The sequence below is a fragment of the Ovis aries genome, chromosome 15 (assembly GCF_016772045.2).
Source record: "Ovis aries strain OAR_USU_Benz2616 breed Rambouillet chromosome 15, ARS-UI_Ramb_v3.0, whole genome shotgun sequence".
Lineage (NCBI taxonomy): Eukaryota > Metazoa > Chordata > Mammalia > Artiodactyla > Bovidae > Ovis > Ovis aries.
The window spans coordinates 77,083,893-77,152,270 of record NC_056068.1 but is presented as its reverse complement, the minus strand read 5'-3'; the positions used below and the strand labels follow the sequence as shown (position 1 = coordinate 77,152,270).

The 68,378-nt window shown below is 37.9% G+C and overlaps 2 protein-coding genes and 3 pseudogenes across 2 annotated transcripts; all 5 read right to left on the bottom strand.

Moving 5' to 3' along the window:
• Positions 1 to 6,496: 6,496 nt before the first annotated feature.
• LOC101123067 (olfactory receptor 4A47-like) lies at positions 6,497 to 7,426 on the bottom strand. The gene has a single exon (XM_012096637.4). It carries the CDS (start codon positions 7,424 to 7,426, stop codon positions 6,497 to 6,499), a length of 930 nt encoding a protein of 309 aa, XP_011952027.4.
• Positions 7,427 to 16,185: 8,759 nt separating this feature from the next.
• LOC105613581 (olfactory receptor 4A47-like) lies at positions 16,186 to 17,152 on the bottom strand (annotated as a pseudogene).
• Positions 17,153 to 28,312: 11,160 nt separating this feature from the next.
• On the bottom strand, positions 28,313 to 29,236 carry LOC101103012 (olfactory receptor 4A47-like; annotated as a pseudogene).
• A 9,400-nt stretch (positions 29,237 to 38,636) lies between these two features.
• On the bottom strand, positions 38,637 to 39,584 carry LOC101102758 (olfactory receptor 4A47). Its single transcript, XM_015100863.3, has one exon. The coding sequence runs from the start codon at positions 39,582 to 39,584 to the stop codon at positions 38,637 to 38,639; it is 948 nt and encodes a 315-aa protein (XP_014956349.3).
• Positions 39,585 to 50,205: 10,621 nt separating this feature from the next.
• On the bottom strand, positions 50,206 to 51,121 carry LOC101102514 (olfactory receptor 4C46-like; annotated as a pseudogene).
• Positions 51,122 to 68,378: the final 17,257 nt, after the last annotated feature.

Here is a 68,378-nt window from a genome sequence, read left to right as displayed (position 1 = left end):
TAATTACCAACTCAAGGAAAAAATAAGAAAGTAACTCCATGTACAAAAGCATGAAAAAAGAATAAAATATTTAAATAAAATTAACCAAAGAGATAAGTCCTATAAACTGAAAACTACAAAAGGTTACTGAGAGATATTATGGAATACACACAAATATGAAAGGACATTTATGATCTGGGATACTTAAAAGTATTAAGTTGTTAATACTACCTCAAGTGATCTACAGATCAAGATAGCAAAACTGATTTTGCAGAAACAGAAAAATCCATGCTGAAATTCATATGAAATCTCAAGGACTTGAAATTGCCAAAACAATCTTGAAAAGAAAGAAAGCTGGGGGTCTCATACTTCTTGACTCTAAAACATTTTAAACAAAGTGATGGTAATCATAGCACCAGTATTTGAATAAATATGGACAATGGACTAATGGAATAAAATAGAAAGCCTAGAAATAAACCTTTGTATATGTCTTGAGATAATTTTCAACAAGGGCACCAAGAGTATTTGTGTACTATTGGTACCAAGAGTGGGGAAAATATAACAAGTTATAAAAAGGCAATCACAAAAAAGCAATTATCATATGATTTCACTTACACGAAGCACTTAAAGCAGTCAAATTCATAAACAGAAAGAATGGTGGTTGCCTGGGGCTCCATGAGCTTATATGGAGAATTCTGTTTAATGACTGAAATTTCAGTTTGGGAAGCTGGAAAAGTTTACAAATGGATAATGGTAATGTTTGCATAACAAGTAGGTGTCACTTTAAAATGATTAAAATTGTAAATTTTGTTATGTATGTTTTACTAAGCCATGTCCAACTCTTTGCTGACCCCATGGACTGCAGCACACCAGGCTTCGTGTCCTTTGTTAATCTCCCAGAGTGTTCTAGTCATGCTCACTGAGTTCATGCTCCTATCTAACTATCTCATCCTCTGTGATCCCATTATCCTCCTGCCTTCAATCTTTCCCAGAATCAGGGTCTTTTCCAATAGGTTGGCTCTTTGTATCAGATGGCCAAAGTATTGGAGCTTCAGCTTCAGCATCAGTCCCTTCAATGAATAGACAGGGTTGATTTCCTTTAGGATTGGCTAGTTTGATCTCTTCACTGCTCAAGGGACTCCAAGAGTCTTCTCCAGCACATTTGAAAAGCATCAGTTCTTTGACACTCAACCTTCTTTATGTATATATGAGCACAATTTTCAAAATAAATGTAAGAACTAAGGGACTTCCCTGGTGGTGCAGTGGATGGAAATCCGCCTGCCAGTGCAGAAACATAGGTTCAATCCCTGGTCAGGGAAGATTCCACCTGCTCAGAGCGATTAAACCCATGCTCCACAACCACCTGGAGAAGGTGATGGCACCCCACTCCAGTACTCTTGCCTGGAGAATCCCATGGACGGAGGAGCCTGGAAGGCTTCAGTCCATGGGGTCGCTGGGGGTCGGACACAACTGAGCAACTTCACTTTCACTTTCATGCATTGGAGAAGGAAATGGCAACCCACTCCAGCGTTCTTGCCTGGAGAATCCCAGGGACGGCAGAGCCTGGTGGGCTGCCGTCTATGGGGTCGCACAGAGTCGGACGCGACTGAAGCGACTTAGCAGCAGCAGCAGCCACAAGCACTGAGCACACGCTCTAGAGCCTGAGAGGTACAACTAGAGAGCCCACAGGCCACAGCTACGGAGGTTTGCATACTCCAGGGTCCTCTAGCCACAACTAATGAGCCCGGTGCTGCAAGTACTGAAGCCCAGGCGCCCTAGAGGCAGCAAGTCATGACTACTGAGCCCTCAGGATGCAACTACTGAAGCCCGTGCACCTAGAGCTTGTGCTCCTCAACAAGAGAAGTCACAGAAATGAGAAGCCCACGCACCGCAACCAGGGAGCAGCTCCCACTCTCCACAACTATAGAAATCCCACGTGCAGCGACGAAGACCCAGTGCAACCGATAAAGAAAGAAAACAGTGTATGTGTTAGTTGCTCAGTCATGTCCAACTGTTTGTAACCCCATGGACTGTAGCTCGCCAGGATCCTGTCCATGGGATTTCCCAGGCAAGAACACTGGAGTGGGTTGCATTCCATGTCAAAAAAAAAAAAAATGAAGTCAGTTTCTTAAAAGGAAAAAAAAAGAAAAAACATCTAAGGTGACTTCATTAATTGAAATATGAGAGGAACATAAACTGTACCTCGATAGCCCAAAGTATATGCAAATATCATTGGCTTCAGATAAACTTGAGTAACTTATTTAAGAGGTAAATATGTCAATCCAATGGCAAAACCACTAAAGTAAATTCTTTGTTTTTTATTTTTATTTTATATTAGAGTACAGTTGATCAGCAATGTGTTGGTGTCAGGTCTAATTCAAAGGGACTGTGTTATACATATATATCTATCTATTTTATCAAATTCTTTTTCCATTTCAGTTCAGTTCAGTTCAGTTGCTCAGTCGTGTCCAGCTCTTTGCGACCCCATGAATTGCAGCACGCCAGGCCTCCCTGTCCATCACCATTTCCCGGAGTTCACTCAGACTCACGTCCATCAAGTCCGTGATGCCATCCAGCCATCTCATCCTCTGTCGTCCCCTTCTCCTCCTGCCCCCAATCCCTCCCAGCATCAGAGTCTTTTCCAATGAGTCAACTCTTTGCATGAGGTGGCCAAAGTACTGGAGCTTCAGCTTTAGCATCATTCCTTCCAAAGAAATCCCAGGGTTGATCTCCTTCAGAATATTGAGTTACCTGTGTTATGTTAATTATCTATTTTAAATATACTAGTGTGTATTGTCAATATCCAAGTAGTATGTAATCTACTTGAGTAGCCTGCCAGGCTCCTCTGTCCATGGAATTTTTCAGGCAAGAATACTGGAGTGGGTTGCCACTTTCTGCTCCAGGGAATCTTCCCAATCCAGGGAGGAAACCCAAGTCTCTTGCACCTTTTGCATTGGCAGGTGGATTCCTTACCACCAGCGCCACCTGGAGTTGTAATAAGTCATAATAAAATAAACATGTTCGCATTTCAGAAAAAAAAAAAATCTCTAAAACTGCATCCTAACACATTTTTTTTGTCTTTTTTTCTTTTTCTTTCTTTCTTTTTTTTTTTGTGGCTATATTCTTCCTGGCAAAGCCCATGGACAGAGAATCCTGGCAGGCCACGGTCCACACAGTTGCAAAGAGTCAGACAAAATTGAAGCGACTGAGCGCAGCACACGGCAAGAAGATCTCAGCAGCACAAGATGCTCAGCAGTAATTCAAGTCCTGAACTTCCTTGAAAGAGATGATTTTTTCCCAAAGCAAGTGTCAGGTAGCATTTAGGTGTCGTAGCTAAAGAACAGCAACTATCTACAAGGGATTAGAAACAAGGGCAGGAACTGCAAGTTCAACCCAATGTTACAATAGGTGGCTTGTTAACTGAAGACACCAATTCTTATCTAGATAACAGTTTTTTTATACTCTAAAGGTATAAACTCTTCTTAACCTTCCTAATGGGAATCTTAATGAAAATAATAGTTTTAAACATATTTTAAATTTATTTTAACAATTTTAAGCCAACTTTAAACAGTTTTATCTTATCTATACTTTATTATATAGTTTTAATAATTTTGAAATAGAAATATACAGGCTTAGGCAAAATTCTGAGAAAGAATACTAATAAGTGACTGCTAGATTCTTCGCATGTCAAAATATCTTAGATATCATAGCAATTATGTGCCAATGTGTACATGAATAAAGAGATCAGTGAAAAAGATTAAAGTTTTAAATTGGACCCCAATACATTGGGAGTTCAAAATACAGTAGTCAGAATTTCAAATCAATGGCAAAAAGATAATATGTGAATATTTTTTTAATTCTAAAATTTACAGGACAAATAAAATCAACCCCTATTTAAACTCCTAAATAAATTCAAGATGAATCAAATGTTATAAGATGTAAGATATGAAAAATGCTTGAAAAATTAAATGCAAAAAAATACTGAAGAAATTTTGGTGCAAATGAGAAAATTCTTCCTAAGCAAGATACAATTTTTTTATTTAATATAAACTACAAAAAATTTTATATGCAAAAATAATTCTACATAAGATAAAAAGTTAAAAACGTATAGCCAGAAAACTTTAACTATATATATAATGTAAGGAGATCATTTCTTTTGCTTAAAATTCTCTCATAAAAATCAAAAATTGAATGAATCAGACTAAAGACATATATATAAAATCCACAAATAAATACAAATCAAATTAAACATGTAGGAAGATACTCAAACTCAATTATATCAAAAGGTTTGCAGTTAAAGTAAAAAGTAACTTTAATCAGATGTGATAAATGTTTATCAGGTACTGGTCATTGAGAATGTGGTCAAAAAAATTACATTGGCTATGGGGTCGCACAGAGTCGGACATGACTGAAGCGACTTAGCAGCAGCAGCAGCAGCATGGAGAGGACAGTAGTTGTTAGTGGGGCTTTCTCGATGGTTCAGTGAATAAAGGAGACACAGGAGATGCAGGTTCGATTCCTGAGTCAAGAAAATCCCCTGGAGGAGGAAATGGCAACCCATTGCAGTATTCTTGCCTGAAAAATCCCAAGAACAGAGAAGCCTGGCAGGCTACAGTCCATGGAGTCACAAAGAGTTGGACACAGCTGAGCAGCTAAGCACAGACACAGTAGCTGTTAGTACAACCCAAGAACAATAGTTTGGAGTGAAGTAGGTCAGAAAGAGAAAAACAAATATAGTATGTTAATGTATCTGTATGGAATCTAGAAAAATGGTGTTGATGAACCTATTTGCAGGGAAGAAATGGAGATGCAGATACAGAGATGGGACTCGTGGACACAGTAGGGGAAGGAAAGAGTGAGATAAACAGAGAAAGTAGCATCGGCATATATACACTACCTTGTGTAAAACGGATAACTGTGAGAAGTTGCTATAACACAGGGAGCCCAGCTTGGCACCCTGTGGTGACCTACAGGGGTGGAGTCGGGGGAGGAGAGGGACGCTCAAGATGGAGGTGGTGCTGGTTCAGTCACGAGGCTGTGTCCAACTCTTGCAACCCCTGGACTATAGCCTGTCAGGCTCCTCTGTCCATGGGACTCTCCAGGCAAGAATTCTGGAGTGGGTTGCCATTTCCTTCTCCAGGGGACCTTCCTGACCCTGGAATCAAACCCGGGTCTCCTGCATTGCAGGCAGATTCTTTGATGACTGAGCTACAAGGGAAGGTGACATATGTATAATTATAACTGATCTGGGCTGTTGTATGGCAGAAACCAATACAACATTGTAAAGCAATTTTCCTCCAATTAAAAATTAATTTTAAAAAAGAGAATGACAGTTTGGCAATAAATATCAATATCAGCATTTTAAATGCATATACTGCTTGACCATTGAATCAAATGTAATATCAACAATTCTACACCTAGGAACTTATATTTGTACATATTCTAAAACATACATTTATTGGCAATATAACTGTCGTAGAAAAGTTTGGGAATCTCATGAAAGGAATGGGCATATTAATTTTGATATAAATTTGTGAATAGTGTTTTGAAAAATGAGAAAATTTAAGAAATATATATGGACTGGCATGGAAATATCTTTAAGACATTGCATAGCAAAAGCAAGTGATACATATATAGAAAGAAACAAATGCATATACATGTAGAGAATACGCTTGCATCTGCAAAGATTATTACCAGATGAAAATTAAGAAACAAGTTGAGGGTCAACCTCTGAGAATGAGGACTGAGAGAAGCTGAGAGTTCATTTTACATTTCACCTCATATTGTTTGGATTTCCTTGTGGCTCAGATGGTAAAGAAACTGCCTGCAATACAGGAGACCTGGGTTTCACCCGTGGGTTGGAAGGATCCCCTGGGAAAGGGAATGGCAATCCACTCCAGTGTTCTTGCCTATAGAATTCCATGGAGAGAAGAGCCTGGTGGCCTAGAGTCCATGGGGTTGCAAAGAATCAGACACTCCTGAGTGACTACACCTTCACAGCATTTAGTTTTCACTTGTGCTATTTATTATTATCTATTTTACTTCACTTTCATTGTAAACACTAAAAGTACAAAAGTAAAAGTGCTGTATAATGAGAATGAAATACAGTAAAGGCAAGCCACATATAATTATGTATTTTAAACTGTATAAGTAAAAATGTTAACTTAAATGACAAGATGCTAAGTAAAAATTACACTGTCTCTGAAAAAGAATAACAAATATAAATGCATAAGTTGGTGAAAAATCAGTATCACTATGAACAATTTACTTGCTAATTCATTACATATTAATTCCTTGTTATATAGGCATTACATCATTCTAGGTACACTGATAAGATAATTAATGCTAGTAGGTAGGTAAACTGTTATTATACCCTGGTTGTTTAACTGTAATCTTTAATTATAATTGACATAAACTCTTTGAAGAAAGAGAAATCAGAACAAATTTTAAAATGACTTCTGCGTTCCAAGAAAATGAACTTGATGTCAAATGACTCCCTTCATGATGGATGATGCATTTATTTAGTATGGGATATGATGTTTCTTTTCCAGAGCTTCTTCATAGCATAAATTAACTCAGAATTTCTTAGACTGTAGATTAATGGGTTCAGCATGGGGGTTATGACTGTATAGAACACGCTCAATGATTTATCAATGTAGAAGGTCTTAGCAGGTCTTACATATATGAAAATACAGGGAACAAAGAAGCAGACAACCACAGTGATGTGGGAACCACAGGTCTGGAGGGCTTTCCGCCTCCCTTCCTGACTCAGGTTCTTCAGAGAGTGCAGGATGACTCCATAGGAGACGAGCAAGAGCAGAAACACTATAGTGCAGATCAGTCCTCCATTGGCCACAACTAAGATGTCAATGACATAGGTGTCAGTACAGACGAGTTTCAATAAAGGGTACATGTCACACATAAAGTGATCAATGACATTGGGGCCACAGAATGGGAGCCCATAAATAGTGCTAAGTTGAATAATTGAGTGCAGAAAACCTCCAACCCAGGACACCACCAGCAACCCAACACACACCCTCTGCCTCATGATCACCAAGTAATGCAAGGGCTTGCAGATGGCCACATAGCGGTCATATGCCATCACCAGCAGAAGGAAGACCCCTGATCCAGAAAAAAAGTGCTCTGTAAATAGCTGGGTCATGCAAGATTTAAAGGTAATGGTTTTTTCTCCGAAGAACAAGTCTGAGATCAATCTGGGGGTAATGGAAGAGGAATAAGCAATATCCATACATGATAAGCAAGCAAGAAAAAAGTACATTGGTGTGTTCAGGGTCTTACTGACAGTTACAGTGACTATAATTAGAAAATTGCCCATCACAGTCAACATGTAGACAAACAGGAACATAAACAAAAGTACTTTCCCCTCCTTTGGATTCTGTGTGAGTCCCAGGAGAACAAAGTAGGTTACATTGTTTCTTGATTCCATCTAATCTGAACAGGAGCTGACTTCATACAGTAGAAGCAACTTACCTACAAAACAAGAAGGGGAAATTAAAGGGGTCAAATGCTAAAATGTATGAAAAAAATTTTTTCCATTTGTTGGAAGAATGAGTATAGAACAACTATTTGTGTCTAATGTGTCATGGACATTTTTATTATCAGGTCGAAGGCAGAGTTTCTTTCCTTCAGTGCTATGACACATAACAAGAAATCAACCAACTCCAGACCCATGCTATTAGTGCCATTAAATGAATATTCAAACAGTGCTAACAGTCATAGTACAGGAGCATACCAAACAGGCATGACAGAAGACTTTCCAGAGGAAGCAAAGCTTCAGCTGAGTGTAAAAAAGAATTGAATGAATGAAAATTTAAGGAGGAGAAATCCAAAAAGTCCAACATTTATAAAGCCACAAAAGTCTAATGCTTGAGGCCCACTTGAGGTAATTTACATAATCAATGTGGGTAGATCAAACTGTGAATGGAAGTTCCCTGTACTGAATTGTCTCAGACCTCACTGACACATCTTAGGTTTTTAGATGGTTATTTCCCTTTTCCTGACAATTAAGTGCTACAGCAGTAATTTTGTGTCCCTAACCCCTACCTCTCCTCTTAATCTGAAAACTTGGATATGCAACATCTCTAATTTTGACATCCAAGCGAATGGCAATTTAGTATTTGAGAACTTTTTAAATGTCCATAATAACCATAAGCATTTTCTATACAAAATTTAAAGACGTGTTCCCTATTTATCTCATTCAATGCTGTCTTTTATCATGTTATTGTTCAGACAAAAAATTGCTGTACTCTTCATTCGTTACTCTAAAAAAACTTGATAAATCCTATTCACTCTACTATGAAAATATATCACAAATTTGATCATTCCTTACTTCTTAATTTCTTCCTGGTCCACTGCAATACGCGCCTATCAAGTCTCCGCATGTTTATTCTAGCCTCCAAGAATCAGTTCTCCTGAAGGAGCCCAAATGACATCACTCTACTGTTCAAAAATCCTAGAGTATATTCTAATCATACACTCACAGTTTACTGTTTAATATTGACAGTAACAAGAACTGTAATCCTCATTTTATAATTGAAGAAACTAATGCCAGGAGATCTCATTCATTTTCCCCAAATCATACGTTTCTAAGGGACATACCTAGAACTGAATCTAAGTTTGATTGATTTCAAAGTAATTAAATTTCTTACATAATAAAGACAGTCCCCAGTAATGAGCCTGGTTCCCACTATTTACTGCTAATCTTACCTTATGGAGGCTTGTTCAGAATCTAAGGGTGACTTAAAGTTACACATAAACACTTGAAATTATTTTTCATCCAATTTGACAACAGAGGACAAAAGGCCACCTTATTACTTGAGGATGCATTTTATTTTATTTGACTATCTGTCCATTTTCTCCCTGGAGTCTTCTGATTATTCAGAGGCACATTTTTATGTCCTGTGTTGATTTTTCCAAAGGAATTCCCTGGTGTACTCCTAGAAAAATGAAAGTTTACCACATTAGGAAATTTATCAAAATGACCAGAAAGTCTTACATATACATAGAATAAATCAACTAGTTATTTGGCAGGGAAGTTTTTCACAAGTAATGTCTTTCCTACTAACTTCAACAAGAAAAATAAGATTTGACTGTTAAGCCCTTTTCATTCTGTCATATTAACATGACCAGACTCATTGACTGAGATTTTGAAAGACATTCTCATATTTTTATTTTCTTGGTCATGCTTTAAGTCTATAAAAAGGCCACCTGAAAAATTGATTCCAGTTACTAAGTGGATAACATCTTCTTCCTGTTAGGGGGGAAGATCATGGAGTATTTCATCCCTTTCAGCCACAATTATCATTGAGTCTTAGAACTGGAATGTGTCCAAGACTGATTCTTGTTTAATTAATCACTTGGATTTCCCTAGAGGTTTTTTTTTTTAATCTATAGGCAAAGTCACAAAAATAATATCAGGAAAGTGCAATACCCAAAACAAGGCAGCTTTAGAATCTTTAAGAGGCAACTTGCCTACAAAACAAGGAGGGGAAATTAAAGGGGTCAAATGCTAAAATGTATGAAAAAAATTTTTACTTTTTTTTTAAAAGTAATAAAGTAATCTTTACTTTTTTTAAAAGTAATAAAAAAATTTTGTCCCAGTGAACTTATTTGTTATTTCTTTCCCCACCTGCCGTTGCAAGATTTTCTTTCCTTTTGTTTAGTACTCAATTTAATCACCTTAATTTGGTTAGCTATATGAAAATTATATCCAAAAAGCACAATTAAAAAATTTTAGATATAATAGCTAATTATCCAATTATTATCATTTTTTTTAAAGTCTGGGCACCTCTGTCATGTCAGCTTCTGTCCTATGAGTGAGGACACAGAGCTTAGTGAAACCTGGGAGAACACGTGAAAGGTTTCTTCCTGCATGGATCTTCGTTCTTAGAGCCAGACAATAAAGAGTGAGACAACTTAACAAAGTAGCTTCAGTCTTATTCCCTGCTTATAAGAAATAGAATACTGTGACAAAAGATAAGAGGCAGAGGTCTACTGTGGAAAGTGTACAGATGACCTTTCTTCAAAGGTGACGTTTCAGCTGAGATTGAAAGGATAGCGAGTGGCTACCATCAGAAGCACTGTTCCAGAAACTAAAACTAAATAAAATTAATGAATAAAACTATCTCACTTCAGAGAAAACCACAGCTATACTTAGAAAACTCTAAAATTTTCACGGGAAATTTTATGGCAGTACTGTGTTAAAAAGGACCAGAGAATATATGCCCTCTTGTCTTATTCCATATTTTAATGGAAAAGCTTTCAATCTTTCATGTTGAGAAAGGTATTAGCTGTGGATCTGAAATATATGGATTTTATTATGTCAAAGTACTTTCTATTTCCAACTTGTTGAGAGATTTCTATGAAATGATAATTGAATTTCTATCTGATCATGGACAACCCAAGGAGATTTCAAGAAAAAAATTTCACTTACAAAAGCATCAAAAAAAGAATACAATAAAGTCTTACACTCTGAAAACTACAAAATATTGCTGAGACATATAGAACACACACACATATACAAGAAGATGTTTATAAGCTGGCCTATTCAACAGTTCAGTTCAGTTCATTTCAGTCACTCAGTCATGTCCAACTCTTTGCAACCCCATGAAGTGCAGCACGCCAGGCTGCCCTATCCATTAGCAACTCCCGGAGTCTACACATGTCCACTGAATTGGTGATGCCATCCAACCATCTTATCCTCTGTTGTCCCCTTCTCCTCCTGCCCCGAGTCCCTCCCAGCATCAGGATCTTCTCAAATGAGTCAGCTCTTCACATCAGGTGGCCAAAGGATTGGAGTTTCAGCTTCAACATCAGTCCTTCCAATGAACACCCAGAACTGATCTCCTTTAGGATGGACTGGTTGGGTCTCCTTGCAGTCCAAGGGACTCTCAAGAGTCTTCTCCAACACTACACTTCAAAAGCATCAATTCTTCTGTGCTCAGCTTTCTTCACAGTCCAACTATCACATCCATACATGACCACAGGAAAACCCACAGCCTTGACTATACAGACCTTTGTTGACAAAGTAATGTCTCTGCTTTTGAATATGCTATCTAGGTTGGTCATAACTTTCCTTCCAAGGAGTAAGTATGTTTTAATTTCATGGCTGCAATCACCATCTGCAGTGATTTTGGAGCCCAAAAAAATAAAGTCAGCCACTGTTTCCCCATCTATTTGCCATGAAGTGATGGGACTGGATGCCATGATCTTCGTTTTCTGAATGTTGAGCTTTAAGCCAACTTTTTCACTCTCCTCTTTCACTTTCATCAAGAGGCTTTTTAGTTCCTCTTCACTCTCTGCCATAAGGGTGGTGTCATCTGCATATCTGAGGTGATTGATATTTCTCCCAGGAATCTTGATTCCAGCTTGTGCTTCCTCCAGCCCAGCATTTCTCATGATGTACTCTACATATAAGTTAAATAAGCAGGGTGACAATATACAGCCTTGATGTACCCCTTTTCCTATTTAGAACCAGTCTGTTGTTCCATGTCCAGTTCTAACTGTTGCTTCCTGACCTGCATATAGGTTTCTCAAGAGGCAGGTCAGGTGGTTTGGTATTCCCATCTCGTTCAGAATTTTCCACAGTTTATTGTGATCCACACAGCCAAAGGCTTTGGCATAGTCAATAAGGCAGAAATAGATGTTTTTCTGAAACTCTCCTGCTTTTTCAATGATACAGTAGATGTTGGCAATTTGATCTCTGGTTCCTCTGCCTTTTCTAAAACCAGCTTGAACATCTGGTTCATAGTTCATGTATTGCTGAAGCCTGACTTGGAATATTTTGAGCATTACTTAATAATACCTCATGATTCAGTGCAATTCCTATCATAACCAAAAAATCGTTTCTGCAGAAACAGAAAAATCCATGCTAAAATTCATAAGGAATCTCAAGGACTCCAACTTGTCAAAACAATCTAGAAGAGAAGATTGGGAGTCTCATACCTCCTGATTATAAAATATATTGTGCAAATCTATGGTAATGACAGCCCCAGTGTTGAAATAAAGATAGACGATAGACGAATGGAGTAAGACAGATAGTTTAGAAATAAATCTTCCTATATGTATTTAGACAAGTGTCCCAACATTTTATGGGGGAAAGAAATTATAATAAGTGTTTAAAAGGCAATCACCAAAAAACAGAAATGGTATGATTCCACTTACATGAGGCACTTAAAGCAGTCAAATTCATAGGCAGAAAAGAAAATGGTGGTTTCCCTACCTAGGGCTCAGTGAGCAAATGTGAAGAATTTTGTTTAATGGCTGTGAAATTTCAGTTTGGAAAGTTGAAAAAGTTTTGGAGATGGATGGTGGTAATGTTTGCATAACAATGTGAATTAACTTAGTGCTACTTTGAAAAGGTCAAAATTGTAAATTTTGTTATGCATATTTCACCACAATTTTTTTTTAATTTTTTTTTCCTATCTTTATTTTACTTTACACTACTGTATTGGTTTTGCCATACATTGACATGAATCCACCATGGGTGTACATGCGATCCCAAACATGAACCACGATTTTTAAAGTAAATATAAGAACTAAGGTGACCTGATTAACTAGTTGATGATGTGAGTATAAACTATAGCACAATAGCCCAAAGTATATGCAAAGATCATTGGCTTCAAATGAACCAAGGCAATCTTTCTAATAGGTAAATATCTCAATCAATAGCAAAACTACGAACTTAAAATCTCTATTTTTAATATTTATTTTGTACTGGAATATAGTTGGTTAACAATGTGTTAGTTCAGGTGTACTGCAAGGTGATTCAGGTATACACGTACATGTATCTATCCTTTTCCAAAGTATTTTCCCATTTAGGTTACTATAGGATGTTGAGCAGAGCTTCCTGTACTATACAGCAGATCCTTATTGGATATCAATTTTAAATATAGTAGTCTGTATAGGCTAATTCCAAAGTTTTATCTAAGCAATTCAACAAATATTGAGTACCTCCTGTGGGCCAGGCATTGTTTAAGTTCTCAGGATGAATCAATAAAGAAAGTAGACAAAAAAGAAGAAGAAAAAGAAAGAAAGAAGGAGAAAGAAGGAACAGAAACACAAACTCTTTATTTTGGAGTTTCAAACTCAGTTTTTAGAAGCAAGTTAGCAAACATTTTGGAAGGATTTTGTGCTCCTCTGCACTTCAGATTGTCTGGTTTTGCAGAGGAAAGATGAGATTTTATAATAGGAAACGTCCTTGCCTACAAAGCAATGAGAATTTGCACTATCGATTAAACCAAAACTCCACCTTGCGAACAGAGTACCAAAGTCACTGATGAAACACTGAGTGGGATGGGTTTACCCTCAAAGTGACAGGGAATAATTTATGCTACATGGATCAGTGATATCTTAAATAGAAATTGCAATGAGTCATAATAAAATAGGTTAGTGCAAACATTATTGTGGCTTCAGACTGTGACTAATAAATCAATATAAGTGGCTCAAACATCTTTATTAATCAAAATAGGAACCACTGCAATCAACACATTTTTGCCAATGAGAAATACATTTGTTTATTCCTGTATGTAAAAATCTGGGCTTGGGAAGTCCACAAGCTCTTGGAAAGCATTTTCTGCCTCCTGCTGGTTGTCGAAGTGTCTTCCCTGCAAAAGTCGTTGAAGGGATATGCTTGAAGAAGTGGTAGTCAGTTGGCAAGAGGTCAGGCTGAGTATGGCAGATGAGGTACAACTTAGACCAGTTCATTCAACTTTTGAAAAATTGTGTGCGTGAGGTGTACTCGGTCATTATCCTGAAGAAGCGCTGGGCCCCTTCTGTTGACCAATATCGGCTGCAGGGATTGCAGTTTTTGGTGCATCTCATTGATTTGCTGGGACTTCTCTAGTGGCTCAGACAGTAAAGAATCTGCCTGCAATGCAGAAGAACCAGGTTCAATCCCTGGGTTGGGAAGATACCCTGGAGAAGGGGATAGCAACCCACTCCAGTATTCTTGCCTAGAGATTCCCATGGACAGGGGAGCCCGGCAGGCTACAGTCCTTGAGATGGCAAAGAGTCAGACAGAGCTGAGCGACTCTCATTTCATTTCACTTTGCTTCATTGATTTGCTGAGCATACTTCTCAGATGTAATGATTTCACTGGGATTCAGAAAGCTGTAGTGGATCAGAGCAGAAGCAGACCAACAAACAGTGACCGTGACTTTTGTGGGGGTTTTTTGGTGCAAGTTTGGCTTTGGGAAGTGCTTTGAAGCTTCTCTTTAGTCCAGCCACTGAGCTGGTTGTTGCCAGTTGTCATATAAAATTCACTTTTTGTCGCAGGTCACAATTTGATGGAGAAATGGTTCATTGTTGTTGTACAGAGTAAAAGAAGATGACATTTTGAAGCAACAATTGTTTTTCATTGGTCCGTTGATAAGGCACCCAAGCATTGAAGGTTTTCACCTTTCCAATTTGCTTTAAACACTGAATGACAATAGAATGGTTGATTTTGACTTCTTCAGCAACTTCTTGTGTAATTATAAGAGGATCAGCTTTGATGATTGCTTTCAATTGATCTTTGTCAACTTCTGATGGCCAGCCAATAGGCTCCTCATCTTCAAGCCTCTCCCCTCCTTTGCAAAATTCCTTCAACCAACACTGCCCTCCACTGCCCCGGAACTGTTCATTAGCAGTTCCTGGACCAGATGCATTGCTGAGTTGTGAATTGTCTCTGCTGCTTTAACACCTATTTAAAACTCTAATAAGAAAATAGCTTGAATTTGCTTTTTGTCTAACATCATTTCCTTAGTCTAAAATACATTTAAAATGCAGAGCAAGTAATAGGTTATTAGCAAAAAACATAAAGTGAAAAGCATGCATTAAAATGATGCATATAATATAAGCACATTTAAGAATGTACTCCAATATCAAATGGCAAATTTTAACAATGCAAATGCCACAATTACTTTTGCCCAACTTAATAAATATGTTTGTATTTCCACCCCACCTTCCCCCACTCCCAAATCTCAAGAACCGCATCTAACAAGGTTTTTGAGTTTTGTTAATGAGTCTGTTTCTCGTTTGCTATTTTTTGTTTGTTTTTAGTTTGGTGGGGGGACGGTTTGCATGAAGAGGAATCAACATACTAACTTTAAATTTATAAGAAGCATTGTGCAGGATGAGAAAAATTAAGAGAGATATATGGATTGACATGAGATATTTTTAAGATGTTGCATACTAAAAGTAAGTGCTACATACATAAAAAAGAACAAATATACATATGGCACAGACATTTGCATTTATAAAAATTATTCTCAGATGAAAATGAAGAAACAAATTTTGGCCAGTCTCTGAGTATGAGGACTAGAAAATGCTGAAGGAAAATAGGAAATTTATTCAACACTGCATCCCATAAAATTTGGTTTCACTTATACTTTTATTATTATCTATTCTATTTCATTTTTTTAAACAGCAAAAGTATTAAAGTAAAAATTTATATGTATAATGCAACTGAAATATAGTAAAACAAAAAGGAAACCTATATAGAATTAAATATTTTAAATAATGTAAATAAAAAGTTCACATAAATGAAAAGAATCAAAATAAAAATTGCACTGTCTGAAAAAGTATAAAATATAAAGATACATGAATTGATTCAAAATCAGTATAAATATATAACATTTTCCTCATTAAATCATTTATTATTAATGCCTTGCTATATAGGCCTTCGGAGAAGGTGATAGCACCCCACTCCAGTACTCTTGCCTGGAAAATCCCATGGACGGAGGAGTCTGGAAGGCTGCAGTCCATGGGGTCGCTGAGAATTGGACACGACTCAGTGACTTCACTTTCATTTTTCACTTTCAGAAGTGAAATGGCAACTTTCAGAAGTGAAAAGAGAAGGAAATGGCAACCCACTCCAGTGTTCTTGCCTGGAGAATCCCAGGGACGGTGGAGCCTGGTGGGCTGCCATCTATGGGGTCGCACAGAGTCAGACACGACTGAAGCGACTTAGCAGCAGCAGCAACATATAGGCCTTACAGTTATCTAGGCGCACTGATAAACAAGAATTTTGGACCTTACATTGTAGCGTGGAGCAAAATGTTACAAATGCATAGTTGTGTGATTGTATCATTTAATTATAATTATCATAATTTTCTAGAAGAAAGAGAAATCAGAGTCCAATTTAAAATAGTTTCTTCATTCAAAGAAATGGAACCTGATGTCAAATGACTCCCTCCATGGAAGCTCCTAGTTAATATGAGGTATGACGTTTCTTCTCCAGAGCATCTTCAAAACATTAGTCAACTCAGAACTTCTTACACTGTAGATTAATGGGTTCGGCATGGGACTTATGACTGTACAAAACACACTCAATAATTTATCAATGGGGAAGGTCTTAGCAGGTCTCACATACATGAAAATAGAGGGAACAAAGAAGCAGACAACCACAGCGATGTGGGAACCACAGGTCTGGAGGGCTTTCCGCCTCCCTTCCTGACTCAGGTTCTTCAGAGAGTGCAGGATGACTCCATAGGAGACGAGCAAGAGCAGAAGCACTATAGCGCAGATCAGTCCTCCACTGGATGCAACTAAGAGGTCAGTGACATAGGCGTCAGTACAGACGAGCTTCAATAAAGGGTACATGTTACATGTATAGTGATCAGTGACATTGGGGCCACGGAATGGGAGCCCATAAACACTGCAAAGCTTAATTACTGAGTGTAGAAAACCCCCAACCCAGGACACCACCGGCAGCACAACACACACCCTCTGCCTCATGATCACCAGATAATGCAGGGCTCTCAGATGGCCACATAGCGGTCACAGGCCATCACCAGCAGAAGGAAGACCCCTGATTCAGCAAAAAGGTGCTCTGTAAACAGCTGGGTCATGCAAGATTCAAAGGATATGTTGTTGTTGTTGTTGTTGTTGTTGTTGTTGTTGTTGTTGTTGTTTTTCCAAAGAACAAGTCTGAAATCAATCTGGGAGAGATCGAAGAGGAATAAGTTACACCCATAAATGATAAACTAGCAAGAAAAAACTACATCAGTGAGTTCAGAGTCTCATTGACAATTATAGTCACAACAATGAGAAGTTTGCCCACTACAGGCAAAATACAGCAGAGCAAGAACAGAACAAAAAGGACTTTCTGCTCCTTTGGATTCTGTGTGAGGCCCAGGAGGACAAAGTAAATTACATTGTTCCTGGCTTCCATCTAGTCTGTACAGAGGCTGAGTTCAGGTAGTAGAGGCAATTTGCCTACAATACAAGGGGGAAAACATTTAAATGCATTATAAGTATACTTGTTTATTTATCCATTCATTAGAAGAATGTGAATGGAGTATCTTTTGGCTCCAATGTGCCATGGAAATTTTAATTACCAGCTTGAATAAGCCAGGGCTTCCCTTGTAGCTCAGTCAGTAAAGAATCTGCCTGCAATGCAGGAGACCCGAGTTCAGTCCCTGGGTTGGGAAGATCCCCTGGAGAAGGAAATGGCAACTCACTCCAGTATCCTTGCCTGGAAAATCTCATGGGCAGAGGAGCCTTGTGAGCTGCAGTCCATGGGATCTCAGAGTCAGGCACGACTGCATGACTAACACTTACTTACTCGAATAAGCCATAGAAGCCCACCCTCAGTGACATGACTCCAAATGAGGAATCAGGTAATTCCAGACCCAGGTAATATGTGCATTAAATGAATATTCACACAGTGCTAAGAGTCAAGTAAAGGAGTATATCACCTAAAATCAGAGAAGGTTTCCCAAAGGAAGCAATAATTCAGCTGAATTTTTTTAAAAAATGAAATACAAATGATGGGAAGAGAGTTCCACGAAAAGGTGCAACATTTATAAAAAGCAATACTTGAGTATTACTCACAAAAGAATAATACTTGAGATTCACTTAAGGCAATTTACACAATCAATGTGGGTAGATCAAACTGTAAATAGATCCCTGTCTTGAATTGTCTCAGACCTCACTTATACTTTCTTAGATCTTTAGGTGGATATTTCCCTTTTCCTAAACAATAAATGCTTGCAGCAGTTTAATTTCATGTCCCCAGCCCCTATCTCTCCTCTATTTTTCAAACTTGTTATGCATCTTCTATAATTTTGACATCTAGTTTAATGGCAATTTAATATTTATAAAACTAACTGTTAAATTTTCCACAATAGTCATAGGCATTTTCTAAACCAAATTTAAAGAGATATTCCCTATTTGTCTCATTAAAAGCTATCATTTTCCATGTTTGTGTTAGGACAAAAAATTTCAATGCTCTTCACAATTAGTTATTCTCATAAAACTTTCATAAAGCCTATTGGCACTACTTTCAAAATAATTTCTTACCGGTCCACTGCAACAGCCTTCCACCAATTCTCTCCATGTTTATCCTGGTCTTCAAAAATTGGTTCTCTTGAAGCAACCCAAATTGTCCTTTTTAATCTTATTCTGATGACATCATTCCAGTGCTCAAAACTGAGTCCATTTATTTCAATCACGAACTCATAGTTTAATGTAACACAGTCAATATTTACAATAACAAGAACTGTAATCCTCATTTCATATTGAAGAAACTAAAGTTCAGAACATCTAATTTACTGCTCAAACCACATGTTTTAAGTGTTATATCTATAATTGAATCTAAGTTTGATTGACTTCAAGGTAATTAAATGTCTTGCATAATAAACACAGTCCCACAACTGTAAGTCTGGTTCCCACTATTTATAGGTAGTCTTACCTTGTGGAGTCTTATTCAGAATCTAAAGGATGACTTTAAGTTACTCATAAACACTTGGAATCATTTTTCACCCAGTGTGACAACTGAGGGTAGAAAGCTGCCTTATTACCTGAGGATATTCATTTAATTTGACTATCTGTCCATTTTCTCCATGAAGTCTTCTGATTACTCAGGTCATTTTTATATGCACTGTTGGTTATTTGAAAGGAATTCCAGGGTTCACATGGAAAAAAGAAGGTTATCACTTTAGAAAAGGTATCAAAATGACCAGCACATCTTATAAGCACATAGAAGATAGCAACTAGCCATTTGCCAGGGAAGTTTCCTGAGTAACTACTTTCTTACCAACATCAAATAGAAAAGTCCCACCTGATGGTTTAGCTCTTCTCACTCTGCCATGTTAACATAGCTAGACTAGTTGACTTGCAATTTTGAAAAACACCCTCTAATTTTTTAAACCATGCTTTAAGTCTAAGAAAGGACCTCCTGAAAAATTCACATCACTCACTAAATGGATAGCATCTTCTCCCTGTTAGTGACGAAGATCAGGGGATATTTCATTACTTGTTAGTGGTGAAGATCAGGGGATATTTCATTACTTGGTGGTGGTGAAGATCAGGGGATATTTCATTACTTCTAGCTGTGTTTATCATTGAGTCTTGGAATTGGGATGTGTCCAAGACTAATTCTTGCTTAATTAATTCACTGACATTTTCCACAAAGTTTTTAAAGAACATCTATATGTAAAGATACTACTATAGCAAATCACATAATTAATGTCAGAAAGGTGCAACATACAAAGAAAGTAGCTTTAGAATCATATAAGATGATTGTCCATCAAATATAAAATATTGATCCAGTCATGTTGTCTCAGTGAACTTGTTATGCATTTCCCCACCTGTCATGGGAAGATTCTCTTTTCTTTTGTTTAATATTCAATTTAATCACATTATGTTTTGGTTAATAAATAAAATTTACATCAAAAATCTAATTAAGTGTATCAAAATTTTAGATGTAATAACTAACAAATTATCTAATTTTATATAGATAGATAGATATGTATGTATTTTTTAAGTTAGGTAACTTCTGTTATGCCAGCAACTATGCTATGAGAAAGGATACAGAGATTAATAAAACCAGGGGGAAAATCAGGCAAAAGGTTTTTTCATGCCTGGATCTTATTTTCTTTTAATAGAGTCAAACAATAACTACTTTATTAAAAGTCTTTTAACATTAAAGTAGTTATTACATAAAAGAAACAGTAAAGTAGCCATGGTTTATGATATAAGTAAATGAAGTTTAGCTACCAACATAAATCTAAATACAGTTTTTATAATGGTAAAAATTCCCTACCTGCACTGTTCCTCTGAGTACCTATAGGTAAAACTCAACATACTTTTGATAAGTAGTGTTCAGTGGACCCTGAACCATAAAATTGTATTTTCTCTTCTCCATTTAGGAGACAAACTCATTGCTGTGATTATTTCTCAAAGTCACTTTTCATCCCACAGCTTTCTCGTAGCATTTTCACCTCTAAATTTGTGGCTGCATTCCCAGGTGGTGCTTGTGGTAAAGATCCTGCTTGGCAGTACAGGAGACATAAGATATGGGAGTTCAATCCCTGGGTTGGGAAGATCCCCTGGAGGAGGGAATGGCAACCAACTCCAGTATGCCTGCCTGGAAAGTCCCATGGACAGAGGAGCCAGGGCAGGCTACAGTCCATAGGGTCGCAAAGAATGAGACATGACTGAAGCAACTTAGCATGTGCAGAAAGCACGTTTAGAAGTTTAGCAAAGGAGTTATGATGATATAAAATGTAGCCATGGTTTGGCTGCAAATATACAGAGCACGAAAACAAATAAGTAGGACATAACAACTAAGATGGCAATGATGATGTGAGATACACAGGTGGAGAGGACTTTGCTCCTCCCCTCCAAATTATAAGTCTTTATGAAGCGCAAGATGTCCATGTAGGATGCCATCAAGGGAAAATGTTTTGTTTTGTTTTGAGGTTAAAGCAGCATTTTTTATTTTTAGTTTTTGCTTAACAAATATATGAGAAAGACTTTGACAATTTCTGACCCTCATTAGGGTGTTCTTTAAACTGCAAATTCAAAAACTGTATTTCCTTATAAAAGTCAAAAACGATCTCACTTTGAACTAAAGAAGATATTATAGTTATTAATCATAGCTCTTGTAGTACACGCTGCAATTCTGTAGCTTGACGTATTCTATAATATGTTCTCATTTTAATATGTATTTTTCTTTACATTTTTTAAAATTGGAGGCTAATTACTTTACAATATTGTGGTGGTTTTTGCCATACATTCACATGAATCAGCCATGGGTGTACACGTGTTCCCCATTTGAACCCCCCTCCCACCTCCCTCCCCATCCCATTCCTCAGGGTCATCCCAGTGCACCAGCCCTGAGCACCCTTTCTCATGCATCGAACCTGGACTGGCGATCTGTTTCATATGTGATAAAATACGTGTTTCAATGCTTTTCTCTCAAATCATCCCACCCTCTCCCTCTCCATCTGCCACAGAGTCCAACAGTCTGTTCTTTACATCTGTGTCTCTTTTGCTATCTCGCATATAGGGTCATCATCACCATCTTTCTAAATTCCATATATATGCGTTAGTATACTGTATTGGTGTTTTTCTTTCTGGCTTACTTCACTCTGTATAATAGGTTCCAGTTTCATCCACCTCATTAGAACTGATTCAATTGTATTCTTTTTGATGGCTGAGTAATACTCCATTGTGTATATGTACCGCAGCTTTCTTATCCACTCATCTGCTGATGGACATCTAGGTTGCTTCCATGTCCTGGCTATTGTAAACAGTGCTGTGATGAACATTGGGGTACACGTGTCTCTTTCAATTCTGGTTTCCTTGGTGTGTATGCCCAGCAGTGGGAATGCTGGGTCATAAGGCAGTTCTATTTCCAGTTTTTAAGGAATCTCCACACTGTTCTCCATAGTGGCTGTACTAGTTTGCATTCCCACCAACAGTGGAAGAGGGTTCCTTTTTCTCCACACCTTCTCCAGCATTTATTGTTTGTAGATTTTTGATAGCAGCCATTCTGACTGGTGTGAGATGGTACCTCATTGTGGTGCTGATTTGCATTTCTCTGATAATGAATGATGTTGAGCATCTTTTCATGTGTTTGTTAGCCATCTGTATGTCTTCTTTGGAGAAATGTCTGTTTAGTTCTTTGGTCCATTTTTTGATTGGATCACTTATTTTTCTGGAATTGAGCTGCAGGAGTTTCTTGTATATTTCTGAGATTAATTCTTTGTCAGTTGCTTCATTTGCTATTATTTTCTCCCATTCTGAAAAAAATGTTTTAATGGGTAAATGAATCCACAGTTGCCAGGAACAGAGTCCAATGGTGTGAGTGTCCAAGCAGACAAGTTTCAACAAAGGGTTTCAGGCACGCAGGAATGGTCTATGATATTGGAATTACAGACAGGCAGTCACACTGTGAAGAGAACCCAGTGTTGCAAAGACAAACCCTCTAGCTTGTGACGCTTGAAAGAAACCACATCCCTGTCACTCATGATGGTTTCACAGTACAGAGTTTTGCAGATGACCACATAGAGCTCTTTGGCAACCAGTATGGGCAGGAAGATCTCAGTAGCAAAAGATACTCAGGAAAGAGTTGAGTCCTGTACTTCCTGAAAGAGATTTTTTTCTTACATCAAGTGTCAGTTGGCATTTTAGGTGTCATAGATGAAAACCAGCAGCTATATACAAGGGATAAGAAACACAGGCAGGAACTGTAAGCTCTACCCAACCATAATAGGTGACTTATAAATTGAAGACACAGTACTTGGATGCAATCTCAAAAACGACAGAATGACATCTGTTCGTTTCCAAGGCAAACCATTCAATATCACAGTAATCCAAGTCTATGCCCCAACAAGTAACACTGAAGAAGCTGAGGTTGAACAGTTCTGTGAAGACCTACAAGACCTTTTAGAACTAACACCCAAAAAAGATGTCCTTTTCATTATAGGGGACTGGAATGCAAAACTAGGAAGTCAAGAAACACCTGGAGTAACAGGCAAATTTGGCCTTGGAATGCAGAATGAAGCAAGGCAAAGACTAATAGAGTTTTGCCAAGAAAATGCACTGGTCATAGCAAACACCCTCTTCCAACAACACAAGAGAAGACTCTACACATGGACATCACCATATGGTCAACACCAAAATCAGATTGATTATATTCTTTGCAGCCAAAGATGGAGAAACTCATACAGTCAACAAAAACAAGACAAGGAGCTGACTGTGGCTCAGATCATGAACTCCTTACTACCAAATTCAGACTGAAATTGAAGAAAGCAGGGAAAACCACTAGACCATTCAGGTATGACCTAAATCAAATCCCTTATGATTATACAGTGGAAGTGAGAAATAGATTTAAGGGCCTAGATCTGACAGATAGAGTGTCTGATGAACTATGGAATGAGGTTCGTGACATTGTACAGGAGACAGGGATCAAGACTATCCCCATGGAAAAGAATGCAAAAAAGCAAAATGTCTGTCTGGGGAGGCCTTACAAACAGCTGTGAAAAGAAGAGAGGCAAAAAGAAAAGGAGAAAAGGAAAGATATAAGCATGTGAATGCAGAGTTCCAAAGAATAGCAAGAAGAGATAAGAAAGCCTTCTTCAGCGATCAATGCAAAGAAATAGAGGAAAAGAACATAATGGGGAAGACTAGAGATCTCTTCAAGAAAATCAGAGATACCAAGGGAACATTTCATGCAAAGATGGGCTCGATAAAGGACAGAAATGGTCTGGACCTAACAGAAGCAGAAGATATTAAGAAGAGGTGGCAAGAATACACAGAAGAACTATACAAAAAAGATCCTAATGACCCAGATAATCATGATGGTGTGATCAGTCACCTAGAGCCAGACATCCTGGAATGTGAAGTCAAGTGGGCCTTCGAAAGCATCACTACGAACAAGGCTAGTGGAGGTGATGAAATTCCAGTTGAGCTGTTTCAAATCCTGAAAGATGATGCTGTGAAAGTACTGCACTCAATATGCCAGCAAATTTGGAAAACTCAGCAGTGGCCACAGGACTGGAAAAGGTCAGTGTTCATACCAATCCCAAAGAAAGGGAATGCCAAAGAATGCTCAAACTACCACACAATTGCACTCATCTCACACGCTAGTAAAGTAATGCTCAAAATTCTCCAAGCCAGGCTTCAGCAATACGTGAACCGTGAACTTCCATATGTTCAGGCTGATTTTAGAAGAGGCAGAGGGACCAGAGATCAAATTGCCAACATCAGCTGGATCATCAAAAAAGCAAGAGTTCCAGAAAAACACCTATTTCTGCTTTATTGACTATGTCAAAGCCTTTGACTGTGTGAATCACAATAAAGTGTGGAAAATTCTGAAAGAGATAGGAATACCAGACCACCTGACCTGCCTCTTGAGAAATCTGTCTGCAGGTCAGGAAGCAACAGTTAGAACTGGACATGGAACAACAGACTGGTTCCAAATAGGTAAAGGAGTACATCAAGGCTGTATATTGTCACCCTGCTTACTTAACTTATATGCAGAGTACATCATGAGAAACGCTGGGCTGGAAGAAACACAAGCTGGAATCAAGATTGCTGGGAGAAAAATAAATAACCTCAGATATGCAGATGACACCACCCTTATGGCAGAAAGTGAAGAGGAACTAAAAAGCCTCTTGATGAAAGTGAAAAAGAGGAGAGTGAAAAAGTTGGCTTAAAGCTCAACATTCAGAAAACGAAGATCATGGCATCCAGTCCCATTCCCCCATGGGAAATAGTTGGGGAAACAGTGGAAACGGTGTCAGACTTTATTTTTTTGGGCTCCAAAATCACTGCAGATGGTGAGTGCAGCCATGAAATTAAAAGACGCTTACTCCTTGGAAGAGAAGTTATGAGCAACCTAGATAGCATATTCAAAAGCAGAGACATTACTTTGCCGACTAAGGTCTATCTAGTCAAGGCTATGGTTTTTCCAGTAGCCATGTATGGATGTGAGAGTTGAACTGTGAAGAAGGCTGAGCGCCAAAGTATTGATGCGTTTGAACTGTGGTGTTGAAGAAGCCTCTTGAGAGTCCCTTGGACTGCAAGGAGTTCCAACCAGTCCATTCTGAAGAAGATCAGCCCTGGGATTTCTTTGGAAGGAATAATGCTAAAGCTGAAACTCCAGTACTTTGGCCACCTCATGTGAAGAGTTGACTCATTGGAAAGGACTCTGATGCTGGGAGGGATTGGAGGTAGGAGGAGAAGGGGACGACCGAGGATGAGATGGCTGGATGGCATCATTGACTCGATGGACGTGAGTCTGAGTGAAGTCCGGAAGTTGGTGATGGACAGGGAGGCCTGGCATGCTGCGATTCATGGGGTCGCAAAAAGTCGGACATGACTGAGCGACTGAACTGATCTGATTCTTACCTGAACAACAGTTTTTTTATACTCTAATTATATAAACTCCTCGTAAACTAACCTTCTTAAAGTGAATTTTATTAAAAATAATAACACCATTGTTTTGTGACTAAACTATTCTAAACTTATTTTAACTTAATTTTAAACTGCATTATTTATCTTATTTATATTCAATTTATTATTTTAGTTGTAATAATTTTGAATTATAAATATACCACCCTAGGCAAACTTCTGAAAGATAATGGTAATAAGGGACAGTTAGTCTCGATCCCTGGGTCAGGAAGGTCCACTGGAGAAGGAAATGGCAATCCCCTCCAGTACTTTTGCCTGGAAAATCCCATGGATAGAGGAGTGTGGTAGGCTACAGTCCATGGGGTCGCAAAGCATCGGACATGACTGAGTGACTTTCACTCACCCAGTCTCTTCACATGTTGAAATATATTATATATCATAGCAGTTATGTGTCAACCTGCACACAAATAAAGAGATCAGTGAAAAACAATAATCTCAAATTGGTTCCAAATTGTGACTTCAGGATATAATAGTCATAGTCAAAATTTCAAATCAATGGCAATAAGATAATTTTATGAATATATTTTTAAAAATTCTAAAATTTAGAGAAACAATTAAGACTTCATCACTATTTAATTCCTATAACAAAGTTAATTCAAGATGAATCACGTGTTTTAAATCCAGGATCAAACCCAGATCTCTGGCATTGCAGGCAAATGCTTTAACCTCTGAGCCACCAGGGCAGACCCCTTGGACTATAGCCTTCCCGGCTCCTCCGTCCATGGGATTTTCCAAGCAAGAGTACTGGGGTAGGTTGCCATTTCCTTCTCCAAATATAATAAATAAGATATCACAAATGCTTTAAAACTTAAATCCTAAAAATGAATTGAAGAATGTTTGGTACAAGTGAACTGGGAAAATTCTTCCTAAAGAAGATACAAAAAATTCTAAAAATTGAATATAAAGCATAAAATAAATTACAAGGAAAAAGCATTCAACATAAGATAAAACATTAAAAGCATATAACCAGAAAATATTAAATATATATATTATGTAAAAGATATCAAATTTTAGTATCTCATTATCTCATAAAAATAAAAACAAAAAAAAGAGGTTATATATTTATAATCAGGAAGAAAATAAATACAGCTAAATTAAGTATGCGGAAAGATGCCCAAACTCAATCACGTGAAAAGGGTAGTGGTTAAAATATAAAAATAACATTAACAAGATGTCATAAATACCTTTCAGGGACTGGTCATTCACAATGTGGTTAAAAGAATTCTCACAGACTGTGGACAGGACTATAGCTGTTACACTGACCTCAAGAATGGTAGGTTAGCAATAACTACCAATATCAACATTTTAAATGAATATACTATGTGAACATTGATTGAAATATCATATCAAAAATTCTGTGCCTAGGAACTCATAACTGCGCAATTCAAAGCATATTTATTGGAAAATTATTTCTCATAAGAGATATTTAGGAACCAAATGAAGAGGAATGGATATGTCAATTTTAGCATAAATCTATACAGAGGATTGTGTAGCTTAAGAAAAGTGAAGAGATATGGATTGATAATAGAAATATTTCTCATATGTCAGATACTGAAGCAAGTGTTACATACATAGAAAGAAGCAAATATACACTGGCTAATATGTCATGTTTCAAAGATTGTTGGTGGTAGTGGTTTAGTCGCTAAGTCTTATCTGACTCTGTGCAACCCCTTGAACTATAACCCACCAGGGTCCTCTGTCCATGTGACTTCCCAAGCAAGAATACTGGAGTGGGTTGCCATTTCCTTCTCCTGGAGATCTTCTTGAATCAGGGATCGAAACCAGGTCTCCTGTGTTGCGGGCAGGTTTTTTACTGACTGAGCCACCAGTTAAGCCATCAATTAAGAAACAAATTTAGGGCTAAATTCTGAGCATGAGGTCTAGAATATACTGAGAGAAAAATGGGAAGTTTATTTGACATTGCATCCCAGTTTACTTGGTTTTCCTTTATACTATTTATTAATATCATTTTTCGATTTCAATTTTTCTTATAAAGTTAAAGCATTGTTAAACATTTTGTGAATAATGCAACTTAAATATAGTAAAGAAAGCGACTTATATAGAATTAAATATATAAAATTGTATACATAAAAATGTTCCAATTAAATAACATGAATCTATATAAAAAGTATCCTGTCTCTGAAAGAGAGTTAAAAAGACAAATGCATGAATTGATTAAATTTCAGGGTGGCTATATAATAGTTAAAATTCTACATAAAAAGTTTAAAAGTTAACTATATATAAAGCTAAAAATCAGTAAAACATAATAATTTCTTAATTCATTTTAAATTACTGTTCTTGATATTTAGTTATATCCAGCTCTTCATGAACCCATGGACTGCAGTGCACCAAGCTTCCTTGTCCTTCACTGTCTCCCAGTCTTTGCTCAGATTCATGGCCATTGAGCTGCTGATGCCATCCAGCCATCTCATCCTCTGTCGCCCCCTTCTCCACCTGTGCTCAGTCTTTCCCAGCATCAGGGATTTTTCCAATGAGTCATCTCTTCCCATCAGGTGGCCAAAGTATTAGAGCTTCAGCTTCAGCATCAGTCATTCCAATGAACAGTCAGGGTTGATTTCTCTTAGGATTGACTAGTATGACCTCCTTGCATCTCAAAGGACTCTCAAGAGTCTTCTACAGCACCACAGTTTAAAAGCATCAATTCTACCAATACAATATTGTAAGTAATTGACCTCCAATGAAAATAAATAAAATTTTTAAAAAAATAAAATATATAAATAAAAGCATCAATTCTTTGGTGTTCAGCCTTCTGTATGGCCTACATCTCACATCCATATATGACTATTGGAAAAACTATGCATTGACCTATGGACTTCTGTTGGCAAAGTGATGCCTCTACTTTTTAATATATATTACTAATTCCTAGATATATAGGCATTACCTCTTTCTAAGTACAGTAATAAACAAGTAATTATAGACCTTATATCCTAGTAGGAAGGTAAACTGTTAACAATAGCATAGCTGTATTAAATGCAAACATTCGTATAATCATCACAAAGTCTCTGAAGAAAGGAAAATCATAATCAAATTTTAAAATGATTTTTGCATTCTAAGTAAATTAAGCCCAATGTCAAATGACTCCTTTCATGTTGGGTGATACACTTATTTACTGAGATACAATGTTTCTTTTCCAGAGCTGCTTCATAGCATTAGTCAACTCAGAATTTCTTAGACTGTAGACTAATGGGTTCAGCATGGGGGTTATGACTGTATAGCACACATTCACAGATTTGTCCGTGGGGAAGGTCTTAGCAGGTCTTGCATTTATGAAAATACAGGGAACAAAGAAGCAGACAACCACAGTGATGTGGGAACCACAGGTCTGGAGGGCTTTCCGCCTCCCTTCCTGACTCAGGTTCTTCAGAGAGTGCAGGATGACTCCATAGGAGACGAGCAAGAGCAGAAACACTATAGTGCAGATCAGTCTCCCACTGGATGCATCTAAGAGGTCAATGACATAGGTGTCAGTACAGACGAGTTCCAATAAGGCGTACATGTCACACATATAGTGAGCAATGACATTCGGGCCACAGAATGGGAGCCCATAAACAGTGCTGAGTTGAATTACTGAGTGCAGAAAACCCCCAACCCAGGACAGCACCAGCAGCACAACACACACCCTCTGCCTCATGATCACCAGATAATGCAGGGCTCTCAGATGGCCACATAGCGGTCATAAGCCATCACCAGCAGAAGGAAGACCCCTGAGCCAGCAAAAGTTGCTCTGCAAACAGCTGGGTCATGCAAGATTCAAAGGATATGATTTTTTTCCCCCAAAGGATAAGTCTGAAATCAATCTGGGCATAGTAGAAGAAGAATAAGTGACATCCATAAGTGATAAGCTAGCAAGAAAAAAGTGCATCGGTGAGTTCAAGGTCTTACTGACAGTTACAGTAATGATAATGAGAAAGTTGTCCAGTACAGTCAAAATGTAAAAGACCAGAAACATAACAAAAAGGATTTTTTGCTCCTTTGGATTCTTTGTAAGGCCCAAGAGGACAACGAAAGATCTATTTTTCCTTGGTTCCATCTAGTTCTTACAAGAGCTGAGTTTGTGTATTAGAAGCAGTTTACCTATAAAACAAGGGTGGGGGGAGAATTAAATGTTTAATTTTTTAATTTATCCATTCAAGAGAAGAAAGTGAATGGTGTACATTTCGGGTCCAATATGTCAAGGACATTCTAATTACCAGCTTGAAAAAGCCATAGACGCCTACCCTCAGTGACATGACACACAGTAAGGAATCAGGCAATCCCAGCCATCTCATGAATATTCACACAGTGCTAACAGTCACAGCATAGGTGTATATCAAACGAGAATCAGAGAAGACTTCCCAAAGGAGTCAATGCTTCAGCTGGGTCTTTTTTTTTTTTTTTTTAATGAGAGAATAAAAAAAGATGGGAAGAGAATTCCATGAAAAGGAGCACCATTTATAAAGTCACAAATGTGTAACACCTCTTAAGGTAATTTGCATAATCAATATGAGTAGACCAAACTATGAATAGAAGATCCCTGTCTTGAATTGTCTCAGACCTCAGTGATACATCTTAGGTCTTCAGGTGGATATTTCCCTTTTCCTGACCAATAAATGCTGCAGCAATCTAATTTTGTGTCTCCAGCCCACCTCTCTCCCTTAATTTTCAAATTTATATATGCAACATCTCTAGTTTTTGACATCCCGTTGATTGGCAATTTAGTATTTATAAAACTAGCTTTTAAATTTTCCATGAAAAAACATAAGCAGTTCCTATACAAAATTTAAAGAGGCATTCTCTATTTATCTCATTAAATATTATCATTTTCCATGCTATTGTCCTGACAAAAAAATGCAGTCCTCTACACTTGACACTCTCATAAAACTTTATTAAATCCTGTTGTCTCTACTTTCAAAATTTATCACTAATTTTTCATTCCCTTCTTAATTTTTTCCTGGTCTGCTGCAGTACCCTACTACCAAGTTTTCTTGTGTTTATTCTCCAAAAATTAATCCTCCTAAAGCAGCTCAAATTGTCTTTTTCAGTTTTATTCTGATGATATCACTCTATTGCTAAAAACTGCTACAGTATATTCCAATCATGCACTCATAGTCTAATGTATCATATTTAATATTTACAATAACAAGAAATGCAATTGCCATTTTATAATTGAAGAATCTAATACTCAGAACATCATTTATTTTCCCAAAATCACACATTTCTAATTGATATATCTAGAATTGAATCTACATTTGTTTGACTTCAAAGTAATTTAGTTTCTTACAGAAAGAAAGTCATACAACTGTAAGCCTGGTTCTCATTATTTTCTGTTAGTCTTATCTTGTGGAGGTTTGATCAGAATCTAAGGATGATTTGAAGTTATTCATAAACACTTGAAATTGTTTTTCATCCAGTTTGATGACAGAGTCCAAATGCTGCCTTAATTACTTGAGTTTATTTCATTTGGCAGTCTGTCCTTTTTCTTTACTAAGTCTTCTGATCATTCAGAAGTTCATTTTTATATAAAATATAGATTATTTGAAAGGAGTTCCATGGCACACAGAAAAAAAAAATGGTTTATCACATCAGGAAATGTATCAAAATGACCAGCTAATCCTCCATATTCATAGAAAACATAGATATCAACTAGCCATTTCCTAGGGAAGTTTTTTACAACTTATTTCCGACTAACATCAAAACGAAAAATAGCATTTGAATGTTTAGCTCTTCTTACACTCACGTTAACATGGACAGACTAGTTGACTTGACTTCAGATTTCGAAAGACTGCTGTGATTTTTTTGTCATGATTTAAGTGTAAGAAATGACCTCATGAAAACTGTATGACAGTCACTAAGTGGATAGCATCTTCTCCTTGTTAAGGGTGAGATTACGGAATATTTCATCCCTTCCAGCTGAATTTTCATGGAGTCTTGGAATTGGAATGTGTCCAAGACTGATTCTCGCTTTAATACATACACTGGAATTTTCCACAAAGTAGTTAAAGAACATCTATAGGTAAAGATATTATTAGACCAAACTTCATATTAAATATCATAGTGGTGCAACATGGAAAAATAGCTTCAGAATCATTATGAGACTACTGCCAATCAAGAATAAATCAATCCAATCATTTTGTCCCAGTGAACTTGTTTGTTATATATTTCCTGCACCTGGCAGAGGAAGATTTTCCATTCTTTTATTTACTACTCAATATTCTCAGCTTGGCAATAAGTAGTTCATGATCTGAGCCACAGTAAGCTTCCAGGCTTGCTTTTGCTGACTGTACAGAGCACAAAAAAAAAATTCTTAACTTTTAAATTTAAATTAAATTTTAATTTTAATGTTAAAACTTCTTAAATAGAAGAAGGGAGGGAAACCACAGGATAATTCAGTTATGACCTAAATCAAATCCCTTATGATTATACAGTGGACATGACAACTAGATTCAAAGGATTAGATCTGATAGAGTTCCTGAAGAATTATGGACAGAAGTTCATGACACTACAGGAGGCAGTGATCAAGACCATCCCCAAGAAAAAGAAATGCAAAAAAAGGCAAAATGGTTGTCTAAGGAGGACTTACAAATAACTGAGTAAAGAAGAGCAGCTAAAAGCAAAGGAGAAAAGGAAAGATATACCTATTTGAATGCAGAGTTCCAAGGGATAGCAAGGAGAGATAAGAAAGTCTTCTTCGGTGATCAGTGCAAAGAAATAGAGGAGAGCAATAGAATGGGAAAGACTAGAGATCTCGTCAAGAAAAGTAGAGATACTAAGGGAGTATTTCATGCAAAGATGGTCACAATAAAGGACAGAAATGGTATGGACCTAACAGAGTTGGAAGATATGAAGAAGAGGTGGCAAGAATACACAGAAGAACTATACAAAAATGATCTTCATGACCCAGATAATCACGATGGTTTTGTGACATTCTCCTAGAGCCAGATATCCTGGAATGCGAAGTCAAGTGGGCCTTAGAAAGCATCACTATGAACAAAGCTAGTGGAGGTGATGGAATTCCAGCTGAGCTATTTCAGATCCAAAAAGCTGATTCTGTTAAAGTGCTGCACTCATATGCCAGCTATTTGGACAACTCAGCAGTTGCCATAGGACTGGAAAAGGTCAGTTTTCATTCCGAGCCCAGAGAAAGGCAATGCCAAAGAATATTCAAACTACCGCCCAATCCACTCATCTCACATGCTAGCAAAGCCATGCTCAAAATTCTCCAGGCCAGGCTTCAACAGTATATGAACTGAGAACTTCCAGATGTTCAAACTGGATTTAGGAAAGGCAGAGGAACAAGAGATCAAATTGCCAACATGCGCTGAATCACCAAAATAGCAAGAGAGTTCCAGAAAAACATCTACTTCTGCTTTATTGACCATGCCAAAGCCTTTGACTGTGTGGATCACAACAAACTGTGGGAAATTCTTAACAGATGGGAATACCAGACCATCTTACGGGTCTCCTTAGAAATCGGTAGGCAGGTCAAGAAGTAACAGTCGGAACTGAACATGGAACAATGAACTGGATCAAACTGCAAAAGGACTGAGTCAAGGCTGCATATTGCCACTCTGTTTATTTAACTGAAATGCAGAGTACACCACACGAAATGCTGGACTGGATGAAGCACAAGCTGGAATCAAGATCGCCAGGAGAAATATCAATAACCTCAGATATGTAGATGACACCACCTTTATCGCAGAAAGCAAAGAACTAAAGAGCCCCTTGATGATAGTGAAAGAGAAAAGGGAAAAGGCTGGCTGCAGCTCAACATTCAGAAAACAAAGGTCATGGCATTCAGTCACATCACTTCATGGCAAATATATTTGGGAAACAATGGAAACAATGACAGACTTTATTTTCTTGGGCCCCAAAATCACTGCAGATGGTGACTGCAGCCATGAAATCAAAAGACACTTGCTCCTTGGAAGAAAAACTATTGCCAACCTAGACAGCATATTAAAAAGCAGACATTACTTTGCAGGCAAAGGTCCATCTAGTCAAAGCTTTGGCTTTTCCAGTAGTCATGTATGGATGTGAGAGTTGGACTATAAAGAAAGCTGAGTGCAGAAGAACTGATGCCTTTGAACTGTGGTGTTGGAGAAGACTCTTGAGATTTCCTTGCACTGCGTGGAGATCCAGTCCACTCTAAAGGAAATGAGTCCTGAATATTAATTGGAAGGACTGAGGCTGAAGCTCCAATACTTTGGCCACCTGATGTGAAGAACTGACTCATTTGAAATGACCCTGATGCTGGGAAATATTGAAGGCGGGAGGAGAGGGGACAACAGAGGATGGGATGGTTGAATGGCATCACCGACTTGATGGACATGAATTTGAGTGAGCTTTGGGATATGCTGATGGACAAGGAAGGCTGGATTGCTACAGTCCATGGGGTGGCAATGAGTTGGACATGACTGAATGACTGAACTTAACTGAACTTATTCTCAGCTTAAAATTTTGTTAGAAATATAAAATTATATCAGAAAACACAACTAAATGTGTTAGCATTTTAGAGATAAAAGCTAATTATTTATCCAATTATTAATTTTTAAAGTAATTAACCTCCAATTAAAATAAAAAAATTTATATTTTAAATAAATAAATAAAGGTTAGGACACCTGTGTTATGCCAGAAATTGTACGTTGAGTGAGGGCCCAGCAATTTCTAAAATCTGTCAGAAAATCATGCAAAATTTCTCTCCTGCATGGATGTTATTTATTTATGATTAAGACATATGGGGTGGGAGGTGGGAGGGGGTTCAGGATTGGGAACTCATGTACACCCATGGCTGATTCATGTCAATGTATGGCAAAACCAATACAGTATTGTAAAGCAAAATAAAGTAAAAATTAAAATTAAAAAAAAGAAACAGTTTAATAAAGTAGTTTTATCCTTTTCACTACTTATAAGTTAAGAAATAGGGTAGTGTGGCAGAAAAGAAGAGGGAAAATTCTACTATGGATAATGTAACCAGAGATGATTTTTCTTTAAAGGATATGTTTGAGATGAGATTGAAAGGATAGAAACGAATACCATCAGAAGCACTGTTACAGAAATGATACCAATGAACAAAGCAGAACAGATTCACAGACGCAGAGAACAAACTTATGGTTGTCAGCGGAGAGCAATGTGGGAGAGAGAGTTAGGAAGACTGAGATCCACGTGTTCAAACCACTTCATTTAAAGGGGATAACCAACAAGGTCCCACTGTACAGTATAGGAAACTCCGTTCAGTGTTTTGTGGCAGACCGAATGGGAAAGGAGTTTGGGGAGAATGGATACATGTTTCCATGACTGGGTCCCTTTGCTGTCCACCTGAAACCATCACAACATTGTTCCTGGCTGTGCCTTCATTTTCAGTCACTTCAGTCACGTCCAGTTCCTTAAGAACCATGGACTATAGCCACCAGGCTCCTCTGCCCACGGCATTATCCAGGCAAGAATGCTAGAGTGGGTGCCATGTCGTCAAGGAATCTTCCTAACCCAGGAATTGAACCCTGTCTTCTGAGTCTCCTGTACTACAGGTGGATTCTTTACCACTGAGCCACTGGGGACACTCATTAATTGGCTATACACCAGTATAAAACAAAAAGTTTTTAAATAAAGAAGCACTATTACAGAAAGTAAAACTAAATTTTAAAAGTGAGATAATTAATAAAATTATCTTACTCTCAGTGTTGGCAGGAGCTATACTTAGAAAACTCTAAAATTTTCACAAGAATTTTTATGGCAATACTATGTTAAAAAGGGCTTGTGAGAGTGTGCCCTCTTCATCCATATTTTAATGGGAAAGTTTCCAGTCTTTCAAAGTTGAGGATGATGTTAGCTGTGATCTGTAAATATATGAACTTTATTATGTCAAGGTACACTCCTTCTATTTCCAATTTGTTGAGATTTTATGTGAAATAGTATTGAATATCTATATCGCCATGAACAACCAGGAGAAATAAAGAAAATAATTCCACCTACAAGCACGTCATAAAGAATAAAATACAAATACAATATTGTAAAGTAATTAGCCTCCAATTAAAATAAATAAATTTAAATTAAAAAATAAATAAAAGACATTTTTCGAGTTTCTTTTTTTTTATTTTTTAAATTTTAAAATCTTTAATTCTTACATGCATTCCCAAACATGAACTCCCCTCCCACCTCCCTCCCCATAACATCTTTCTGGGTCATCCCCATGCACCAGCCTCAAGCATGCTGCATCCTGCGTCAGACATAGACTGGCGATTCAATTCACATGATAGTATACATGTTAGAATGTCATTCTCCCAAATCATCCCACCCTCTCCCTCTCCCTCTGAGTCCAAAAGTCCGTTATACACATCTGTGTCTCTTTCCCTGTTAAAAGACATTTTTCATTTTCAAAAGAAAGAATAAAATAGTTAAGAAAAACATAACCAAAGAGACAAAAATCTTGTAAACTGAAAACTGCAAAATGTTAGAGAACACACACCCATATATGGAAAGAATTTTATGAATTGGGTTATTTAATAGCATTAAGATGTTAATATGACTGTAAGTGACCTACAGATTCAGTGCAATCCTTATGAAAACCCCAAAAATGTTTTTGGCAGAAATAGAAAAATTCATGCCAAGACTCATATGGAATCTCAAGGACTCCAATTTTTTCCAAGACAATCTTGAAAAGGAAAGAGAAAATGTTCAGTCTAATATTTCCTGATTCTACAACGTTACGCAAAACAATGGTAGTCACAGCACCAGTTTTGGAATAAAGACAGACAACAAACTAAGGGAATTAAGAGAGTCTAGAAATAAACCTTTTGCATGTGCTTAGATAATTTTCAACAAGGGTGCCAACAGCATTTAATGGGGAAAGGATATTACACTGAGTGAAAAAAGGCAATCAAAAATAAATAAATAAATGATTCCACTTTACATGAGGCACTTAAAGTAGTCAAGTTCATAGGAAGTAGAATGGTGATTGCCTGGGGCTCACTGAGTGGAAATGGGAAATTTTATTTAATAGCTGTGGAATTTCAGTTTGGAAAGCTGGAAATGTTCTGCTGATGATAGACAGTGGTATTGTTTGCATAACAGGGTGAATTAAAGCCACTTTAATATGGTTAAAATTTAAAATTTTGTTATGTATGTTTGACCACAATTTTAAAAATAAGTTTAAGTACTAAGGTAATAGGAGCTTTCCCGGTGGCTCAGTGGTAAAGAATCTGCCTGCAATGCAGGAGACTCAGGAGACACGGGTTCAATTTCCGGGTTGGGAAGATCCCCTGGAGGAAGGCATGGCAACCCACTCCAGTATTCTTGCCTGGAGAGTCCCATGGACAGAAGAATCTGGTGGGCAAGTGCCCACAGGGCTGCAAAGAGTCGGATCAGACTGAAGAGACTTGGCATGAACATACACCACTTTTGAAAAGCCTGGAGCAAAAAGCAGAGGGTCTGGAGAAAAGTAGGGTACTGTGCATGCCCCCTGCACACAGTACTACCTAAGGAGTTGTTTGTCCTTGCTGCCCCCTGCTGCAGCAGGGACCCCAACAAAGCCTTGCCTGAATTTCTTGTCTGGTCTCTAATCAATTTCTATTGATTAAGGAGATCAAGAACCCTGGGTAGTAACAAGGACACCAGCTCAGAACCCTCTGGGACCTGCAACCACTCAAAAAACACAAGTTCTGGGGCCCCTGACCCCACAGCCAGGGACTCTGGGACTTTGCTCCACTACCAGTGGGCTAGCCCTAAACCCAGGTCCTGGTCTCACCCACCAGTGGGCAAGCATCAGCCCCAGGACCCACTGGGCCAAAGCCCCACCCACCAGACCGTGGCCCTGATGCCAGCCCAGTCAATCCCAGCCCACTCACCAGCAGGCCAGCACCACCCAGGACACCCTGGCCTGACCATTCCACCAACCAGCAAAATGACACCAGCTCCAGGACACCTTGCTTTGTGACTAGCCAGAAAGATATATGTGTACAATAGCAAAAAGTGTCATTTTTTTCAATATAAATTTATTTAATTGGAGGTTAATTTTTTGCCATATATCAACATGAATCTGCCACAGGTATACACGTGTTCCCCATCCTGAACACCCCTCCCTCCTCCCTCCCCATACCATTTCTGGGTCATCCCAGTGCACCAGCCCCAAGCATCCAGTATCACACATCAAACCTGGACTGGTGATTCATTTCATATATGATGTTATTAGACAATTATTTCATAAAAATCAGCATGGAAAAGATCAACAATTAAATGAATAGATAAAAGAGATTAACAGACAATTCTAGGGAAAAAATACAAATTACATCAAACAAGTGAAAAGATGTCCAAATCCAATTATATCAAAAGGATTTGTGGTAAATTATAAAACCAAATTTAAAATAAATTTAATCTATCATATGCCATCAGTATTTATTAGGACTGATTTTGAGAATGTGGACAAAAATATTCTCACAGACTGTGGACAGGAGTGTAGCTGTTTGTACAACTTCAAAGATGGCAATAGCTATGACCATCAATATTTTAAATAAGTGTATTACCTGAGCATTGATTCAGACACAACACATATATCAACAACTTCACTTCCAGGAGCTCATACTGGCACACATTCAAAAATAGATTTTTATTGCAAAATTACTTTTCATAGAAAAAGTTTAGGAACAACATGAAAAAGAATGGAAACAATTTCAGTATGTCTCTATAAAGGAGTATGATGTAGTATGAGAAAAATTAAGGATTAGATCTAAATGGACTACTAGGAAAATACTTCACAGCTGTTACTAAAAAAGCAAAGTTTACCTACACAGAGAAAAAAAACATGTATTTGAATACAATTGCTTTTACATAGATTATTACCAGATGGATCTTAAGAAATAGAGTGCCACTGCAGACGTAGACTAGAAAATACATTGAGAGATAAATAGGAAATGTATTCTACACTTTCTCCCATTTTGTATGATTTTCACTTTTACTATTTATTATTATCTATTTCACTTCAATTGTTTAAAAAAATTAGAGTTACGTGAAAAGTTTGTATATAATGCAACTGAAATTTTATAAACAACACAGAGTATATAGCATTAAATACTTTAAATAGCATAATAAAAAGAATAACTTAAAAGATAAGAATCTAACTAAAAATAAATACTGTCTGGAAAAAATTTAAAAAGGAAAAATGCATAAATTGGTTAAAAATTGGTGTAACTATATAAAATTTCCTCACTAATCTGTTACATGATATTGGCTCCTTCAATATAAGCCTTACACCTTTCTAGGTACAGTGATAACAAAATATTACAGACCTTACATTCTACCATGGAGAGAAACTATTCATGTTATGAACAGCACAGTTGCATGGTTATAGCATAACTTTTTGTATTATAATTATAAATTCTTTGAAGAAAAAGAAATCAGCATCAGATCTGAGAAAGCTACTGAATTCCAAGGAAGTGGTCTCTGATGTCAAATGCCCCCCTTCATGGTGGCCGATGCCCTTTTTTATCATAAAATGCCATGTTCCTTCTCCAAAGCTTATTCATAGCATTTGTCATCTCTGAGTTTCTCAGAGTGTAGATTAATGGGTTCAGCATGGGGGTTATGACTGTGTAAAACACGCTCAGTGATTTGTCAAAGGGGAAGGTCTTAGCAGGTCTCACATACATGAAAATACAGGGAACAAAGAAGCAGACAACCACAGTGATGTGGGAACCACAGGTCTGGAGGGCTTTCCGCCTCCCTTCCTGACTCAGGTTCTTCAGAGAGTGCAGGATGACTCCATAGGAGACGAGCAAGAGCAGAAACACTATAGTGCAGATCAGTCCTCCATTGGCCACAACTAAGATGCCAATGACATAGGTGTCAGTACAGACGAGTTTCAATAGAGGGTACATGTCACAGAAAAAATGATCAATGACATTGGGGCCACAGAATGGGAGCCCAAAAATAGTGCTAAGTTGAATAATTGAGTGCAGAAAACCTCCAACCCAGGACACCACCAGCAACCCAACACACACCCATTGCCTCATGACAACCAAGTAATGCAAGGGCTTACAGATGGCCACATAGCGGTCATAGGCCATCACCAGCAGAAGGAAGACCTCCGATCCACCAAAAAAATGCTCTGTAAAGAGCTGGGTCATACAGGATTGGAAGGATATGGTATTTTTCCCCATGAACAAGCTTGAAATCAGTTTGGGAGAAATAGATGAGGAATAGATGACATCCATAAATGATAAGCTAGCAAGAAAAAAGTACATCGGTGAATTCAGGGTCTTACTAAATGTTACAGTCACCACAATAAGCATGTTGCCCAACATGGTCAAAATGTAGAAGAACAAGAACATAACAAAAAGGACTTTCTGCTCCTTTGGATTCTGTGTGAGGCCCAGGAGGACAAAGTGAGTCACATTGCTTCTGGGTTCCATCTACTCCTTATAGGTGCTGACTTCAGATAAGAGGAACAGTTTACCTATAAATCAAATCAAACAATTAAAAACACCTTGACATTGATTATAAGCTTAATGTACTTTATTCACTCAATGTGTTAAACCTGACATTAGGATCATAAAGTCAAATAAGAATGTTTCCCTATTCTCAGTGATTAGATGTATAATGAGGGGTCAGACCCTACCAATTAATTTTATAAGTGTCACTATAAATATATTCATGGATAAGTGTTCACATTTCCAGAATATCTATAATCAACTCTGGATCTGGGAAGGTTTCTCAAAGTAAACAATACTTCAGCTGAGTTTTATAGGAAAAGTGAGATAATAAGAGATAAATAGGGAACTCCATGAAAAGATGAACCAGGTATAAAATCATAAAAGTGAAATATTTAAGGAAAGAATCACTTAAGGTAACTTACACATTCAAAGTGGAAAATTTAGGAATAAATATGCGTATGCAACTATCTAATTGACATATCCAGATATCAATTTAATCTTTATTAAAATAAATTTTAATCATAGTTATTAATACATTTGCAATATTCCACAATTAACCTACTCCTTCCTAAATGTTCTCCATCTCATTATGTGGTAAAGAATACTTTAATAAAAGGAAATATTAACATTGTAAGAATACCTATCATTTTTATGCCAAACTATATGTTAGATGTTATTTCCATGCTTGGACCTCTCAGATGGCTCAGTGGTAAAGAATCTCCCTCCAAGCAGGAGACAGGGGTTCAACTCCTGGGTTGGGAAGATCCCCAGAAGGAAAGGGCAACCCACCCCAATATTCTTGCCTGGGAAATCCAATGGACAGAGAAGCCTGGTGGGCTACAGTCCGTGGGGTGGCAAAGATTTGGATATGACTTAGGGATAAACAAATCATGCTTACACTGATGTTTCATATCTCCATATGTATAAGTGCACATACTCTGTGCACTTATAAAATCACATTTAATGTATAAAATTTAGTCTTCACAGTAAGAAATATTAACTTCCTTTTTTAAAGAAACAGGCTTATTATATTTGATTTTCTCAAAATCATACATTTTTCAGTGAGAGAAATTGAATTTTAAACTAGTTCACTGCAGAAATCTTGTGATTCCTGGAAAAGGTTTTCAACTTTTCAATTCTTATAAATCCAAGTTTGCGATTTCCTACATAGTAAATAAATTTACACAACTGAAAAATCTGGCATCTACTATTAACTGTTATAAATTTACCTTTTGGATTCCTGTTCACAGCCAGCAAGTAGCCCTTTCAACTATTTCGTAAAGACATAGAAATGTCTTCAATCCAGTGTGAACACCCAGGACAAAATTCTGCATTATTCCTAAAAATATATTTGGTTTCACATGACTATGTCAGCCCCTAAACATCCATCAACAAAGGAATGGATAAAGAATATGGAATATTATAAAAAATGAAATAGTGCCATTCACAGAGATGTGGATGGACCTAGAGACTCTCATACAAAGTGAAGTAAGTCAGAAAGAGTAAAACAGACATTGAATAATATCACTTACATGTGTAATCTAAAAAATGGTGCTGCTGCTGCTGCTGCTAAGTCGCTTCAGTCGTGTCCGACTCTGTGCAACCCCATAGACGGCAGCCCACCAGGCTCCCCCATCCCTGGGATTCTCCAGGCAAGAACACTGGAGTGGGTTGCCATTTCCTTCTCCAATGCATGAAAGTGAAAAGTGAAAGTGAGGTCGCTCAGTCGTGTCCGTTCTTAGCGACCCCATGGACTGCAGCCCACCAGGCTCCTCTGCCCATGGGATTTTCCAGGCTAGAGTACTGGAGTGGGTTGCCATTGCCTTCTCCGTATTAACTGCTAGGCCTGCTTATTCAGAAGAATAATTGCCTTCCTTCCAGCTTCCACTTCCAGTAAGATGTTCTTCATTTCACTTGAGACTTCAAACATCATATTTCTAGCAATGTAATATAATTTCTGGTTTCATATATATATTTCTCTCAGATGATACATGCTTTCTCTGCAGCCCTCTTTGTTCTCTTCTTGGAACATTGAGATCACCTATTATTGTTTGTATTTCTACCAACTGTAGCTTAAAGGCAATTTAGGATTTTTCTATCAGGCAGCCCAAAACTCAGCATCTACCCACTACCCAATCTCAAAGCCACTTGCACATTTTTTGGTATTTAGTGTATTCTTTGTATCAATATCTTTATCAGTTTGCTAGAGCTTTTATAACAAAACAAAAACTGGGTTGAATTAAAAAATGGAAATTTATCACTACACCAAATTCTAAATCAAGGTGTCAACAGTATTGGTTATTTCTAACGGCTATGAGAAAAGGACTTGTTCCCTGCTTATTTTCCTTGGCTTAAAGACGACCGGATTTAAGTTCACATGGTCTTCTCCATGTAAGCCTATCTGTATCTGAATTCCCCTTTTAATAAGAAAACCAGTCTTGCTGCATTAAGGCTCACCCTAGTGAGCCTTATTTTAAATAAATTACCTCTGTAAAGAACCCATTTCCAGATAAGCTCACATCCTCTCGTTTTAAAGATTAAAGACACCAACATACAAATTTTAAGAGTACACAAAGTGACCATAACTGTGTCCTCAGCTCTATCATATAAGCCATAATAATTACTGTTCCAGATATTGCCTCCCCAAGCTCATGTATTACAATTCTCCATATTCACTCGGCTCAAGACTTTATATTAGCCCTCAGATAGGCAAGTTGCTTTCCCATCTCTATAGTTCCGTTTATCCTTTTGTAGAATGTAATTTCAGAGATCAGAAACATTTTACCTCTAAGCTGATGGAACATATTATAGAACAGCACAACTACTTACTGTTTACCAGCTACTTAACCTTGTGTTACATTTTTCAGATAGTGTAAACTCGGAGACATCTCAGAGTGTCTACTAATTCATTAATGGTCAGGCCCTATACCAGGAGTGATACTATCAGAGAACAAAAATAGGAGTGTAACTGTGGAAGCATCTTTTCATTAACACTCTCCTTCTTTTCCAGATAAGGATACCTCTTGAGGTTAAAAGATGGCTCCTGACTTCATTTAATTTTTTAACCTTTTCATGACAAATATCATATAAGTCTTAACCAGCCATGTTCTGATCTTGTTCCACTTGATACTCAGTGATATTGAACATCCCTTGAGGAGGTTTCCATTTAGCAAACTGTTATATTTGATCATAAATGTCTCTTTCTACTCCAGAGACCAGTTTATATGACATGAAAGCCAAAAGCCTTATGAAACTGGGTTTTAGATGAACTTCATCATTAATATGTGTGAATCAAATGTCTGTACAATTCTTCTTTTAGAAAATATATATCATTTTTATCATGAAAGATATTTCAAAGCCTGTAACATAAGGACAGGGAGGCCTGGCATGCTGCAATTCATGGGGTCGCAAAGAGTCAGACACGACTGAACAACTGAACTGAACTGAACTGAACATATACTTTTATAAATCTAGGTGTAATACTTTAAATAAGTGAGTCACCACTCTGAGTCATAATTTCCATAATTGTAAATGAGATTTTGATAGATACTTGAGTTTTTGTGAGTATCTAGTGGGCTACATATACATATGTACCAAAGTTCTTGAACCAACATGGATAATCAATCTTCACTTTTTTTAAAAAAAATATCAGAAATTCAATTTAAGCATATCAGCAAGCTTATACCCCTCTGAAATGTAAAACATGGTGAGAAAACAATCATTTTTATTCAACTGTTTTCAGTAATATAGACCAAAATATCTTAATGAAAAGAAATACCAAGACTAGAAGAACATCTATGATTTCACTTGTTATGCAAAATTTTGTTCAAATGTTACATCCATATATATTTACAAAATCAGATACACACATACATATATATAAACATGTTCCCAGTCACTGTAGTCATGTCCAGCTCTTTGTGACCCTATGGACTGTAGCCTGCCAGGCTCCTTTGTCCATAGGATTCTCCAGGCAAGAGTACTGGAGTGGGTTGCCATACCCTCCTTCAGGGGATCTTCCTGACCTAGGGATCGAACGCATGTCTCCTGTTTCTCCTTCATTGCAGGCAGAGTCTTTACCACTGAGCCACTAGGGAAGCCCATGTATACTCATATAAGTATATGTGATTATATTTGTATAATATAAATTATATCTCATTTTGTCTAAGCCCATGTATACTCATATAAGTATATGTAATTATATTTACATAATATATAATTATATCTCATTTTGTCTATGGCCAGCAGGTTTTTAATTTTCAGCTCTTAGAAACTCAAGTGATGTGATGTCCTATGTACTGTAATGTAATGTAAAGTATCACATTCTATGTTCACAACAACAACAAAAAAAATCTCCAATTTAGAGTTTTTTAAAAATTGAGGCTCAGAATTTTAAATTAACTTTCCCAAAGTTACCTGCTTTTAAATGACAGACCTGGAATTGGAATCTAACTTTGGTTTATTTCATTTTCTCTATGGTCAGCAGTTTGTGGGGGTTTTTTGGATTTGGTTTTGTTTTTGTTTTTAATTTTCAGTTCTTAGAAACTCAAGCGATATGATTTCCTATGTACTGTAATGCAGAAATTTATACAAATGCAAAACCTGGTTTCCACTACTAACTGTTAAAGTCTTACCTTTGGAAACTTGCTCACAATTTGAAGGAGGATTTTTATCTCACTCATGAAGACCTAGAAGTCTCTGGGCCATCTGCTTTACTCATCAAGGGCAAAAAGCTGCATTGTTCTTTGAAGACATATATGATTTCATATGCCTGTGTCTGTTCATTTTCTCCATGGTCTTCCAAGTATCTCAGAAAATTATTACCTACATTGTAGCTTCATTTCAGAGGAATCATGATACAAGAAAAACTAAAAATTTCCCATTAGAAAATTTTCTCAGAAACTAAAAAAAAAAAATTCCTATGTCATCCTGTGTCTACATATGAAGATAACAGTAGCTATTCTACCAGGGAACTTTTTATCTTATTCATTCTGTTCTAGTAATATCAATAAAGAATAACTACCATTCCGATGTTTAACCAGTCTCGTTCTATTGTACTGGTATGGCCAAATAGTTCTACTTTAGATTTGGAGATGGCATTCTTGTGTCTTTTTTATATCATGGTTTAAGCCTACTAAAGCATCTCCTGTGTTCATTATATTAGCTCTTAAGAGGACAACATCTTCTACTTAAACAAGAAAATGTACCTTCTCATGATGTTAATCATGGAATCCTGCAATTGGAATGTATCCAAATCTTTTTTTTTTTTTTTTTTGTGGTTCTATTTATTTATTTATTTTTTGTTTTTGTTTTTTATTTTTTAAATTTTAAAATCTTTAATTCTTACATGCATTCCCAAACATGAACCCCCTCCCACCTCCCTCCCCATAACATCTTTCTGGGTCATCCCCATGCACCAGCCCCAAGCATGCTGCATCCTGCTTCAGACATAGACTGGCTGATTGCTGTTTAATTAAATTCAATGGGATTTTCCACCAAATCTTAAAAGAACTACATATTAAAAACAAACAAAACCCTGTTAAACCAATCGCATTGCATAACTAGGGTAACGAATATGTAACAAGAGAAAAACAAGCAAGCAAACAAACAGCCTCAAAACCATTACGGAAATATTGCCAGCTGAAAATAAAATATCGGCCCTGTCATTGTGTTCCAGTGAAAACGAGTTTGACACTTTCTCTACTTTGCCATAGCAAGACTTTTTGTTTTCTTTTACCTAATCAACTTTTTTCTGTAGAAGTGTGAAGTTGAACACATGAAATTCTTATCTCCAATGTAGTTGCAATAGCTATCTAATCATTCATTATTTTTTTAAAAAATTGAACATTTTTTTCCAGGTTTTATTCTATGAGCTATGGATATAATAGTTAATAAAACAAAAAAAATCGGGATAAACTCAGCTTGCATTCACATAAAACTCTAATAATAAAGTCAGACAATAAAAAATGGAACAACTTAGGAAGGTAATTCGAGTTTGAGACTTCTAACTATAAAAAATCCACTATTAGAAATGGACAGATCCTGTAGGCTTAAAACCAGTAAGGGCATAGCTAAACTCAACATCATCAATCAACTGGATATAATTGACGTCTATAGACTACTTCATCCAACAACAGCAGAATACACATTCTTCCAAGCAGGAGCTAACCCTTTCAAAGGTTCTTTAAGATTTAATCAGATTATCATGTACCTTTTCTACTTAAACTCCCTATGGAGATTCCATCATCAGCTAGGAATCCTGACTGCTATACTAAACTGATCTAAACTTCTCCATTTCAATTTATCAACAGGAATAAAAGTCACCATCATCAATTTCAGAAGCAACCAGTTAGCAAGTGTCCCTTTTAGAAACGCATTTACTCTTTATTTGTTTAGGCTGTGCTGGGGGTTCCTTGCTGCTTGCGGGCTTTCTCTGGCTGTGATGAGCGAAGGCTACACATCGCTGTGGTGCACAGGCTTCTCATTGCAGTGGCTTCTCCTGTTGTACAGCACATGCTCTAGGCAATGGGGGCTTCAGTGATGGCAGCACGCAAGCTCAGCGTGGTGGCTTCCAGGCTCTAGAGCACAGGCTCAGTAGTTGCGGCACCTTCCTAGACCTGGGATCAAACCTATGTCCCCTGCATTGGCAGGCAGATTCTTACCCACTGTACCATCAGGGAAGTCCTGCATTTACTCTTAAAAGGGGTAACTAGAAGTGATAGCCTTTTATTTGGAAAATATTTATTAAGCATTTACTCTATTCCAAGTCTATTCTATGTACTGGACATCCAGTAGTGACTGAAACAGCCAATACCTCTACTACGTGGAGTTTACATGGTAATTAGAAGAGAGAGATAATAAACAAGTAAATTAAGTAATCAGATGATGAAGATGCTGTAGAGAAAAGGAAATAGAGTGCTGTGATACAGAGCAATTCGGGGAGATAGACAATGATTTTATAGTGGGGGCTGAAGAATACTTCTAAGGAGATGACAGGTGAAATACAGTCTGAGCAGGGACCATGATCCAACCAGATGGAGGTCTCAAGGAAGAGTATTGGGGGAATAAAGAGATTTAGTTCAAAGATTCATGGGCAAAAGCAAGGCCATTGCAGCTGGAGCTAGTGAACAGGTAAAGAATGATTGATATAGGACAAGTTCAAAGAGATGTGTGTTTGAGGGGAGTGGGGGGATTGAAGTTGAGCAGAGGCTGATAGACCAAGACCAATTACTTACAGTGTAAATTTGATTAAATGGATAACTTCCTTTCTACCAAGCAGTATAACCCAGCTCTTCTAAATTAATGCTTTTACATGACAGACACTGTAGAAATTAAAAGAAGCCACGAAGAGCAATGGGGAAATCTATGCTGCTGACTACACCAAGTCTATTAAAGAGAACACCTGCTGGGAAGTGAACACGAGTTCTGGGGAAAGAGGTTGCTTGAGTACATATGTTTTATTTCACTTCCTCCTGATTTGAGTAGGAACTTAATTAATCATAACATTAAGGTTGTTGGTGATCTTTGAGTTAGAAAGAAGTTAATGACACTCACCCAGGTCAGATAAAACTTCCCTTCCCACATGGACAAATTCCTCTCTAGTGGTTTTAACCATGACCTTCAGCTCTGTGTCTCTCATCCTGGACATTGTTAGACAAATGCTATAACTTCTTGCTCTTGGGTCTTCCTTGAACACAGAGTCTACAGTGGTCCCTGCCATCTGAGTCACTATCACGTCAGGTATTTCATTTTTTTAAGCACTTTGCACTCTGAATGCAATTTTTAAATTTAAATTTATTTATTGTAATTACAGGCTAATTGCTTTGCAATATTGTATTGGTTTTGCATACATCAACATGAATCCACCACATGTATACACGTGTTCTCAATCCTGAACCCCCTCCCACCTCCCTCCCCATACCATCCCTCTGGGTCATCCCAGCGCACCTGCAATTTTTTATAGGTTTCTTACTTCCTGCCTACCTCCCTCCACTGGAGAGTGTTGTGAGCTGTGTGATGCGTGTCATTGCTATGATACAGAGTGTACTCTGTAAGAGTGCAAGTTCTAAACCCAAGTTAAATAGGTTCAAGCCCAACCTCAGGTGGTGTCTAGTTGTGATCTCTGATAAATTGTATAAATTTTCCAAGCTTCAGTTAATTCTTCTGGAAAGCAGGAATGACATTATCCATTTTCATAAGGCTTTCATGGAGATTAAATAAAAACTTGCTTTGGCAGCACCAGCCAAATCATAGTAAATAACAATAGCCTTTACTACAATCACTGATTCTTGCAGTACAGATTTCTAATTTGTCATACAAAGTTTATCAAGTGTTGGGATCTTCCTGAACCTGATTTTAACTTTGGAGATGTTCACATTTTAAGGTGGATAGTTTAGAAAGTGAATCCCATGCTTCTTGCATTAATGTAAGGGGTTTTACTCTTAGAATTCTGGAAGTTTCTCATGACCTCCTAATTTAATAACTACATAGATTTGAAAAATAAATGTAAATTATGCAGCTTTTTTTTTTAAGTCAGACAGAAATGGGAAACTGAGGAGGATATGAAGGAAGTGGCAAAGATAGTGACGATTGTCAAGCACCCACTGAGTGAAAAGCACTGTCATGGATATTTTGTATACAATGTCTTCATCTAATGCTTGAAATAAACCTATGAAATGAACTACCATTCCATCACACATACGAACTGAGACTAAAACAAGATCCCGTGAGCTTATGAAATACGTGCAGTGTTACATAAACTAATGAGGAAGAATTCAATACCAGCTCTGTTAGTTCAAGGGAAAAAGTTATCTGACACAGTATTGCTCATATAAGGAAGCATCTTTTTCAACTAAGGAACCAAGGTAAGATCCATGGAGGTCCTGATCTAGAAGGAACAATGCTCTTGCCAGTCCAAGAAGAGATACAGTCCCAAATCTGGCCTTGCTGGAAGGAGGGTTAGCATCAGTCAATATTTTTTTTCCTTTTAAAAACATTTTTATAACATTTACCATGAGCTAGAAACCTCTTCAAGCACTTAATATCTGTAAACCCACTTAACTGGACCCATATCATTATAGCTACTGTAGTTATAGATAAATAAATTATAAGGTAGAAATGGTAAATAACTTTCCCAAGTAACATGAAAACTCAGAAAGTCTGACTTGAGTCAGTTCTTACCACTGCGCTATACTACCTTCCCTACACAAATATCTGGTCATATTCTGGTTGCCTGTTGTGTTGATCTCAAGTTAATAAAGGACCTTTTGGTCCTACAATCAGAGAGGTTTAGGGGAAATCATACCTATAAGTGGATCAGCCCCAAAGCCTAAGGGGACATGAGGCCAATGGAAATCAGAAAAGCAGGGAAGAGTGGTCAGTGATGGCCAAGAATGTTGGGAATCACTCCAGCCCCCAAGAAATGCTATAAGGCCAGTCAGCTCAGACTCTTACTCTTCACAGCAGATGCAGAGAAATCATGTATTATCTCTCCTAATGCTCAGAAACGTTAGATGAATGAATGATTCTACACAGTTACAGAGACTCCAGGAATGATATCTGTGATAGCTAATAGCTATGGAACACATTGGTGATAAAAGATCCATGAGGATTATTTACTTAATCCTGAAAAGCCTCTATCATTCTCCTGTAACTCAGAAAGGTGTGATTTGCCAAAGCTCATACTCTATGTGGTGAAGCTAATTTTTGATCTCAGATCTATCTTACTCAGAGACTACTCTTAACCATTATAGAATATTAAACACTATCACACATTCCTCCAAATGAGCGTATAAAAATGATACATAAAATCTCTTTCACAGAGAAAAATTGTAAAAGCAATGTTCTCAATATGAATGAATAGTTGAGATTACAATAAAAATGAATTTTATTGATAGTCTAAATAACTCAACAAGAATAGATAATAGATCTTCCCTTTGCAAGCACAGAGAGAAAAAAAAAAAACAGACCATAAGTAGCAAAATATTTTAAAAGTATTGAAAGAAAAGATGGAGAATAAAGACCAAAACATTTCTATTTTCTCAGAATACTATATTTTTTGTTTGGCATTGCAAAGGTAATAGGCATGCATTGCATGATCTATGAAGAACTGAAAGTTTCATGATTCTCAAAGCATATGCTATGAAAGATAATCCCCAGGATATGCTTTAATCAGGTGATCAATTAATCGGTTGAGGATGCATATATTATCTACTGCACTATTATTCAAAGTGTATGCATAAATCACCCACTTAGAAATATCTGTATAAATTTATTTAGAATGTAGACATGTCAACCCCACAGTACTACTGAATTAAAATCTCTAGAGCTATGTCCTAAGAATGTACATTTTAATGTGTTCCAAATAATTCTGAAAGTGTATCCAAGTCTGACAACCAAAGGGCCACTCAATAAATCTAAATAGGGTATCTGGACGTGATAAACAATTTTCTGCCTGAAATTTTCTTTAAAGGATTTATATGCCAACACCAACATACTTTTACATATGGTATTCACTTGGCACTAAACCAGAGAAATTATATTATCTTTGTATTTAAAAGACAAAGTAATTTTTGCTGCTGCGATTATTTCTCAGTTGAAGTCACCTTTTGATCCAGAGCTTCTTCATAGCATTTTTCACCTCTGCACATCTGAGGGTGTAGATTAAAGGATTTAACATAGGAGTTATCATGGTATAAAACACAGCCACGGCTTTATCAATGGAAAAGGTGATCCCTGGACACATATATTCAAATAAATATGCAGGGTGCAAAAAAGAGAATGACCACAGTGATGTGGGAGACACAGGTGGAGAAGGCTTTGCGTCTTCCTTCCAAGCTATGGGTCCTTAGGGAGCACAAAATGACCACATAGGAGACCATCAAAAGGAGGAAGTTCAACAGGCAGATGAACCCACTGTTGACAACAACAAAGAGACCAAAGATATGAGCGTCCATGCAGACCAGTTTCAACAAAGGGTTCAAGACACACAGGAAATGATCTATAACATTAGGGCCGCAGAAGGGCAGGCAGACTGTAAACAGGATATGAATGGCTGCGTGGGAAAAGGCTCCAGCCCAGGCCATGCCCACAAGAAGGCTACATAGCCGTTAACTCATGATGGTCATGTAGTGGAGGGGTTCACAGATGGCCACATAATGGTCATAGGCCATCATCGTGAGAAGGATAGTCTCAGCAGCACCAAAAAGATGCTTGGCAAAGATTTGAGTCGTACACCCCCTAAAAGAGATAGCTCTTCTCACAGTAAGGGAGTCAACTAGCATCTTAAGGGTCATGGAGGAAGAACAGCAGCCATCTATAAAGGATAAATGAGACAAGAAGAAGTACACAGGGGACCCTAGGGTCATCCTGGCACTGATGGTGACCACGATGAGCAGGTTGCCTGCCGAGGTGACCAAGTAGACAATTAAAAACACAACAAAGGGAAATTCCTGAAGCTTCACATTTTGAGTCTGGCCCAGGAGGAGGAATTCCATCACATTATTCACCCTCTCCATGAATTCCGTTCCGGTGACAAGACACTTCACTGGAAAGAAGGTCACAGTCATCCTCAATTATAACCCTTTTACTTAAGGGATAAACAATTTCACGGAGTGCCTATTTTCTTTAGTTTTACAAAAGCCAAAAACAAGCACAAAGCCATAAAAAATGTTTTTATTTTGTATATCCTTTCAAGTGAAAATACAGGTGGTATTTATTTCCTTCTTTATGATTTACTAATTTGTTTTTAATTTTCGGTGACAAAAAAAATGTATAACTTTTAAAATCAGAAAAGGAAAACTGCATCAAGCTTTAAGAGCCAATCCATGATGTGGCCACATAGGCAGCACATTCACAAGCACCCAGAGATGTATGAGTTCTGTTCCTGGAAAAGCTGGACATGTCCACCAGTGAGAAACGAAGAGACTCAAAAGATAAGATCCTCATGAGCTGCATCTTTTCCGACTTCGCCTGTCTGATAGCTTCTCCACTTCCCCAAGACTGAGAAAGTGTGCCTCTTCCAGATCTCAGAGGCTGCAGTCAACGTCCATTATAGCACTGGTCACACTGCTTCACACTCATACCTCTTTTTTCAACAGTGCGTGCCATTGAAGGCAAAAATAGGCATTACTACAATTGCAATCTTATTCATAAACTGTTTCTCCTCCCCTGGTCAAAAAGTTAACATTTACTGAGAGAGAGAAAGAAAAAAGTAAAATAAAAAAGAGGAAAAGAGAAAGTGGGAGAGAAAAAAGAAGAAAGGTAAAGTTAGAAATACATTAAAGAGCAAAGAAAGAGGAACTTAAAAACCCAAAGCCTTAGTTTAAATCTGGGACTTACACCTTATTAACTACATAACATTGATTCATTTAATCCCTCTTTTCTTCAATTTTTTCACCCATTAAAGGAGGGCTACGTATGACTGTATTTAGGGTTACTGTAAAGATTACAAGGTTTTAAACATTATTGTTGTTGTTGTGTGATTTAACTCTTTTCATGAATTTATCACTAAAGAAAACTTCAAAATTCTCTCTAAACATCTCCAACGGGCAAAGATTCTGAAAATTCAAATTAAGGAGAACATGGATAAATATCAAAAAGGAAGGTCCTCAGATTTAAAAAATTGAAGCAAGCTATTAATAGAATCTTTAACATAAAGATTTAATTATTGCTTTTTTTTTTTACTTTTGTGTGTTTTCCTTTCATTATTTGTTTCATTAACTCACTTGCTAAAGCCATATTCTAATACATAAGAAATTTAATACTGCTAGTTTCAACTTATAACTGGGTAAGGAGTTTTCTGGGAAAAAAGGAACTTTAAACTTAACTCATTATTCAAATAAAGACTTTGTAGATGGGAGGACACATGTACACCCGTGGCTGATTCACATCAATGTATAGCAAAAACCACCACAATATTGTAAAGTAATTTGCCTCCAATTAAAATGAATAAATTAATTTTTTTAAAAAGGAAAAGAAAACATACAGACCAAAGCAAAAAAATAAATAAATGTAAGTGGAATATAACCTTTAAAAAACAAACGACTTCATAGAATGCAGTCTTACGATGTATTTATTTTTGGCCAATATTTGGTATTATAAAGTATTTGGTGAGAGAGACAGGAAATGTAGAGAGAAACAGACAGGAGAGGTGAGGGGAAAGGTGAAAGGATGAAACAAAGAAAGGAAAAGACTAAAAGGGAAGAGGAAAAAGAGAAGAAACAGGGCATGCTGCAGAGTGATCCGAGAAAGACGCTTTGAAGCAGGTGCTTTGTAATATACCCAACAAGCGCTGCACTTGAATTCAAACTATTTAACGTTTTTATCGTAGAAACTAAGATCAGCAACACACAAAAGAGAGTGACAAATAGTTCATAAGTTGTTCTTACACGCAAATGAGCATTACAAAGTTATTTTTGCCCAGTTCAGTACTGAGGGTTATAAACTACTGACCTATCAACAATTGGTCCTTTGAAGGCTCAATAATATTTAAAATAAATTCCATCAGGGTTTTCTTCAAGCCAAGGTGTGTGTTACCAGAGTCATGAACATGTTCATTTACTGCAAAAAAAGAAAAAAAAATCAAAGTGTTTCCAGAAAAGAAAACCATGAAGTAAAATTTAAAAAAAAAGAAAACTGTACTTCTCTTATATATCAATTCGCATTAGATGCTGTCTAAGACGTCTCAGAGGAGCAATCCCACACCCAAGGAGCAGTGGCTGTGTGGGCACAGGAGGGCCGAGAGGAGCTACTCCACGTTCAAGGTCAGGAGGAGCGGCTGTGAGGAGATACCCCTCATCCAAGGTAAGGAGCAGCGGCTGCACTTTGCTGGAACAGCCATGAAGAGATACCCCACGTCCAAGGTAAGAGAAACCCAAGTAAGACGATAGGTGTTGCAAGAGGCATCAGAGGGCAGACACACAAATCCTAATCACAGAAAACCAGTCAATCTAATCATTTGGACCACAGCCTTGTCTAACTCAATGAAACTAAGACATGCCCTATGGGGCCACCCAAGACGGGTGGGTCATGGTGGAGAGGTCTGCCAGAATGTGGTCCGCTGGGGAAGGGAATGGGAAACCACTTTGGTATTCTTGCCTGGAGAACCCCATAAACAGTATGAAAAGGCAAAATGATAGGATACTGAAAGAGTGACTCCCCAGGTCAGTAGGTGCCCAGTGTGCTACTGGAGATCAGTGGAGAAATAACTCCAGAAAGAATGAAGAAACGGAGCCAAAGTAAAAATAATACCCAGTTGTGGATGTGACTGGTAATAGAAGCAAGGTCCAATGCTGTAAAGAGCAATATTGCATAGGAACCTGGAATGTCAGGTCCATGAATTAAGGAAAATTGGAAGTAGTCAAACAGGAGATGGCAAGAGTGAACGTTGACATTCTAGGAATCAGCGACCTAAAATGGACTGGAATGGGTGAATTTAACTCAGATGACCATTATATCTACCACTCTGGGAAGGAATCCCTTAGAAGAAATGGAGTAGCCATCAAGGTCAACAAAAGAGTCTGAAATGCAGTAGTTGGATGCCGTCTCAAAAATGACAGAATGATCTCTGTTCATTTCCAAGGCAAACCATTCAATATCACAGTAATCCAAACCTATGTCCCAACCAGTAACACTGAAGAAGATGAAGTTGAACAGTTCTATGAAGACCTACAAGGTCTTTTAGAACTAACACCAAAAAAGATGTCCTTTTCATTATAGGGGACTGGAATGCAAAGGTAGGAAGTCAAGAAACACCTAAAGTGACTGGCAAATTTGGCCTTGGAATGCGGAATGAAGCAGGGCAGAAGCTAATAGAGTTTGGCCAAGAGAACACACTGGTCATAGAAAACACCCTCTTCCAACAACACAAGAGAAGACTCTACACATGGACATCACCAGATGGTCAACACCAAAATCAGATTGATTATATTCTTTGCAGCCAAAGATGGAGCAGCTCTATACAGTCAGCTAAAACAAGACCGGGAGCTGACTGTGGCTCAAATCATGAACTGCCTATTGCCAAATTCAGACTCAAATTGAAGAAAGTAGGGAAAACCACTAGACCATTCAGGTATGACCTAAATCAAATCCCTTATGACTATACAGTGGAAGTGAGAAATAGATTTAAGGGACAAGATCTGATAGATAAAGTGCCTGATGAATTATGGAGGGAGGTTCGTGACATTGTACAGGAGACAGGGATCAAGGCCATCCCCATGGAAAAGAAATACTAAAAAGCAAAACGGCTGTCTGGGGAGGCCTTACAAATAGCTGTGAAAAGAAGAGAAGTAAAAATCAAAGGAGAAAAGGAAAGATATAAGTATCTGAATGCAGAGTTCCAAAGAATAGCAAGGAGAGATAAGAAAGCCTTCCTCAGCAATCACTGCAAAGAAATAGAGGAAAATAACAGAGTGGGAAAAACTAGAGATCTCTTCAAGAAAATTAGAGATACCAAGGGAACATTCCATGCAAAGACGGGCTCAATAAAGGACAGAAATGGTATGGACCTAACAGAAGCAGAAGATATTAAGAAGAGGGGGCAAGAATACATGGAAGAACTGTACAAAAAAAATCTTCACGACCAGATAATCATGATGGTGTGATCACTCACCTAAAGCCAGACATCCTGGAATGTGAAGTCAAGTGGGCCTTAGAAAGCATCACTATAAATAAAGCTAGTGGAGGTGATGAAATTCCAGTGGAGCTATTTCAAATCCTGAAAGATGATGCTGTGGAAGTGCTGCACTCAATATGCCAGCAAATTTGGAAAACTCAGCAGTGGCCACAGGACTGGAAAAGGTCAGTTTTCATTTCAATCCCAAAGAAAGGCAATGCCAAAGAATGCTCAAACTACCGCACAATTACACTCATCTTACACGCTAGTAAAGTAATGCTCAAAATTCTCCAAGCCAGGCTTCAGCAATACGTGAACCGTGAACTCCCTGATGTTCAAGCTGGTTTTAGAAAAGGCAGAGGAACCAGAAATCAAATTGCCAACATCAGCTGGATCACCAAAAAAGCAAGAGAGTTCCAGAAAAACATCTATTTCTGCTTTATTGACTATGCCAAAGCCTTTGATTGTGTGGATCACAATAAACTGGTGAAAATTCTTCAAGAGATGGGAATACGAGAGCACCTGACCTGCCTCTTGAGAAACTTATATGCAGACCTGGAAGCAACAGTTAGAACTGGACATGAAACAACAGACTGGTTCCAAATAGGAAAAGGAGTACGTCAAGGCTGTATATTGTCACCCTGCTTATTTAACTTCTATGCAGAGTACATCATGAGAAACGCTGAGCTGGAAGAAGCCCAAGCTGGAATCAAGATTGCTGGGAGAAATATCAATAACCTCAGATATGCAGATGACACCACGCTTATGGCAGAAGTGAAAAGAAACTAAAAAGCCTCTTGATGAAAGAGGAGAGTGAAAAAGTTGGCTTAAAGCTCAACATTCAGAAAACAAAGATCATGGCATCTGGTCCCATCACTTCATGGGAACTAGATGGGAAACAGTGGAAACAGTGTCAGACTTTATTATTTTGGACTCCAAAATCACTGCAGTTGGTGAGTGCAGCCATGAAATTAAAAGACTCTTACTCCTTGGAAGAAAAGTTATGACCAACCTAGATAGCCTGTTAAAAAGAGACATTACTTGGCCAACAAAAGTCCGTCTAGTCAAGGCTATGGTTTTTCCTGTGGTCATGTATGGATGTGAGAGTTGGACTGTGAAGAAAGCTGAGCACTGAAGAATTGATGCTTTTGAAGTGTGGTGTTGGAGAAGACTCTTGAGAGTCCCTTGGACTGCAAGGAAATCCAACGAGTCCATTCTAAAGGAGATCAGTCCTGGGCATTCTTTGGAAGGACTGATGCTATAGCTGAAACTCCAATACTTTGGCCACCTCATGTGAACAGTTGACTCATTAGAAAAGACTCTGATGCTGGGAGGGATTGGGGGCAAGAGGAGAAGGGGGCGATAGAGGATGAGATGGCTGGATGGCATCACAGACTGGCTGGATGGCATCACAGACTCAATGGACATGAGTTTGAGTGAACTCTGGGAGTTGCAGATGGACAGGGAGGCCTGGCGTGTTGCAATTCTGGGGTCACCAAGAGTTGGAAATGACTGAGCAACTGAACTAAACTGAACTGAAGACTTCTCATCCTGGCCTGAAGACTTCTCATCCTGGCCTGAAGACTTCTCATCCTGGCCTGACTTGTTCAGGTAATAAACTAGCCCAGACAGAAGATACATGCACTTTGTATTTAAAAGGAATTTGTGTTTGAGAGAGAGAGGAAAGATTTCAGAAGCTGTATCACATTTCTATTTCTTTGGGACTCATAGATGTTTATAATATTTTAAGTTTTGGCTCAGACAGTAAAAGAATCTGCCTGCAATGTGGGAGACCTGGGTTCAGTCCCTGGTTTGGAAAGATCCTCTGGAGAAGGAAATGGCTACCCACTCCAGTACTCTTGCCTGGAAAATCCCATGGACGAAAGAGCCTGGCAGGCTACAGTCCATGGGGTCCCAAAGAGTCAGACATGACTAAGTAACTTCACCTTGGTCTTCTGGGCCCTAAGAGCATAATAGACATATCTAACACTAAAAAAATGTAAACCCAATTATAAAAATTAGCAGTATAAAAAGTACTTTGGATTAGAAACTTTCAAAGCCATTTCTTCCAATTTTTTTCAGAGCATCTACACTCAATGGAAAGTCAGGTATTTTGGTCCTTGGGACTCAACCTGCCCTCTCTCATCATTTCACTAAATACCATGGCTAGCCACAAAGAAGATCATTGCCTTTGTGGTTTACTCACCAAAAAACTTCATAGTTCTTCTCAAATCCTTCAATTCTTACAATATAGAGACACTAGTTTTATTCAAGTGGGTGACTCATCTCTCCGTTATTTTCTCAAGGGAAGAGTAATTAATTTGGGGAGACTTTGCCAAAATAACAACCAAATGCATTTCCCTTCCCTCTATGGTTCCTCTGACCAGAGAATGATATTTCTGGCAAGGGTTGGAATCCATCTGTAGGAATGGGATTACAAGGCTACAGTCAGAACTTGGATTCTTCATTTCATTTTTTTTTTCAGTAAATGTTTATGGAATATCTACAACGAACCAGATAGTTTTATTCAATAATAAAAATGATAGCAACAAACTATTGAGGGCTAAAGGTGAGATTCTATATTAAACACATTATGTGAGGTACACTTTGTGATGGGTCCTATTATTATTCCCACTTTACAAATGAGCTGTATGAGTTTAGATAATTTGCCCAAGATCAGAAGTGAGTGGTGGCAGAACTGAAATGTATATACAAATCTGCCTCCAAAGCCTCAATAATATTCCTGCCATCGTGATGCAAGAATTCAACTATTTTAAAAGAGAGAGAGTAGAAAAGTGTGTGTATCTGTGTGTGTCAAGTGTATATCTATCTGTGTGTGTCAAGAAGGATGGAAGTGAAATGTTCAGGTAAGGTTTTCTTTAAAATTTGATACTGAAGTTGAAGCTGAAAAATATTACCTAAGGCCTAGTTTAAATAAACTGAGGGTTTAGGAATATTGACAGGTTTAAGAATTGAGCCAGACTATATCACTGTTGGATAGTGAAGAAAGTATCTCTGTGAGTCTACCCAGTACATTGGTAATTCCATCCTGTTTTGAGCCAATTCCAATCAACAATACTTTCTGAAACATCCTTCAGGTATACCACTGACTTCCCTGGTGACTCAGACGGTAAAGCGTCTGCCTACAATGCAGGAGACCCAGATTCAATCGCTGGGTTGGGAAGATCCTCTGATGAAGGAAATGGCAACCCACTCCAGTACTCTTGCCTGGAAAATCCCATGGACAGAGAAGCCCGGTAGGCTATAGTCCATGGGGTCGCAGAGTCGGACACAACTGAGCGACTTCACTTTCAAGTATATTGTTTGCTTTCGTTATTACTATCAATTAGCTGGAAAATTACATAAGCAGAATAGTTAGAAAGCATTGAGCAACTGAAAAAACCAGTTATATGTGACTCACTCAAATATGAATAAAGACAGCTTAGCTCAGCCACACAGCTGTTAGGTAAGCACAGGCCCAGTCTCTAACCTAAGCTGTGCTGTCAGCTTTACCTTGAAATGAGTTGCTTGAGCTTCCTCAGCCTGTTTTCCTCATCTTCATTGTTTCAAGGATTAAACAGAAAAACATTTTTTTAAAAATCAATAAATGGGAGCCGTATTTTTACTAACTTAAAAAACCAGGATCCAACTCTAGATAAAATTTCCATGAAAATTTTGAAAACTTGTTTTCAAGTGACTAAAGAAATGCACCTTGTCTGACATTCCTCATAAATTATTTCCCATCACTCAACAAATATGGTCACCCTTTCTCCCTGCAGGTCACCAGTGCTGAATTCTGCAGTATTTGGGGGGAAATCTGTGGTCTTAGGCAATATTCACGGTGGTACTTCAGAGCTGATGTTGGTTCACAGGTTTCTGGGTGGGTCCACACTTTATATGCTACTGACAGTCTACTATAAGGACTAGTACACAATTCCAATTGTACAGGTGCCAACTATTTCTTGGGTACACATCTAGGAGGTGAACCTAAGAATTGAGGTTATGCAAATGTTTAGATCAAACTAGATAAAACTTATTTCTGAAGTGTTTGCATCCGTATATACTTCCAACAACAATGTAAAAGACACCAGTTGGTTCATGTACTCCCCATCAGACTGGCTCATACAACTCAACATCAAAAACCAAACAGCCTAACTAAATAATGGGCAGAAGACCTGAATGGACATTTTCAGAGCAGAAGACCTGAGAAGACACAACTGAGCAACTGAACTGAACTGAATTCAAAAAAGTCTATGCACCCCAGTGTTCACTGCAGCACTGCTTACAGTAGCCAACATACGGAAGCAGCCTAGGTCCCCATCAACAGATTAATGGATAAAGAAGATGTGAAATACACATACATACACACACACATAATGGAATACTACTGAGTCGTTAAAAATAAAATTGTGCCATTCGCAAAAATATGGATGATTCAGTGGATATCATGCTTAGTGAATTAAGCCAGACAGCAAAAGACTAATACTGTATGTTTTTGTCCATCTGGGAAGCATGAGAAGTCCTTAGAAATTAGAACCATAAAATACCTATATTAGAAAGTCAATACATCTGTGTCTCTTTTGCTATCTTGCATACAGGGTTATCCTTACCATCTTTCTAAATTCCATATATTTGCATTAGTATACTGTATTGGTGTAATATCATATAAGAAATGAATCGCCAGTCTAGGTTCAATGCAGGATACAGGATGCTTGGGGCTGGTGCACTGGGATAACCCAGAGGGATGGTATGGGGAGGGAGGTGGGAGTGGGGTTCAGGATTGGGAACACGTGTACACCCATGGCAGATTCATGTTGATGTGTGGCAAAACCAATACAATATTATAAAGTAAAAAATAAATTAATAAATAATAAAATTTTTAAAAGTCAATAATGTCTAGAATCAATTATCCAAGGTTTTGACTCAAAGAGGTTGAAAAATAAGAGGAAATTAGCAGAAAGTAGGTAAAAAATAGGAAATAATAAGGTTAAGAACAAAAATCATTGAAACAGAAGATATAAAAACAATAGAAAAATCAGTGAAACAAAAAACTGGTTCTTTGGGAATCTTAAATAGAATAGACAAAGCATTAGCTAGAATTATAAGGAAGGGAGGAGGAGGAAAGGATAAGGACAAGAAAGTATGATAGAGAAGAGACAAATTATTCATATGAAGAAATAAAATATAAGTATGACTTAAACGGGGCTTCCCTGGTAGCTCAGCCAGTAAAGACTCTACCTGCAATGCAGGAGACCCTGGCTAGATTCCTGGGTCGGGAAGGTCTGCTGGAGGAGGGATAGGCTACCCATTCCAGTATTCTTGGGCTTCCCTGATGGTTCAACTGGTAAAGAATCTGCCTGCAAGAACTGGGTTCAATTTCTGGGTTGGGAAGATCCCCTGGAGAAGGGAATGGCTACCCACTCCAGTACTCCTGCCTGGAGAATCCATAGACTGTATAGCCCATAGGGTCACAAAGAGTCAGATATGACTGAGCGACTTTCAGTTACTCATGACTTAAATGGGTTTCTTAGGTGGCTCAGTGGTAAAGAATCTGCCTGCCAATGCAGGAAACACAGGAGACATGGGTTCAGTCTCTGGGTCGGAAAGATCCCCTGGAGAAGGAAACAGCAATCCACTCAGTATTCTTGCCTGGAAGATTCCATGGGCAAGGAAGCCTGGCAGGCTATAGTCCATGGGGTCACATAGAGTTGGACACCACTGAGCGACTGAGCATGAGCACATGTTCAAAAACGTATTAGAACATCCAGAGAAAAACTCAAATGCATTAATTTTTTGCAAAGGTGTCAAGATACTCCAATGATTAAAGAATAGACTTTAAACAAGTTATGCTGTTTCAATGGGATATCTAAGAGAAAAAAAAAAAAACACTACTACCAACACAACACCCTAAAATTAATATGAAGTGATTCACAGACCCACAAGTTAATGCTTAATCTAAAATAATATCTATTTCTAAATGTTTGAGTAGACCAATATATGTTAGATATGACCCAATAAGCAGAAAATAAGAAAAAATGGACTTTATCAAGATTTTAAACCTTTTACAGTTTTTGATGCCTGTATTTCATCCTGGTATGGGTCATACATTTTTAGCACATCTCCTGATTTTTTATGAAAAGCAGACATTTTATTTATCTTAGTAACCTATTCTTATTTTTGGCTGTGCCGGATCTTCACTGCTGCCCGCAGGCTTTCTCTAGTTGTGGTGAGCTAGTTGCAGTGTGCAGGCTTCTCGTCGCTGCGGTTTCTCTTATGGCACAGCACCAGCTCTAGGGCACTCAGACTTCAGCAGTTGTGGTACACAGGCTCAGAGGGCTTGGGCTTGGGCTTCAGTAGTGGGGGCATATGGGCTTAACTGCCTCGCAGCATGTGGGATCTTCATGGACCAGAGATTGAATATGCATCCCCTGCATTGGTAGGCAGATTCTTAACCACTGGACTACAGGGGAAGTCCTAAAAACCGGATACCTTAGATAATATATTGTAGCAACTTGAGCTATCAGACACCTACCTACCTCCATCTAGGTGGCTCAGTGGGTAAAGAATCCGCCTGTGACACAGGAGACGCGAGTTCAATCCTGGGATGCAAAGACCCCCCGGAGGAGGGCATGGCAACCCACTCCAGTATTCTTGCCTGGAGAATCCCATGGAGAGATGAGTCTGGCTGGCTGCAGTCCATGGGGTCTCAGAATCAGACATGACAGAAGCGACTGAGCATGCCCTATCAGATGTCACCACTTTAAAAAGTGAAAGGGCAATTCATGAGCAAGGAGAAAATTATATACATATACATATATATGTATATATTATATATATGTATTATATAATTTTAAAACTATTTTTAAATGTGCAAAGGACATGAACAGCAATATCACTAAAGAAAATATATAAATGGTCAATAAGGGCATGAAAAGCAGTGCTCAACAAAATTAGCAACAGGGAAGCAAGAAATTAAAACCACAATAAAGTACCAAGACATACTTCTTGGAATTACTCAAAGGAAAATAACTTCAAATGAAAAGAATGCAGAACAATTGGAACTTTCTTGTGTTTAAATTTATGTTCTCATTTTTACTGCCAATATTCCACACTGACAAACTCATATGTACAAAGAAAGAAAAATATTGTAAGATGGAGCCTTCTGGGTTTTGTGGCTACTTAAACAGCCCTCTGAGAAAAGTAAAAAAAACAGTGCTTGCATAAAAACTCATAGAGATCAATTAAAAATATATATATCCCAAGTTACCTTGAGCAAGAAGAATAGAACTGTAGACCAACCAATTCCTGATTTCCAAATTAGGAATAAGCCATCCACATACATACAGTCAACTGAACTTTCACAAGGATGTCAAGAAAAAGAATGGTTTCTTCAGTAATGGCTTGTGTACTCTGGATAACCACATGCAGAAGAAAAAAATCAGATCCTTATCTCACAGTATACAAAAAATAAAACTCAAAATGGATTAGACTTAAATACGAGACAGGAAACAAACAAACAAACACAAAAAACTACTTGAAGACAACACAGAAAAATCTTGACATTGGTCTAGGTAATGATTTTTTAAATATGACACCACAAGTAAAAGTCGAAAAGTGGGCTGCATTAAAAAAAAAAAAAAAACCTGCACAGCAAAGGAAACAGTCAGGAATAAAAAGGCAGCCAGTGAACTGAGAAAATATTTGCAGCCACAGCCACATGTCTAGTAAGGGGTTAATATCCCACACATAAGTCACTTGCATAAATCAATAGTGAAAAAACAAATAACCTAATTTTAAAATGGGCATAGGGAATTTCTCAAAAGAATACTTACAATGGCCAATAGGTAAATGCTGCTGCTGTTGCTGCCGCTAAGTCACTTCAGTCGTGTCCAACTCTGTGCAACCCCATAGACGGCAGCCCACCAGGCTCCCCCATCCCTGGGATTCTCCAGGCAAGAACACTGGAGTGGATTGCCATTTCCTTCTCCAATAGTAGGTAAATGAAAAAGTGTTAAATGTCACTAGTCATCAGGAAAATGCAAGTCAAAATATCAGTGAGGTATCACAGTTATATGGTAATTATAAAAAAAAAAACACAAAAATAACAAGTGTTGGTAAAGATGTGGAAAAAGGGAAACCCTTGTAAACTAACAAAGCAATTATAGAAAGTAGAATGGAGATTTCTGAAAAAATTAAAACTAGAACTACTTTTGATTCAGCACTTTCACTTCTGGGTATATAGGCAAAGGAATTAAAATAATTATGCTGAAGAGATACCGGGACTCATGTTCATTCACAATAACTGGAATACAGAAACAATGTATATGTCAGATAGATGGGTAGATCATGTGGCAGGTGTGTGTGTTTAGTTGCTATGTCATGTCAACTCTTTTGTGACCTCATGGACTGTAGCCCACTAGGCTCTTCTGTCCATGGGATTTCTCAGGCAAGAATACTGGAGTGGGTTGCCATTTCCTTCTCCAGGATACATAGCACACACACACACACACACACACACACACACACACACACACACACACACACACATATATATATATATATATATAATAGAATATTACATAGTTTTTTTCTTAAAAGGAATTTCATTTGCAAGAGCATGAAATGAATCTGGAGAACATTATGGTAAATACAATAAGCCACATAGACAAGAGAAATGCTACATGGTATTACTTATATGTGTGTGCGTATGCTAAGTCACTTCAGTTGTGTCCAACTCTTTGCAACCTCATGGAATGTAGCCTGCCAGGCTTCTCTGTCCATGAGATTGTCCAAGCAAGAATCCTGGAGTGGGTTGCCATGACCTCCTTCAGGGCATCTTCCTTACCCAGGGATCAAACCTCTGTCTCTCACATCTACCTGCATTGGCAGGTGGGTTCTTTATCACTAACACCTCCTGGGAAGCTCCATTACTTATATATGGAATCTAAAATAGTCAAACCTATAGAAGCAAAGAGTATAATACCAGTGAGGGAGAAATGAGCAGAGATTGATGAAGGGAAACCAAATTTCAGTTATGGAAGGATCACAATAAACTGTGGAAAATCTGAAAGAGATGGGAATACCAGACCACCTAACCTGCCTCTTGAGAAATCTGTATGCAGGTCAGGAAGCAACAGTTAGAACTGGACATGGAACAACAGACTGGTTCCAAATAGGAAAAGGAGTACGTCAAGGCTGTATATTGTCACCCTTCTTATTTAACTTCTATGCAGAGTACATCATGAGAAACGCTGGACTGTTAGAAACACAAGCTGGAATCAAGATTGCCGGGAGAAATATCAATCACCTCAGATATGCAGATGACACCACCCTTATGGCAGAAAGTGAAGAGGAGCTAAAAAGCCTCTTGAATAAAGTGAAAGAGGAGAGTGAAAAAGTTGGCTTAAAGCTCAACATTCAGAAAACCAAGATCATGGCATCCAGTCCCATCACTTCATGGGAAATAGATGGGGAAACGGTGGAAATAGTGTCAGACTTTATTTTGGGGGGCTCCAAAATCACTGCAGATGGTGATTGCAGCCATGAAATTAAAAGACGCTTACTCCTTGGAAGAAAAGTTATGACCAACCTAGATAGCATATTCAAAAGCAGAGACATTACTTTGCCGACTAAGGTCCATCTACTCAAGGCTATGGTTTTCCAGTGGTCATGTATGGATGTGAGAGTTGGACTGTGAAGAGCGCCGAAGAATTGATGCATTTGAACTATGGTGTTGGAGAAGACTCTTGAGAGTTCCTTGGACTGCAAGGAGATCCAACCAGTCCATTCTGAAGGAAATCAACCCTGGGACTTCTTTGGAAGGAATGATGCTAAAGCTGAAACTCCAGTACTTTGGCCATCTCATGTGAAGAGTTGACTCATTGGAAAAGAGTCTGATGCTGGGAGAGATTGGGGGCAGGAGGAGAAGGGGACGACCCAGGATGAGATGGCTGGATGGCATCACGGACTCAATGGACGTGAGTCTGAGTGAATTACGGGAGATGGTGATGGACAGGGAGGCCTGGCGTGCTGCGATTCCTGGGGTCGCAAATAGTCAGACACAACTAAGCGGCTGAACTGAACTGAAAGATGAATAATTTCTGGAAGTATATTATACAGCAATGTGATTATAGTTAACAATATTGCATTGTACACTGAGAATTTGCTAAGAGGGTGGATCGTGCTATCACCACAAAAAATGGTAACACCATGATTGATAAATATGTTAATAGTTTGATTGTGGTGATTATTTCACAATGTATACTTATATCTAAATGCTGTTATACACCTTAAAAACAAAATTTTATTTGTCTGTGATACATCAATAAATCTGGAGGAGGAGGTAGAAGGGAGAAAAACAGCTTTTTGATTCAAGAACTTTCAAAAGGCTGCCATTAATTGTATGTCCTCAGTGATCTAGCCCTCAGGCAATCAGTAATGGTTTCCAATAAAGGTTTAATAATTGATAAGAAAATACAAACTCTCCTATGACAGGAGTCAACAGGGATTCATCACATGTCACACACAGGAATTATGCCACTTTGCTATTGACAAGACATTCAGTTTTCTTAACAATCCAGGTCCTGATAGAAAAGAGGGAATCTCACAGATTTAGTTTCCAAGTGAAGGGAATACTGAGCTTCTCCAGTGGCTCAGCTCGAAAAGAACTTGCCTACCGATGCAGGACACACAAGAGACATGGGTTTGATCCCTGGGTCAGGAAGACCCCCTGGAGAAGGAAATGGCAACCCACTCATGTAATCTCATCTGGAAAATTCCATAGACAAAGAAGCCTGGCAGGCTCCATGGGGTCACAAACAGTCAAACATAACTGAACTCCCATGCACACACACAAAGGGAAAACTATTCCCCACTTCACAGTATTTCTCCACCCTGTCATTCCAGAATACTTGCTTCTGGACAAAGCCTTGCCATCAAAGGAGACAATTAATTCCTAGGAGAGAAAGCAGCAGCTATAAGACAAGGTCCCTGGACCTTATCAAAGCCTCTTTGAATATCTATGAATATGCGAGAGGAAGGTGGAAGTGATCCGTGTTGCTGTTCACCTCTCTAGAACAAGATTCATCATGGGCAGAATGAACCATTTGAATATGCTTCCCTCACACTCTGTTACTTGTGCTGCTGAACCACTGACATTTATTCAAATCAGTTGTCCATAGTATTCCAGTTAACCCATTCTAAATTCAAAATCAGAAAGCACGTTTTCTGTGAAGACCATTTGAGGCTTTAGAAGCTAGATGGAAAGAATTAAACTTCTAAGAACCCTTTTATCTTTTAAAACAGGTTTTATGAGATATAATTGATACACTAAGAACTTATACATGTTCAATGTATACAATTTCTTAACAACTGTTCATTTCAGAATTAACAAGCCCTTCTCAAGTGTCACACCATTTACACTGAAAGTTACTTGCTATAAGAAGTTAGTTTGAATATGGAACTGCTCCTGAACACATTCAAACATCACTAAAATCATGTGAAAAGCTAAGGTAAGTTTTTCAACAGTGCTGATGCTCATTTTAATTTGTTACTTCATATGTATAACTCATTATTTTTCAACACTTTTCAAATATAGTAAAAGATTATTTTCCCCACACTTCAATTTTTCAAAAGATATTCATGAATTTGACACTTGAAAATTTTGAGACTTGAAGAGGTTAAGCAAATTGAGGAACCCAGCTTTGTGACAGCAGGCCCCATGCTTGGCCATGAAACATCTTATTTAATGATCAGGACTAATAATAAGGATAAAACAAAATTTAATTATACTTCACATACCTGAAAGAGAAAATTACAAATATCATTAGCATAAATCACCAGTAGATTCATCAACTATAAATATGGTGACCCTTCCTGGGGAAATCTGCTATGGATAATATCAGCCTCTGTTGTTTCTTTGAGAGTAAAATTAGTATTAATTCTTCTGGAGTTTGAAGCATGGTTAATCAGTGTTCTGTATTACTGCTCCAAATGTTAACTCTCCCTATCCCACAGCTGTATACACAGTCACGAAAGTAACTAAAAGTTCTTTTTGTGTCCATAGCAGGTGGGTGTGTTCATACATAATGACTCAACTATTGATCTATGAAGTGGATATTATTATTCTAACTTTATAGCTGAGAAAATAAGAATGTAAGGTGCCAAAGAAATGCACTTCAGATGAAAGAAGTTGCAATTGGAAGAAGAACCAGGATTCAAACTGGGTCTTTCTGATTCTCAAACCAAACTATTTAACCAGTGGCAGAGACTTTCTCAACATTTTGCAGAAAAATCTGGGGTCCAATTCTTTGGGGTGGTATCAGAGAAGGGAGAGTTAGGTTTGAGGAAAAAGTCAAGATGAAAGGGCTATTCAGTGAATTCAATATCACAGTTTCCTTACTGCTTGAGAGTTCAGAGATATCAATGCTTGTGTGAGTGTGAGTATGTGTGTGTGAGTGGATGAAATTTATCAGTATAAACTTGCCTCTCAAATAGTATTAAAGTAATCGAAAGTGTAATACTTATGGTCATTTCAAAAGGAGGTTACTAGCTCTCCATTGCTTATTATAACATGACAGTATAGAGCATGGATTAAGATTTGGAGCAAAAAAATAAAGATGCATACTATGAACTGATCTTATTTTTTTTTTTTAGTTTTTTATTTTTTAAATTTTACAATCTTTAATTCTTACATGCATTCCCATACATGAACCCCCCTCCCACCTCCCTCCCATAACATCTCTCTGGGTCATCCCCATGCACCAGCCCCAAGCATGCTGCATCCTGCGTCAGACATAGACTGGCGATTCAATTCTTACATGATAGTATACATGTTAGAATGTCATTCTCCCAAATCATCCCACCCTCTCCCTCTCCCTCTGAGTCCAAAAAGTCCGTTATACACATCTGTGTCTCTTTCCCTGTCTTGCATACAGGGTCGTCATTGCCATCTTCCTAAATTCCATATATATGTGTTAGTATACTGTATTGGTGTTTTTCTTTCTGGCTTACTTCACTCTGTATAATTGGCTCCAGTTTCATCCATCTCATCAAACTGATTCAAATGAATTCTTTTTAACAGCTGAGTAATACTCCATTGTGTATATGTACCACAGCTTTCTTATCCATTCATCTGCTGATGGACATCTAGGTTGTTTCCA

What these genes read in the sequence shown, in the direction of transcription:
- LOC101102758 (XM_015100863.3), bottom strand. Translation starts at nt 39,584, where the DNA reads ATGGAACCCAGAAGCAATGTGACTCACTTTGTCCTCCTGGGCCTCACA.
- LOC101123067 (XM_012096637.4), bottom strand. Translation starts at nt 7,426, where the DNA reads ATGGAATCAAGAAACAATGTAACCTACTTTGTTCTCCTGGGACTCACA.